Source organism: Cornus florida, unplaced genomic scaffold (genome assembly GCF_030987335.1).
Source record: "Cornus florida cultivar Cherokee Brave unplaced genomic scaffold, ASM3098733v1 CherokeeBrave_3.0.0_Hap2_Chr03, whole genome shotgun sequence".
Lineage (NCBI taxonomy): Eukaryota > Viridiplantae > Streptophyta > Magnoliopsida > Cornales > Cornaceae > Cornus > Cornus florida.
The window spans coordinates 19,188,495-19,241,188 of record NW_026775573.1 but is presented as its reverse complement, the minus strand read 5'-3'; the positions used below and the strand labels follow the sequence as shown (position 1 = coordinate 19,241,188).

The 52,694-nt window shown below is 36.1% G+C and overlaps 3 protein-coding genes across 4 annotated transcripts; all 3 read left to right on the top strand.

The window, feature by feature from the left end:
* Window positions 1-4,309: 4,309 nt before the first annotated feature.
* LOC132301222 (coiled-coil domain-containing protein SCD2-like) lies at window positions 4,310-21,936 on the top strand. The gene is made up of 17 exons (XM_059798496.1): window positions 4,310-4,621; window positions 5,362-6,002; window positions 6,511-6,583; window positions 6,829-6,870; window positions 7,228-7,290; window positions 10,586-10,635; window positions 10,719-10,746; window positions 12,654-12,728; window positions 12,807-12,917; window positions 13,004-13,064; window positions 14,435-14,548; window positions 14,658-14,779; window positions 16,079-16,139; window positions 17,649-17,696; window positions 18,619-18,659; window positions 20,691-20,817; window positions 21,591-21,936. The coding sequence occupies exons 1-17, from the start codon at window positions 4,310-4,312 to the stop codon at window positions 21,707-21,709; spliced, it is 2,088 nt and encodes a 695-aa protein (XP_059654479.1). The 3' UTR covers window positions 21,710-21,936.
* Window positions 21,937-23,412: 1,476 nt separating this feature from the next.
* On the top strand, window positions 23,413-29,242 carry LOC132299803 (uncharacterized). Of its 2 annotated transcripts, XM_059796625.1 has the most exons (5): window positions 23,413-23,694; window positions 25,375-25,492; window positions 25,572-25,800; window positions 28,879-28,956; window positions 29,086-29,242. In XM_059796625.1, the coding sequence occupies exons 1-4, from the start codon at window positions 23,543-23,545 to the stop codon at window positions 28,905-28,907; spliced, it is 528 nt and encodes a 175-aa protein (XP_059652608.1). In that variant the 5' UTR covers window positions 23,413-23,542; the 3' UTR covers window positions 28,908-28,956; window positions 29,086-29,242. The 2 variants fall into 2 exon arrangements, with proteins under 2 accessions (XP_059652608.1, XP_059652606.1); XM_059796623.1 differs by having other exon boundaries at window positions 28,879-29,242.
* Window positions 29,243-30,566: 1,324 nt separating this feature from the next.
* LOC132299801 (FRIGIDA-like protein 5) lies at window positions 30,567-49,073 on the top strand. Its single transcript, XM_059796621.1, has 6 exons — window positions 30,567-32,552; window positions 36,661-36,812; window positions 36,905-37,667; window positions 44,551-45,084; window positions 47,744-47,919; window positions 48,002-49,073. Exons 1-6 carry the CDS (start codon window positions 31,052-31,054, stop codon window positions 48,641-48,643), a joined length of 3,768 nt encoding a protein of 1,255 aa, XP_059652604.1. The 5' UTR covers window positions 30,567-31,051; the 3' UTR covers window positions 48,644-49,073.
* The last annotated feature ends 3,621 nt before the right edge of the window (window positions 49,074-52,694 follow it).

The window sequence follows — 52,694 nt, the reverse complement described above, 5'->3', positions numbered from 1 at the left end:
ATTTCTGAAAAAGTATGACAAGTGTCACACTCTCATTGATCCACTGGTAGGCATCTTATTGGTGACACTGGGGAGCCTTGGATGATGACATATGGAGGGTGAGGATTCACCCACTTGGTGGCCTAGGATTGGTCCATGTGTTGGCTTAGGATGTGCACAAGTGTAGGGCTTAGATGAAGCCTTGGGAGGAGGCTTTGGATGGTGACAAGTGTTGGCTTTAAATTTAATCTTATGAGGAGGCCTACCTTGGTGACAAGTGGAAGGCCTAGATTAAGTCTTGCCTTTGTGTGTGAGAGAGGTAGTGTTTGAGTATGTGTTTTTGACTATCTTTGACTTATGTGATTGGAGAAATTAGAGATTATTTTTCATCTTCTCTAACTTCTCACCCTTGCCTCCATTGACAACCTTGCAACCCTAGACCTTGCACCTTAGTTTTTAAGCTCTTCCTCTCACCTTTTGGTTTGGCTTTTGGAATACAAAAGTTTCCCCTCTTCCTCCTCTAGATCACCCTTTCCTAGTTTTCCGATTTGAGCTTGGTTGCCTTGGATTCTAGATATTCTATTCTCTAGTGAGGTAGGGGGTTGTTGTATGTTTATACTTTAAATGTTTTAGTGTTTTTGGGGTTTAATATATGTTGATTACATGCTTGTGAATTGTTGAATTGTATATTTAATGAGACTACATATGCTTGACTTATGGATTGTATGATTCAAAGCATGTTTAGCTTGTAAATATATTGTGTAGAGATATATTGTGTTTAGTAGCTTGTCAATTTCTCTAGAATTATTTTGTTGAAATGATGTATTCTTGTAGAATACTATTTATGTTTACCTTAGAAGCTCAATACTATGTTGTTGTATACTTAGTATTTGTAGCTTGTATAATGGTAACTTGGTTTAGTTGAATTATGAAATACTTGTAAGTGTAGCAAGTCACACATTGAAGACTTAACATTTAGTATATTTGTATAAGTAACGAATCGCACATTGAAGATTCAATATGGTGTGTGCCATTGTAGACATGAAACCCTAGGACATGGTTTGCGCGGTTTCACCCTACTTGTGCATAGAACGTGGTTTCTTGCATTAATTATTTGAGTATGAGATGCAAACTTGTTGATTTTGGAAAGCTTGTAGGACATGTTTATGTGACGGCTAGGGTTTAGCCCTAGTATAGGAAATATGAATTCTCCCTACATTTTAGTGTGCACTAGGTAGTACCTTGTGGGTCGTAATTATCCGGAATAACTTATAAGGTCTTGATTAAAAACCGAGATCACATGTCCTAGTTTTTCTTATACTTGATTTCGCATTCAATTCCAAGTTATTAATCATGGATTACTTATAGCTTGTGATTTGGTGCTTGAGGTTTCAATTACGTTTAATATACTTCCGCCTTGTATGCTTGTGCGTTGTATTTTATCATTTAATTGCTTGTGTAGCTTGAAATGATCCTTTAGTTCACCTTGTAACATAGACGCTAGGTGGAATGACCCCTTGTATTAATTTATATTAGACTTACATGGCATTTGAAACCTTAGGGTATACGCATACACTACTTCTACAAGTAACTTGTTTACTCACTCTCTTTGTTTGGGTCATTTTTTAGGTCAGGAGATCTTATTTTGGAATGCATAACATTCTTAGGTTGCTTGGTAGCTTGGAGTATTTTTGATGTATTTGTATACATGCGTGTGTTAGCATGTTTTTGCTTTCTTTGGGTTTAATATTTCAAATCATGTAATTCTCATCTTGGATTTGTAAAGTGTACTTAATTACACTATTTGGGATTTATTTGATATGTATGTAAAGACATAATTTCTGTTTCAAGTATTTTAACTTTTGTTGCAAAGTTTGTGCATAAGGGCATTTTGGGAATTTCTTTTCAAAATTAAGATTTGGCTTTGACATGGTCGTATAGAAAATCACATTTTAAGGGGGGTTTCTTCACAACCTTTTTTCAAAAAAGTCCATTTTGGTGCCCAAAAATGCTCACAGATCTGGAAAATCTAGTGTAACCTTTTGGTTTTCGATCGATCGCCGGATCCGCGATCAATTGCTCTTCACTTTTTCATCCTTCGCAGGGTTAGCGATCTTTCGTAAACCCTTGGTGATCCTTCGCAGGGGTGGCGACCTCCCACGATTGATTGCAGATGCCTTTGGGCACTTGCATTTTTAGTTTTTGTTTCAAAACTTCGAGGTGACATTTTTTCTTCATTCGGACTCCGAATCAAGCGATTATTGAGTTTAACTTTATTAATTTTTCGTTGTGTTTCTAATGGTGTACACGGTAGCACCCATTTATGGGTGAAATGACTATTTTACCCTGGTCCATTCTATGTAAGGTTTTAAAACCCTTGTTTCCATTTTGTTTCCGCTAAGTCTCGGGATTCCTCGGGAAGTCACTTTTGTGTCTTAGGGATGTACAACATCCCTAGAGGCATTTTTATTTTATTTCGCTTCCGCATTTTGGGATCTATTATCAGATCATCTTTCGGGTCATCACTGACGTATCGGGTTTGTAAAACTTGGGTCGTCACATGTGATATTAGAGAGTCCCATTTGACTGCTTAGAGTCAACTCATCCCAATATTTGCCTTGAAATGACCATTTTGCCCTTATGTGTCATTGGGTTTAAGTAAGGACCCGATTAATGTTTCAGACCCACGAATTTGGGTCGTTACACTAAAATTATCCTACACTCTCTTCAAGCTGAAGTCTCAAAATAGTAGTGTCACTTAAGTTGTGACTCAATGGATCAAAATAATTGCGTTGAATAATAAAGGATTTGGATCTGATCAAGTGTGTCACAAATCAAGAAGTAATCATTAAGCATTTATAAAAACTAAGTTCAAAGAAAACTTTTATAATCGAGATAAATCCTTAGATCTCAATTCAGTACCTCGTTATGAAAAAATTATTTATTCAATTAAGTGCATATAATATCATTATAAATAGTTAAATACCACTCAAAGGAAAAAGTATTACTTGAATTTTATTGATAATTGTCTGGGTGTGGGATAAAAAGTATTACTTGAATTTTATTGATAATTGTTTGGGTATGGGATAACGGAACGCGATTGTATATTTGGGGTGCTCTAAGGAGCCCGAGGCAAACACCACCAAATTTTTTTTTGAAAAAATATGAAAAAAATCTAGTTAATATTTTTGAAAAGGTTTTAGATAGAGAAGAAATCAAGAAAATATTGAAAAATATAAATGTGTTCAAACATTTTTTATTGTACCAAAAATAAAATTTCCATTTTTTAAAAGTTACTATAAATTTAAGTTATTTCAAACGTGAAGCCCAATAATATTGCCCGTACAAACTCCTGGATATACGGATCAATCGTACTTAAATTAAACCATTAAACCTATATCTAACCAAAGCGATCTAGACTAGTATTTTGTTTAATCAGCAAAGGGTATTTTCGAAATGGAAAAAGAGGGTAAAAATAAAAAAAAGTAAATACAGAGATAAACTCCATTTTTTTATTCACAATAGTGCCGATGATTAGTATTTAAAATTCATTTGGTTTGAATTTCATTGAAGATGGTTCGTTATTGATCAATCACAGGTTTGTCTCATGATCATAGCTATCTTTTATATAATTAATCAAGAAATGTACCGATATTGCAGATACACACGCATACACATCTGTTTTCACACATAATACTGTCACAATGAACCCTAAATCAGAAATTTTCCTAATTAAAAGGGATTAAATTGATTTAATTAAACTGTAATGCTAATAAAGACAATGTAATATAACCATTAAGATAATTCAATTGCATTGTGGCTATCTTCACATTGAAGATATATATATATATATATATATATATATATATAATATCTGTCTCTGATTTCATATGTGCATATATATATATATATATATATATAATTATCACGTTGAATCTTAATTAAACTTCAATTACAATGAAAAACAATGTAATTTAACGTTGCAATAGTTTAATCATTGTGGTTATTATAATGGCGGAACAGGAATGGATTGGTTGAGGCAGAAGAGCCTGACGTACTTCTATGTGTGTGTATATATACACACACTATCACAATGAGCCTAGTTAAAATTCAATTACAATGAAGAAGCGTTTAATTTAACATTGTGTGATAGTTTAATTGCATTGTGTGTATATATGTGTATGCATATATTTATATATATATATACATTCTATATATATTCATCATCACAATGAGCCTAATTGAAAATCAAATACAATGAAAAAGGGTTTAATTTAACATTGTGTGTTAGTTTTTATTGCATTGTGTTTATTTTGATGGTGTAACAGGAATGGATAGGGTGAGACCAGTGTATGTGAGGCAGAAGAGCCACACTGGTTCGCCAACAGCAGCTATGAATTCTCCAATGGGGTCTCCTATGCACCGCCATGTGCGTTCGGGGTCGGGCGGCAGCATGGGCAACACGAAGAAGCCTCAGAACACGGCCGCAAAAGCCGCGGCCCAAAGGCTTGCTCGGGTCATGGCACATCAAATGGCTGATGATGATGATGAAGAGGACGAACTTTCGTATGATTACAAGCCAGCTAATACTGGCATTGGGCTCGCAGCTGGAAGGGCGGCTGCTAGACCTCGTTCTCCAATGGTAAAAATATCATTGTAAATAATCATTTATATTCATGTGTGTGTTTATATATATGTGTGTGTGTGTGTGTGTGTGTGTAGATGAATATGTGGTGTTTGCGCGCATGTGCCATTACATGCCGGATTTTAAAAATTAAGCATAATCTTATATGCTTGTTTGTTAATGCGTGTGTATATACTTGGAACGAAAAAATTAATCCGACTAATCACGAAAGGGTAACAACAATAGTTATTGAGATTACATAACTGTGTTTACTGTTATAAACTCAATGTACGTATTTTGCTTGAATATATATATATATATATAAACACAAACATGTTTGTAATTTAATGTTACATGATATTTTGTTAATGTAACATGTAAATATACAAGTCAGAGTTGGGCTGACAGTTCAAACAATCAAAGTATTTGTATGTTCAACACAAATTTGAACCCAGTTTTCTCATTAATTATTCTGGCATGGCATGCTAATCATGATTTCACATCATATTGTGCATCTAAAGTTCATTATCAGTACTAGTGACTCAGTGAGGAATTTGTGCACTAGGCATTGGTGGAATGAGTCTGCATTTAATTACTGACTACATGGTCATATTTTGACATGGATATAAAAATTATATGTTCTTATATTGAGCTTTGTATAAATTTTCGGTTTCCTAAAGTTGTCAGAATGATTCCCGGTTATATCATGCATTGCCTATGAATGTAATTTGGTAATTCCATGTTTTTATTTTTGTCAGACAGTCCGAACCTCCCTTGATCAACCTTCATCAGCACGCTCAGCAACAGGTGGCCGAGCATCTTTACATGTCAACACCAAGGAACAACCACCTCCACCAGTTCCCTCAGCCTCAGTAGAGCGGTCATCTCAGCCCAATTTCGTAGAACAATCTCCATCTGCTCGTTCTGCAATAGCTGGTCGATCATCTCAATCCAACAACTCCACGGAACAAGTACAGCCTCTATCAGGTATTTCTTCAATAGCTGGCCGATCCTATCAATCCAACAACTCCATGGAACAAGTACAACCTCCGTCTGGTCTTTCTTCAATAGCTGGCCGATCATATCAATCCAACAACTCTGTGGAACAAGTAGTACAACCTCCATCTGCTCGTTCTGCAATAGCTGGCCGGTCATATCAATCCAGCAACTATGTGGAACAAGCACAACCTCTATCTGCTTGGTCAAATTCAGCTGCTCGATCATCTCCAGCTGCCAACTTGACGGAACAACCTCTTTCTGCTCGTTCTACCTCAGCTGGTCGCCCAAATTTAGGAGTCAAGACCGTTCCCATGGTACCCTCTAGCATACCTATATCACTCAGGCCAACTGCTTCTGCTGCTCCAGCAGAGGTTCCCGTTGATAATCGTAGAGATAAAAGGTACCTTGGAGCTTTTAACTCTTAACTTCAGTTTGAAGGAACTAATGAGATTGCATCTCTATTTGATTATTTTTGTCTTTTTAATTGAGCCATATATTTTAAATTTTACTTTGTCTTAATCAAGTTTGAACTTTAGTTGTCTCTGTCTTCAGGTGTTTGATTGTGATATATATATTTTGTCTATAATATTTTTCTCAATCTTCAAGAGTTCAAGAAAAAAATTTAAGTGGATACCATTATTTATGTTGCCAATTGAAGGTTTCGTATTTGCTCTTCTGTAAGATATTGTGGCTGTGCGTGCTTGAATGACAAAATTCTCTGTAGCATAGTATGTATCAGATTTAATTTTCCTCCCATCAGAAAATTTGGAAAATTTAGGTGATATTAATGTGGATTTAAGCAGAAATCTTGTGCACATAATCCTCATGTTTTCCATTTTTGTTTTTTCAATTCATTAAAGTAACGCATCTTTTACACGTAATTCTCTTTTCATTTGTTTGACATTCAGGTTGTCAGATATGAAAAGTATGAAACTAAGAGATTCTAGTCCTCAGAATTCTACTTCTGCTCTACAGGATGAGGTATGGTATTTTTTGGAGCCGATAACGTATATGCTTTTGGACTAATGATGCATAGCCATCTCCTGTTGTGAAGTTTTAAATTCGCTAACAACATATTATCTCAACCATTTGCTATGTGTTGGGATTTATGTTCATTTTTTGCAAATTGATATGCTTCAAAGTCCTATTTCTTTGCAACAGTATTAGCAATTCCCTGCTTCTTTTCCTTTTCCCGTTTATTAATGGAGAATGATTCCATATTGCAGCTTGATATGGTACAAGAAGAAAATGAAAGTTTACTTGAAAAGGTGATCCCAATGAACTTTCTACTTTTTTTTTTGTGGTCTATGATTATTCAGGTCTGGTTTACAGGTGCCTTTTTTTTTCAATCTTAGAGGATTGATATAGTGCTTGAGGGCATCAAACTAGTTTCCTCGGACTCAAGTGCCGGGGTTATTGTTTGGAAGGTGATGCAATAGCAGTATCCATATATTCCATTATGACGTTATCTTGTACTGTAATGTGGATATTGCTGTTACTTCATCATCCAGAACATGATGACGTTTGTGGGCTTGGGCAACAAATGATGGTCATCTGTTGGGAAAATATAGGTAGTGTTTTCATATGTGTTTTTGGAACCCTATTATGATATGTATGCCTTCCAGATACGACTTACAGAAGAGAGGTGCGAGGAAACAGAGGCAAGAGCTAGGCAGCTTGAGAAACAGGTAATCATTTGCAGTCAACAAGAGAACAAAAATTTCGAATTTTCCATACAGTTTTATAAGATGACACATATTTCACTGTGGTAATTTATCAAATATGTAATCTTATTACCAAAGATATTCGTCAAATATATACTACTATGTCAAGGGTATTTAGATGTGGTTAAAGAAGACTTCTGTCAAACTTATTATTATCTTACCTCCCGTGCTTAATGAATTTTTACTTGTAGACAAATAAGATGCATTTGGGTTGTCCAATCTCATTATCTCACTTAACTTCATTGTAAGTGCAAAATTTTTATTATAATGCCGGGATTTTTAGGGCGATCGTTGCAGATGGTAAGGTTGCTCTATTATGACTTGGAGGTCACTGGTTCAAAACAAGGAAATAGCCTCTCCGCATGCGGAGGTAAGGCTGCATACGTCTAACCCTCCTCAGACCCCACAATGGCAGGTGCCTTTTGCACTGGGTTTGCCCTTCAACAATACTGGGATTTTGCCACGACAATTACTTCTGTGATGTTGTGGCCCGAATTTGGTGCCGGGTCATGTTGTGACCCGCTTTTGACCCTACGGCCCATTGGATGAGCTTTGTGTGGGCCCAAGTTTTGACCTGCTTTTTGCTTGTGGGTCGTGGACCCTAATTAGTATTCTCTTATAACCCGATATATAAGGGCGTTTAGGGTTTGGAGTGGGTAGAGAGAGATAGAGAGTGTGGGGATGAAACTTGTAATCTCCGATTTTACACATAGTAAAGATTTTTGCTGTATCTCCACTGTAGACGTAGGCTTTGCCGAACCACGTATAAATCTTTGTGTGTGGTGTGTTTACTTATCTGTCGTGTTTCGTGATTGTTGCTTGGGTTCACTGCTTTTGTCATAACAACTTCTTTGTTGAGCTATTGTGCAATTGAATTTGTTGCTGGCTGATGAAGATGGGAACATAGGCTAGAATTCATTGGGCACACAACTTAATTACTAATAAAAAAGATCATGGATTTACTTTTTCTTTCTGAAGTAATTGTTTTTGCCTAGTAGAATGTTCAGTATATTAACATCGGAGTTTCAATTTTGTATGCTTATATATATATATATATATATATATATATATATATATATATAGTTTTTAATGTGAAGGGGCATTGGTGTTTCACTTACAGCCTTGGGTTTGGTTAGTAGGTTTGGGATGCATGACAATTTAAGTTTATGATGGAAGCAGTAGTTGGGAATGTCTTATTTATGCCCTTTCATTGTTCCTATAGAGAAAATTCTGCAGAAGAGTGGCTTATAAAATTGCATATAGGCAAAAACAAATTAATCAATATCTCAGTACATGAACATGATGCCGGGTAGATGGAAAAAAGAGGAGTAAACACAAGTGAAATACTCCAGGGACTGAATAAGCTTGCCATCCAAAGGAATCCACCAAACAGACAAACACAACAAGAAGAACTCCTTCTTAACAAGCCTATGGCTCAAATGTCATTTCAATTCAGCCATTGGTAGATTTTCAAAGCCACTAACACTTCTCAAAACAAACAACACACATACCAATCAAAGATCATCAAAAGATACAAGAATAATTGACTCAAAACTAACAATACTTAAATAAGGCCTTTGGGACTTGAAAGTTCACCAAAAGAGGTCTTTAAAATATGAATAATAAACTGGGAAACTGATCAAAAGGTTGGAACAATAAAAGAGGTGAGCTACTGCAACTTCCAAGTAGGTGTGAAATTTCTGAGTTCAGACAGCAAAAATGCCTTTTACAAAAAAGGCCATAAGTCACTCTAGGAATGTCTGAACTGAGCACCGTTGTGTTGCATTGGAAAGTAGACTTTTAGAGCTTTCCAACCATATGGGGCTCACCTTCTAATTCCTCTTCATCTGAGGCTAAACATAAGACATTTTAGATACTGGTACCCATAAGAAGACCTGGATCCTTTTTCAACTCCATAGATTTTATTTGTTCCCAAAGGTATGGGTGATTCAGTTCCTGAAGTATTGCACCATTGCCCGTCCATTCTTCTCATATTGGCCAAAATAGATTAGTCGATTATCGCTGCTTCTCAGTACCAGGGCCTGTCTAAGAAAGATAGCGTGATACAGGTTGACTCCTTTATACAACGGGCAGGACGCCATTGCCTAATCCATGAGAATTCCAATATGGGTTTCCGCTTTTGAATGGAACTAGATTTGCCGCTGGATTCACAAGTGTGTGATCCACCAATACTAGTTATTCCAAGAAGAGGAGCGGAAGACATTCGCAAGGCTTGGTGCTCATAGGTTTCCTGAAGTTCTCATGATGTGGCTCTAAGGTCAGTTTAGGACAAATGAATGCTCCATTCAGTAGGTGTGATAGAATAGTGGCTAATAGAATAGTGTACTAAATAATCAGAGCATAAACACGCTCTCTGTCATCATCCGTTTCGAGAATTATGCAACCTCTATCTGTGGTGCATCATCACTGTTGTTCCACTTTCTTTTTGTTTACTTTACTATGGATCAGAGGGATGGAAAAGAGGCGGAATGATAGCGAGTGAAAGAAGTAGGTAAAACCTTAGTGACAATCTGAGTGAGTGAAGACTCCTACAGTACAAGAAAAACCCCTTTTCTCTTTCAGGCTGTGCTACCGGTATTTGACTCATCTAGTCATCTTCTATTCTGGTTCATTCTCTCCTGCAACCTTATACTGAGCAGCAGCTTATACTAACAGAATAAAAAAGCAATCAAGAATTTCACCCGGAAATGTACCTCTTTTCGGTCACCTGAGTTGGGCTTGAGAGACAATGAGCGTTCTCTATCAACCTCCCCATGAATATCATTCTCTTTCTCTCGTCTGGCCAGATTGGGGGCACTGCCTTGTGAAAACCTTTCTGTCCCTATTTAACCACGGTTCCTGTCTCTGGTCAAAACTCGCAGAAGAATCTCTATGCTAGTATCAAAAAGAACTTCTATACTCCCTTCTTTTAAATCCTCAAAGAAAAGAGGCCAGGGAGAAAGAGATGTAGGTTTCAAAGGTGACCCAAAAAGGCATTCTGAACTTTATGAACAAATAGGTTATTTAATTTCTGGCTGGTTGGGCTTTAACAAGGGACGCTACAGCACCAGAACAGAGATCCATGTTTAAACCCTTTAAGGTTGTTCTTGTCTTGATGATTTTATTAGTTAATACCCTTTAAGGTTTCCATTGCAGTTTGTTTTTCATGTTTTTAACTTGACATTGCCAAGGATATATTTGCACATAGAATTTTCTAATTAAATGTCATTTCACTCATGACACACTCTCTCGTTGTTAGGTGGCTAGTCTTGGGGAAGGTGTATCTTTAGAAGCCCGTCTTTTGAGCAGGCAAGCATTAAGAGTAAAAACATGTCTTTGTTATATTGCTTTATTATTTATTTGCTAATATGTTAAATTGTTTTACTCTTCAGGAAGGAGGCAGCCCTGCATCAAAGAGAGGTGTGGGCTTCAACGAATTCTGCAACATTTATATAATACATAATTCTTTAGGCACATGCATCAATTAGCATTCATATATTGATTGGAATCCACGTATCCATACATAAACATATTAAACATGCATTCTCTTATGTTATTCATATGTGCCAGCTGTCCACATGTAGATGTGTCCATTTTTAGTATGTTGTTAATGCATTCGCTCATGAATCGGGCATAGGTATGCATTACATTTTATGCTCATGCGAGTTCAAGGATTCAAATAATTGGATACTTGTGAACTAATGCATTAAATACTAACATTTAGCAACCTTCTGTCTAGATGCGATGTGTAGAAGGTTGGGAGATGGGAAGCCAATTATTTGATGTGCAGGATAATCTATGCATATTATTCAATGAGGTCACCTAATGTATATCTGCCTCTTGCAATGCGACGTGTACAGACAGAAGGGTGGGAGATGGGAAGCCACAATGTAGGGGAAGGATAGACACCGATTGGCATGTACAAAACTCCTGACATATATTGTTCAATGTGTAGGGAGTCTAGAGACCCATCTCACATGACCGAGCTCACTAGACTTCTCTCTCACACACATATGTGCCAGTTGTTCAAAATTTTCTCTTTTTCCATTTATAAAATATTATTTATCTATATGTTAATGATCATTCTATTGTTATGGTAATGGTTAAATGACTTCTGTCATTATTTCTGGGTTAATCTCTGATATGATCATGTTTAATGATGATTCATGTTCATTCCACGCGCTTGCTACTAGTAATGAATTTATTGGTGGAAGCATCCAAAAACTAGCAGTCTACATGTTTGAGACAATTTTCAAGAAACAAATCCAAGTCTCTAAGCTTCCTTAGAAACTCTAAAAGAACGGAAAAGGGATTGAGTGTTAGGTCATTATATTTGAGAGGCTATGAGTAATGCATTGAATAGCTTTGGTGTTTCCTTAGATGTCACATTTTTGTGAAATTGGTGAGTGAAGAGGGAATCTTGGTCAAAAGTGTTGAAGAAAGAGGATTTTGGAAGAAGTTTTTTGTTAGGGGACCTTCAAAAAGAAGTAGGAAATCAAGAAAGAAGATGTAGCGATTGCTCAAGAAGTCACAAGGCTACAGACATCCAAAAGCCTGTTCTGGTTGAAATTTAGTTACAATCTTTCTAAGATTCCTCACGGGTAACCTTCATCATGTACTGTAATTAGTCCTTAAGGACCTGGTAGTGTTATGCCAACTGGCCTGTCTGGGTGTTGTTTGATAACCCATTTCACTTTATTTTGAATAAATTAATTATTATAATTTTGTGCATTTGATAACACAAATAGGATATCACTTTTAAGAATAAGTGCCACTTAGAATTGGGTAAAATTTAAGTGGGAGAAACTTTAGTTATCACTGAACATTGAAAACTTTAAATTCAAACAAGTATAAAAAAAAAATTCAGTTTAGAATAGCATTTAAAACTTCGACAATTAAAATTTAGCTTCTAAATTATTCTGTTTTATCAAACATCGCCTTAGACATTAATGCCAAGTTTATTCTCCTATACTGGTAGAGGTCTACTTCTTTGGGGGTTTTAATTAAGCAGCGCTAAATAAATGTCTGGTATAAAGGGATACAATCAAATTGCTTGAAGTAAATATGAGCTGATTGAAAAGTAATGATAAAAGGACAATACCAATGTTCTTCTTCTTTTTTTCCTTTTTTTTAGAAGACACTGAATTAATAATATTGATGGAAGATTAAAACCCATGAAGAAAACTATAGCTCTAAAATGAACTGCATGGGGGTTGTATCAAAGACCCCTGTTATTTCATACATCATTTTCATCAAGCAGTTTCATTTGTTCTCTTTCTTTTTCCTTTCTTTTTCATTATTGTATATAAACATAATTCTCCTTCCAGGCTGCTTTGAGGGTTGCAGCACAAACTTATGGTGGTAGAGGTGAAGAGATCCAAGCCCTTCGGACAGAAGCTGAGGTATTCAGAAACTAGTATCTTGTATGTTTATTGACATGCTTGCTTAATCTAATTGACACTTCTGAAAATTTGAGTTAGTCTGCTAGGGATGAAGCGACAAATGCTTTGGAGCAGCTCCATGATGCTGAGAGTGAAATTAAATTGCTTCGGGCAATGACTCAAAGAATGATACTGACTCAAGATGAGATGGTTTGTAGTCAGTATGGTTTACCGGAGTCACTTTCTTTGTCATATTTTCTATGCCATACTTATGTGATGCACAGTTTTTATCTTAGGAGGAGGTTGTTCTTAAAAGGTGTTGGCTTGCTCGATATTGGAGTTTATGTGTTCACTATGGTAAATGGATTTTATCTTTGTTCATCTTTCACAGCATGAAATTTCACTCTTTGTCCGTTTATCTAAGTATTGGGGTTTCTGTTATGAGGTTTTTACTTGTACGATGGCTTTGGTCAAATGCTTCAGGAAGACATTCATTTTTGCAGAAATTTACTTCACCCCATATCATGGCCTGTGTGTACGATAATGATCTCTAGGACAATGTGGGTAAGCTAGATGCTTCTTATTCTATAATGTAATTTTAGGAATTTGAAAGGAGTAAAGGACATGTTCCACCCCTCCCCCCGGGTATTGGATGGTTTCCCCAGCCCTTTTGGGAGCATGAATCCCTTACCTACAATCACCCCAAACCATGGGTATTGTGTAATCCCTAAGAGTTGAACACAAGACCTCAGTGTCAGCCCAGAGGTCCTTTACCAACCCACGTACTCCTTGGAGGTTAGTAAAGGACATCTTTAAGGTAGCAGCTGTCATCAAGTTCTTGGCCATTTTGTTAAGAGTGAGAATATTTGAACTTTTTAAGCATGTTTGGAGAATGCATGGGTCACAAACTCATGAAAGTGGATATTAGTTGTTGCTGGAAATGATGCTTTCTGTATTGTAGCTTATGATAGTATTCATGACATGTTGTTGGTTCTGAAGTATATGATGGCATTCGAGACACATTTGTTGGTTTAGTGACAACTTAAATACATCCTTTCAGCCATTTCCATTTTTGGACATCACGTCTTCAATTTGGTGGCGTAAAAGCAAGAATATTGGATGAAATATCAGTTTCTATAATTTTTCATTTTGGTTGTTCCTAGCACGTGTCCTTGGAGGAATGACTTGAATTTGTGTTGTGTACACACTCAATGCAAACGTCCTGATCTGCAAGTATTCAAATCTTACTAAATTATCAAGTCTCTGCCATTACATTTTTGAGTAGACTTACCAGGGTGTCTCTTCCCACAACTTTGACCTATTCTATTCCAGAACCTTGTGTTTCAACTTGAATAATATAAATATTTTTTTGACATTTATCGGCATCAATTTTTTATGACCAGGCTTTCTCACTTTACTTTCTCTTGTTTTAAATCAGTGCAACCTCCAAGTCCTTATGCATGCATTTTGCATTTACTTTAAGTTATTGCTTCCTTGTCTTGCTAAATACCAAATGATTGTTGCACATGTTTTTGGGGCTTAGAAGTCACCTTTGATTAACTTTTTTTAGATTAATTGTTGATTGACAGCTTTTTTTCAACCAATGGTTTGGACTAGTTGGAAGATCATCAAATCATTCTCTTGTGATCTTTGTAATTAATGGACCAACTATGATTGACATGCGGACTTGGTTGATGTTTAATGAGCATTTCAATACTTTTTTTCAGGTATCCATGCAGAGATAGCTGAAGCGAGAAATAAGTATTGGTCATCCTTTGCTCTTGATCCTGTTGAAATTGTATTAGCTGCTGGACATAGAGCAAAACACAACAATCCATCAGGTAAGATGTAACTGCCGAACTAGTCTGGGATTTTAAATTCACTGCTTGAATGCTTTTACTCATGGCCCAGTTTTACTGATTGTCTCTCTTTCATCCGTCGAATGAGCAGTAAATAATGATGAAGAGGAAAGGGAACAAGTTCCAAGAGACTTGGATGAAATTTCTGGGGAGGGAAATATTGAAAGCATGCTTTTAGTGGAAAGAGGTCTTAGGGAACTGGTGTCACTAAAGGTTTGTGTTATAGCCTTGTGTTTGACATGCTCTTAAGATTTGTGCTTGATTTTGTGAATCTAAATTTAGGGCCCATTGCTTGATGCAGTGGTAAAAATTTAGGATGCTAAGTGTGAAATGAAGTTTCAAGCCTGAGTGCAGCCACTTTATAGTTTGTACAAAGGCTAGGTCTGTACCAAGTTCACCGTACTAGAACTTCCAAGTACCGAATTTAGGGACCTCACAGCAATTGCCTTTTCTACGAATCTCTCTTTGAAATGAATTCTCAAATTTTATACTTTAAAGCCTGTTGGGTGTCTTAGAAATCCCTACGTACAATTTGTTCACAAAGCCGGATTTATCTATATTTTTTATTTACTTTTGGGAAAAATCTTTATTTTTTATTTTGTGTAATTGGTATCATACGAAGTACAGCACAAGATACTTTGTTTATGCTGAAATACCAGGTTTCTGGTGTAAGCATCCCAAAAAGTGAATCCATGTGTATTTTTGCCTTTCTGCCATCTATATTTTGCATGATCGGTGTACGAAACATATGTTGGAATAAGTGCAAATAGGCTTTGCATCTCTCTGTTCTTGATTAGTTTAATATTCTTGCTTGCTTTCTCAAAGAAAAGTTGATTCCCCACCCCCCCTCTTCTAATGATACCTGCATAATTGCTCTTAATATAATTTCTTTGTCAGAAAATTTTCTGTTCATTATTTCTTGCTTCATTTGATCAGTGAGACTTTATCCGATGTTCAGTGTTGCTATGAACTGTACAATATTCTCCCTGAACTAGCTTCCTTTCCATGTTTTTTAGTTTTTGGCATCGATCTTTTGGCTAGTTCAGGTTGAACGAGTGAATCTCTATTTTGTTGTTGTATTTATATGAATTTGAATATAGGTTTATACTGAGTAACTGTTGCAATTTGATTTATAGACAATATATCCAATATAAGAAAGAAGCATTCGTTGCTTCATTCAATAAAATAAAGTGGCCCCAACAGTTCAAGACTTTCATATCCTTTATGGCTCCCAAAATCAAGCGAGAAATGTTTCCCTGTGATGGATCAAATGGTCTATAAATTTTAGGGAACTTCATTTTGTTTCATATTGGCTGAGACCAACCTGTAATATTGGTTCATCCTGCAAAGGATGAATAATATCAGTGACATATATAGGAGTCCAGAATTAGTACAGTTTCACAATTAGGAATTAGCAAAGCTGACACTAATGTTTCATCAACCTTGATTTTGCTTATTAGGAAATCATTTTTATTGTAAGTAGAAGTTTCTAACTTATTTTTTTTCCCAAAGGTAGAGGATGCAGTAGCACTTGAAATGGCTCAAAGTCGTCGCCCAAGTTCAGTGAAATCTGGTTTAGCAGGTCTGGAGCAACTTTTGTTCATTTGTTGAATAATTTTTTATTAGCGAATCAACTCTTATTGTTGCAACTTGATAGTAACTTTAAACAGCTGTATTATGCAATGTGTTTATCATGAGCAACACTACATATTGGCGCGAGAGCAGTCAGATATGACACTTATTATTATTGTTGTTGTTATTAGTTAACAATGACGATGATTCAGAATAAACAAAGTTAAAATAAAGTTGTATCCGATTTCAGTCTTCATATTCATCCTTTGCTGGTTATTTAAGTATTTTAGATGTTTGTTTCCCTAATTATGTGGAGATCACAAATCTAGAAAAGAAGTAAGCAAATGGAGTTGTATGATTGCTTTGGTTCACATGCAGCGAATCTTTTTACGTATTAGTTCATAAATTTCACAGTTAATAGTTATTGCTTGTTTGAGTTATAATTTTCTGCCTTCCGTCTGTAAAGCTGTCTCTAAATTTTTTTTTCGCAGGAAAATTACAGAGAAGTCCTAATTTAGAAAATATATGACCATCAAGTCTTATCAATACATAAAATTCTAGTAGGGTTGTTCATTAATAGGACTTGATGGTCTTATATTTTTAAAAGTATCACTTATTTGTAATTTTCCCCTTTTTCTTCTTCTTCTTATTCTTCTTTTTTCTTCTCAGTAATAAGATACTAAATACTAGATGAAATCCAAGTTATTAGTTTATTACCTGGAAAATGCAATATTCTTCTTAACAACCACAATAAGCAGCTAAACTTGTGATTGTATTATATTTATGAGATTTTATTTAAAATCTTCAAGTTTGTTTCTTTCAAGTTATAATTAGCCGTTACTTAAATTTGCAAAAAGGTGGTTCAGAAAAGTTAGTATTACATAATATATCTTAAGAGCGTCCAATCCTTACGATTGTAGTATATTTTTAAGTTTGTCCAGGAAAAACCCTTACAATATGACATGATTGCTTTACTCTTAACATGACAAGACTAGTAATTCCTTTTCGTCCTTTTTCTTTTCCGCTTAAAGATATTTGGTCATTAGTTTTGTAATCATGTCGTGCACCATTATAAGACCCAAGAGATTGCAAAACTGGGCCAAATCAACTGCAATGGCAAATAATCACCACTATAAAATTCAATTATATGGAATTCCTGCTTTGCCAAATTTTGGGTCTCGACCAAATTACCTGCTTTGCTAGATTCTTCATCTTGGCCAAATCATTAGCAACTGGGACATAAAATAAGTGGTTTGGAAGATAACTGAAACATTTTCTTGAAAGATTTGTTAAAATAATTGTAACATTTTTTTTAAAAAAATACTGTTCAACATTTTTGACTGCTTTCTTTTGTTAAATAACAATGTGACATGGCAGTTTTTCTGAGAATAAATTATCTGAATTGCTGATTCAATTATTTTTCCAGCATTCCTCTGATTCCTGTAATTTGCTTTATTATGATAAGTATAGTTGCCTAACAAGTCCTTTTCTTATTTAATTGTGGGTGTAGATGACTTGAAGCTACCAATTGACGGACAGAACTTTCTTGATGCATTTGGTAAGTTCTTTTATTTTAATACTCCAATGGCTAAGACTGTCTGATGGAGATAGTGGTGGCAACCTCTAAGTGGTGCAGAGAGGATGGGGGCTTCTTAGACCCTAGACCTTGATTTGGCATATGTTAGATGATGCAGGGCCAACTTCGAGCCTTGCATAATTGATTTCAAGTCAATTTGGGTCATTGATGAGTTTTGTTATGTCGGCATTTAAAGCAAGCAGCTCTAGGGTCTTTTATGAGCTTCTATTTATGTTATTATGACAGAAAGTCTGTAAGTCATGATTCAAAGTTTAAAGTTCACGAGTTTAAAAAGTTTAAAAGTTATGTCTTATGAGTTACCTCCACCATGATGTAAGACTTAAGAGGATATGGTTATGAATTGTAACTACTATTCTATTATGACCTAAGTCAAAGATTTTCTTTTTTTTTACCCCTAAGCTAAGTCCAAGAGTCATATGGTTATGAGTATGAAGTATGAACTACTGCTAGAAAAAGGGTATGATCTTTGTTTTTATCAAGGATTGAATCGAATGACCAAGTCTTAAAGAATTTTCTAGTGTGTGATTCAGATTTTGAGGGTTCGAAATCCTGACCTTTTTTTTTATTGACTTGGCGTGATGGATCTAGACTCTCAGAGGATGCTGTTAGTTCTAGAGCACTGTATAATTCAATTATCTGTAATGAAAGTCAACAAAGACTAATGTGGCCTATCACCTTATCCATACTTTCAAAGCAAATAACCACCTTTTACTTTCTTAGTTGTTAAAGTGTTTTGACACATCATCTGCGTAGGCTTTTCGTACAATTGAGTTCTTATAAACAGCATTTTCCTATATAACCTTATGGTTAAGTTTGTACTAAAAAAAAATCGGAATTTGAGTTCGTGTTGAATTCTGAAAAACGGAAGTATATTTTGTTTCAGAGTTGAGCCAAGAGGAGTATGAAGATGTGCGTTTTAAGCAGGTATGATGGCACCCTTTTATCTAGAACTTTTCATTCTTTTTGTGATAGAAACCTTTATTTTTATCTAAGATACAAAAAAGTAATTGTTGATCATAAAGGAAAAGGGTGTCTGTGCTGGAAACTATAGGTCATAAAACAGTAGATGAACTCTAGAAGCAAGACTGAGGCCTTTGCTCTATTGACTTAGAGATATGGGCCTAAAACTCAGAATGCAAATTAGAACTATTGTTTTGGATTAGTTTATCCACATAACTGCTGTGGGAAATCACCAGAGAATCTGTTTGTCATAATAAACAATAAGCATCTATTATGAACATATTCTTTATTTTAGTTATGTAATTATTTTTATTCCTAACAACAATTTTGCTCCTTGTTTTTTTTTTTTATTTTTTTTTGAGGATAGAAGCATAGTATTTTCAAAAAGAGGTACTCGAAATTGGAGAAATCTCATGAGGGTGAAAATTCAAAAGGACTTATTCTTTAGGAGTTAAGTCTAACAATATCCTTATTAAAGCTTTTGAAGTGCAATAAATCTTAATTGCATTTAACCCCCAACACCCCTCCCCCCCAAAACTATCAAAAAAAATTGCACCTTACCCCCTTGTTATAGGCGTTCATTAAATAAAGAGTTAAAATGACTTTATGCCTATTTCTATAAATTTTCTATTCAATAACAAATTTCTCTAGAAAATGGGTAACAAGGTCATTTTATCTCCTTATTTAATGGACAGCTAACGACAAAGGGGTAAGGTGAATTTTCTTTATAGTTCAGGGGGTTATCTGCTAAAAACATAGTGTAGGGGTTATGTGCCACAAAATGATAATACAAGGTGGTTGAGTGCAATTAAGCCGTGTATAAACGACGATGGCATTGTATAGTTGATAAATTTAAAAAAAAAAAAATTGTTGAGTATCTTGAACTAATGGTAAAAGTGGTTCCTTTTTACTGTTTTTTTTTTTTGTCCGTCCTTTTTATTGTATTATATTACTTTTATTATCAGTAAATTGGTATAAAGATTTTTAAAAGTACCCAATATATATATATATATATGATGTAAGGATCTCAATTTCATATGATAAATTGATTTATTAAACCAAAACCTAACTTGCACAATATTTTCTAATGGATCTATCAATGGATGGAAACAGAATACTTGGACTGTTACTCTGTTTAAATGTTACTATCAGCTTTACTATTACGACCTTATTTTGCATCCTCAGTTGTTACTTGTAAATCCATCTATTGATCACTCTGCATTATGATTTATTCACAAAAAGAGAAGTTCACTATATTTTAAAGTAAAACAGTTCAGTTTGTATGACCTGCAGACCAACTGCTCTTGTCCAAATTTACATGGTCATTTCTTGATAGGAAATAAATGTTTCAGTCTATCTTCCGAAAATAAAAAAATTAAAAAAAAAATGTTTCAGTTTATTACTTCTTTTGCCAGCTGATTTTCTTCTGCCTGTTGGGGCAGGTTTTTCTTGTTTCGCATGAAAGTTTCCAAAATTATGTTGTGTAGATGTTGAACAAGTCATTTTCTTAATATAACTGAAATTTGATTCTGATCATTTTTCTAGTATGGGTAAATCCTTCGACTGCACTCCACCAAAGTCCATTGGAGAACATTGGGTGGGCTACCACAAATTGCTTCATGAAGTTTCCTCCAACTGCACCCAAACATGAGGATTTTTATTTTTTATTATTATTTAAAAAAATAAAATAAAAATAAAAATAAAAAAATAGATTGGAATCAGTTATCAGAGAAGCTTCAAAAATCATTTTTCCTTCATTGCTAACCTGGAAGCCCACTGGACAAGAAAACAAATAGGGAGCATTCGGACCATCCCTTTTTTTTTTTTTTTGTCTTGGGCTTGAAAATGATCCTACATGTCCCTTCTGACATCAACTAATTTTCTGTTTTTTTTCGTAATATATATTTTTTCTTTTCTAAATGCAATGGACTTTGGTCTACACATATTGTTAATATCAATCTGTTCCTTATTTGCTTCTTTCTATGATTTTGCAAGGCTTGGCTTACATACTTTTGGAGAAGAACAAAAAATCGTGGGCTGGAATCAGACATTGCAGAGGAGCGTTTGCAATACTGGATCAACCACAGCTCTCGGCCACCCAACTCACATGATGCAGTTGATGGTACTCACCATTTCTCTCCAAATTTATTCACACACCCAATGAATTTCCTCACCATAAAATGAGGCTTTTGATCTTGCAAAGTGCTAAAATTTACCTAATTCCCAAACTTTACTGCTTTCGTGTCAAAATCAATTCCTAATACGCCATCTTTTTACTGTTATGTTGCATCTGGAGCCTTTAATCGGCACACTAAATTGGAATTTAGGACTAAATTAGTTCAAACTTCACACTAGGTGTTCTCTAGTTTCAATTCCAAAGCATCACTTCCATGCTAGCAAACATAGCGATACTTTTTCAGAAAGTATTTTCCAACAGTGATGTCTTTTAGTTGGCTATATCGTTGAAGTAGCTGGTCATGACTTATTGTTATTGGCAATGTCTGTCTTTTCTCTCCTTTTCTTTACCATTGGTTTCTAATTCCTCACGAGTTTTTCATGTTCTATGTTGTTCCGGATGAAATGTTCTCTTCAAATTTCAGATTGAAATTTCCACTATTTTGATTTATAGTGTATATAAAACGGTCTATATCATTACTCTGCTTCTTTATTTTCTCGATGGACCTTTGGGAAGCAAACGGTCCAAACAAGTGTAATTGTCATTCTGTGCCGAGTTTATATATAAAATGTGTTTGCCCTGTCTCTACAAAGATGGATGCATTATATATCGATGCCATTTTATTTTTCCTTCTACGACAGCTCAGAAAACCTAGTGTGGTACATTTTGGATATAATAAGATTTGATTCGTCTTGTGATGCTTTGTTCCCATGTCACAGTTGAGCGCGGCCTCTCTGAGCTCCGGAAGTTGGGGATTGAAACACAGTTGTGGGAAGAATCTCGCAAGTTCATTGATTTAGGGTCCAACAACATAACGCAGCTTGCCTCAGACTTCTGAGATTCGGTTGAGCTTTTACTTATTTGTGCATGTTTTCACAAGCATTGTTCAAGAATTTCGTCTCTCTGTAACATTTGTCGGATGAGTTCCTTTGTGAAGCTGCTTTCCATGAGTTACGTTTATTTATATATTGGATATTTATTCATTATTTATTCATTTTTTAATTGAATTTTATGTATTGAGTTATCTTGTGCAAATGATCAAAGTGGAATGTATATATTTTTTTAAACCCCTTCTTCCCTCCTTTCTCAATCTCTCCTATTCTTTATTTTTATTAGTACTTTTTTAAGTTGATGATCTATATATTATTATTTTTATTCGTTGACTATGGTTGCGTCGGGCTTTAATTAAGAGCACTTCATAATTCAGTATTAAACACATACAATTTCCCTTTCTCACATACACCGAACAATTATTCGGTTCATAAATTGAGTTTTCAGTATTGATCTTTGATTTTCAGATTGAAAGGCATAGAAGTCCAATTCTATAAGCACTCGCCATTTTAACTCGTTAAATTTTATTTATTTATATATTTATTTATTTTCCCCCTAACAAAACTCAGAACTTTCAATTTTCAACTTTAGATTTCGAAAAGATGGTGGGTAATAATACTTTTCCATGATATTAATAATTTAGTATCATGAAAAATGTTAGTATCCAATCCTCTCAGTTGCTGGGACCTCATTGGGTGATTATATTGAAAAATGAATACAAGTAAAAAATTATATCACAAGAAAATTGACGACTCTTGAAATATTTTTTTGTTTGTGACAACTCTTCACGTTAAGGATATATTAATGGATCAGATTCAAATTGAATATTGTTGGATTCAATCTGAACCCAACTAGAAATTTATGTAATTGATCCAATTTAATAACTTGACTTATTTTTTGTTATTGAATCTATATATGATTTTGTAGTTCTATTAGATTTTCAATCCAATAATCCAATTTTTTAAGAGGTGCAATTTTGTTAAAAAAAAATTAATATATAAATTAGAAAAAGTGAGAGAAAAGATAGAGAAGGCTAAAAATATGGAAAAAGAAAAGAAAAAGAAGAATAGGATATTTGATTCTTAACCAAAGATAAAAAAAAAACAATAAAGAGCGAAAATCAATCATGGAAGAAAATAATTTAAAAAATAAAATAATAATAATAAAATTAAAAAGTCCCAATATCATTCACGATAAAGTAGAGTTATGCAAACAATATTTTTTGATTAAATTTTTTATCAACTACTTATCAATCATTGTAAAATATTATACAAGCACTAAATTTGGTGGGCTCAAATTTAGATTTAATTTGTTAATTTAATGAATTATTGGAACGGGATCCATGAGTCACACAATCCTTCATTTTCAACAATTGTTACTCTCATATTTCGAACACGCTCTTTCTCATATTTTTATTGTTTATGAATTAATTATGCCGCTCTCACGCTTTTACTCTCTAATTTAGTAATTTACTCTCGCTCCCGTTCTCATTTTAAGTAACCTAGTCTATGAATAATCGAATCGAACTCGAGTCGCATGGGCGTAGTAAAAATAGTTGTCCAATCCACATATCCTAGGCCCATATCTAAGAAGTCCAATGACCCATCCAAAGATTTCTCAAAAAAAAGTAGCTGGGTCACACCTAAGGCCTGAAGCAAACTATTTATGGTCCTGAATAGTAGAGCTTGTTGGGCTAAGTACCGAACAGTCTTATTTCTCTACTCGTTCTAGTTCTAGAGAGACAGACACGTCCCTTGTAGGCGCGTGCATTCACAGTGAAGACTGAAGCGATCAGAGTTCTCCATTTTAGAGAGAGAAAGAGAGAGGAAGGAGAGAGAGAATGGTGAGGGAGGTCTCCGAAAGCTGTGTGGAAAGTCTGCTCACAGAGATCGTCTCTTCGTATTGCAATGGCTTCTATGCCAACAAGCCTGAGCTCGCTGCCCGAAGGATCGAGGCTATTGGCTATCAGGTCGGCCACCAGCTCTCCGAAAGGTATACATATTCTTCTGTTTATAGTAAAATTATAAAGGCTAGTTGATAAGTTCGTTCGGTGAATGTTTAGGGCTTTGCATATGTAGAGTCATCTGTTTTTGGATCTCAATTTTGTCATTCTTTCGGAACAAATATTTATAATATATAAATCTGTTTATGTTTGTATAATTATGAACAAATATTTGACACGAGGACAAAAGGTATGCATATACATCTAAATATGTACTGTAATCAAGTTCTAACTCTTATTTTTATTCTTGAAATTCTTCTGTTTCCAAGTATAATTGTCAACGTTAGTTACAAGTTTGTTCGGTAAATGTTTAGGGCTTTGCATATGTTTTTGGATCTCAATTTTTTCATTCTTTCAGAACAAATATTTATAATATATGCATCTGCTTATACTTGTCCAATTATGGATTTATCATATCTCATTTGGTAGCTGAGAGAATTTTGGGAAGAAAATAACTTCAAACAGTAATTACTAATTCTTAAGGTTTATTTATTTAATAAGAGATGTCAGATTGTCATTTTAACAATTTGGCTTGGTGAGGTGTGGTGTTCATTTTTTATATAAATCATAACTCTACAAATCTTGAGACATAAAGTTTTAGATTTTCTTATTTAAACTCTCCCGGGGACCAAACACATGGTAAACCAATACTTTTGGTTGTATATGTCACTTCCTGAATCCTGATGTAATGGAAGTTGTTTTTCATAATTTAAAAAAAATCATAGCCATACAAATCTTGAGACTGAATGTTTTAGATTTTCTTATTTAAACTTTCTCGATGACCAAACACATGGTCAAACAGTAAGTTCGGTTGTATATGCACTTTCTGATGTAATGGAAGTTGTTTTTCATTTTTTATAAAATTATAACTTTACAAATCTTGAGACATAAAGTTTTAGATTTTCTTATTTAAACTTTTTTGGCGACGAAACACATCGAAAAACAATGAGTTTGGTTGTATATGTCACTTCCTGGTGTAATGGAAGTTGTTATTCTGAGAAAAGTGAATGTTTCGGTGTGCAAGTGTGAGATTTCATTGTCATTGCTTATAATCTTGCTAACCCGAAACCCAATATTGGTTTGAAAGTCATCAATATGCTGATATTAGGACTCATATTATGTGAGGATCTTGTTATTCAAATGCTATTGAAAATAGCCATTTCATTTCATATTTTATGATGACAGAACCCCTTGTGTGTGTGTAGTAAAATAAAATGGAACAATCTGTCAGATCACTGTTAAGTTTTAAACTCAAGGGTAAATTGCACTGACAGACTACCCTTGCTGCAGCTGAGGTGGAACAGAAAAAATTTAAACAGGTTGTATGAAGGTAGCTACATCAGGATGCAATTACCGCACTCTCAAGTAGCTTTAGCTTCAATATTTAATCATAGATTCCCGGCTTTTTATATTGGTGACAAAACATTAACTGTCACTCTGAAAGAGGGTGCAGTAGGAGAAAAGTGTCTAAAGCAATGGACGGTGTGCATAATGTCTGAATGGAATTGTTTAACCATTATGGCCCAATTTAGATGTCTAGACATGAATATCTTAACAGCCTGATGCTTATTTGATAATTTCATGTCTTGGTTTACAGCATGTGGTCATCTCTTACTGTTCAAGCTGAATTTAGGATATGTGTAATAGTAGTAAGATTTACTTCATGTTAGGTATACCATGGAGCGCCCCCGGTTCAGTGATCATCTAGAGGCAATCAAGTTTATCTGCAAGGACTTTTGGTCCGAACTCTTCAAGAAGCAGATAGACAACTTAAAGACAAATCATAGGGTAAGTCCAGGAATCTGTATTAATTGCAAAGAAAAGTCATTGTGAAGACTTGACTAAATGGCTTATTTTTGCCTTGTAGGGTACCTTTGTATTGCAAGATAATCGGTTTCGGTGGCTTTCACACATGTCAATTGATCCATCACTGGAAAACTCTGATTCAGCTCAAGATCTTTCCTCCATGGCTGAAAACAAGTCAGCCCAAGCGACAGGCATGCATCTCTACTTCCCGTGTGGAATCATAAGGGGAGCACTTTCAAACTTGGGAATTCCTTGTGCAGTTTCTGCAGATATATCCAACCTTCCTGCATGTGAGTTACCATATTTTAGTGCTTTAGATTTGGTGCCATATTTTATCTTCAAAGGAAAGAGGAAAAAGAAAAAGGAATACTATGTTCAAGATAGGGGTTATAGCATTCTTTACCACAATTGCCCAATTGAGGGCATTGGTACATATCAGTTTTACCATTCTGATAAAGACGCCTTTCTGATCTCTTTAATCTTTGGTGTTTAAGAAAATTTCAATTATCTCAACAAAATTGCCCAAATCTTAGTGGTTTTTTTTAGTGAAAGTGAGTGGTTAAATTTGTTGATTTTGCTTTATATGTCGTTCTAGGGTAACTTGAATCCAATTCTAATAAGTCACTTTCCACAATTCTGGTATGCTGTTAGAGCATCCTGGAATCAATTTGCTGTACCACTGCCGCATCTACTAATTTGTGGGTGCTTCTAGGGTATTCATTTGTTACATTATATAAAACAATTAAGTTGGTGTAGCAAAAAAAAATAAAAAAAATAGTGGACATAGCATTGCTGTAGTTCTTATTATAATTGGGTTGCTAAGTTGATTATACTTAACCTCTAATTGGTGGTCAGGTTTGAATAGTTGGTTCTGGGATACTTAAATTCTTCTAGCTATTTAGTTATAGCTTGCATGTGGTATGGAGGCCACTACTTGATGCAATGGTAAAAGCCCAATCTGTCAAGTGTGAGGATGCTAATTCGAGTTTGAGGGCAACCACTTTGTCCAGATAATGTTGATGGTTATGTCTATACCCGGTGTCCTTTGCAGCGCCCTCAATTAATGGCGAGTAACACTAGATAATAGCCTTTTTAACATGCATGAGGGATACACTGGAATTTCTCCCACTGTGAGAGAATTTCTGAAATTTATTGATAGAGGAGCTTCATTAATATTTCCTTTAATGGGCGTCACATTGACTCGAACAAACAACCAATAGGAACCAGTTGTATCGAGTGGATGGATTTCTTTCTGTTTTTTTCAGAGTGTCCAACGTTTCAAACTCCAAAATTCAAGACGCAGTGCAGAGTCGTACATTTGTGCACTTGTGTATGTCTTGCTTGTTCTCTCTTCCTATTTTCTAGTTCCATTTATATACTCCTTGCAGTACATTTAATCAGTAGATTGGTTGCTTAATTAAGTTGTATTTGTTTAAGGGCCAACTAACTATAAGGTCTTTCTCTCCAACCAACAACGAAGACCCACAGACAGTGATCCCTGAGACCTTCTAGGAGGGTTAAAATGTCTTCCTTTGTAGTGCTTACCCCCCAAAAAATATGTTCTCCTTTTTTGCATTACCCATGTCAACCAGTCTAGAAAGGAGAATAGTGCCCCAATGGCGTCTCGGAAACTGCCTTCAATACCAGTCTGACCTGCTGTCCAATGGAGCTACCATTGACATGGAATTTTTTACTGTCCGCACAGGCAGAGCATCCAAATAAGTGAAACAATCCTTTGAGAATGAGATCAAGTAATGGTCATTCTATTACTCATACTCAAGACCTGCTCTGATTTCATTCATAAGGAAATCTACAAGGTAAAAGGAGAACTCTGCTCCGAAGCACTCTATTATGGAGTCCCACAAAAATTTCCCAGCAGTCTATAATATTCTAATTTTCCCTTCTTAAATAAAAGGGACATAGACTTGGCGAGACAAAAGATTCGTCTCAATACAAGTAACCTAAATAATTACTCAATAGCGCAACTCCAAAGAATAAACTTTTTAGCTAGATTTTCTGTACGAGGTTTGGAGGAGAGAACTAGCCATCCATGGCACTGGCCAACTTATCCCAGAACGAAAGGCAATAGGACAATGTATAAAATATGATTGGCAATTCTAGTGGCTTCCTAAGATATGTTTACAGAGTTAGAATCTCATTAACTAGATTTTTCTAGCATATCTAGGGGCTTCCTGTGTGGGTCAGGCATTAACACAACCCGATATATGAGAAAAAAATTTGGTCCTTAAACAAACAGATATTATTTAAACAGAGCTTGCCTGTCGGTATAATCTTGTTTACAATATGTAAAACAACAGTAAACAATAACGAAAATAATACTTCCCCATTCCTTCTCTGTGGTCTATTTTATTATTATTATTATTATTTTCCTTATATTTATTTATTTTGGGATAGAGACATGGGGAGGAGAGGGTTGTCTGTATGAATGGACATCTTCCATTTATCTCTAGACAATCACAACCATATACTAGCCCATTTATGTCCATTGTCCAAATATACTTAATAATGTATTCTATTGTGGCAAAGAACTCCTATTTGATACGGATAAATTAATTTCTCAATATATTTAATGATGCTGTTTATAAGTAGCCTTTGAAAGATCTGCAAAGAGTTCAATGGCTTGAGGTCACACAAGAATCAAATTTGATATTCTCAAAGTCTTCCATTTGTCAAATTGTGACCAAGTGTTATTATGTTTGGGATGGTGTTTGAGACGATCAAGACTAAAGTTCTCTATGGAAACACTTATCAAAAAAAGTTCTCTATGGAAACGAAACCTTGGTCCTGCACAACTTGTTCTTCAGCCACCCATTCCTGAAATGGAATTTTCCAACCTTCATATCTAATTGAAAACCTGACTAACAACCAAACCATATACCTTAATCTTGGGTAAAATCAAGATTAATGGATTAAAGTTCCATTTCCCTCATCTAACAAAGGACACAAATGAGTGTTATACTCGTCTGCTCTTTTTTATTTTATGTTTTTATTTGGAAGTTCAAGCAAACGCACACACATCCACTATATTTTTGCCCCTACACTCAGCCTCCCCCTTTGGGGAGGAGAGCTTATACGGTTATAACACTCGTTTGTTCATTAAAGAGGACTAAACTGGGAGGATCTTATGGAAACCCCTTCTTAGAAGCATTTCAACCCATGGACGTGGTAATTGTGCTTGAACCAATTGGGAGCTACTTTGCTATATATTTTGTTGGCTTTATTCAGAAATGGAGTTACAAGTTGTTTCAAACTTTATTTACTGATTTTTGCTTCCAAGTTAATAATTCATTTTTGTTGAAATAATATTGAATTATTATCATCTTGCTCACTTGTGAATAAATGAACAGGTTCATTTGTAGTCCGCATAAAGGCCTGATGCGCGTTTTACGAGAATTGTTGGACTGGGACATTGGTTTCAAGCATAAGTACCACACTAAATGATTATCTGTACTTTTCTCTCATTTTCCTCAACAACGGCATCGTCGTTTTGAGCTTCCGAATCTTCCATTTATTGTAACTAAAGTTGTGAAACTATAATTTTTTTTGTTGTTCAGAGAAACTTTGGTTTGTGGCCTGTGGGACTTGAACAGAGTAGTTGCGGAAGCAGTAGTAGCTATGGGAGTTACAAAATGTGTCCTCTATTGTTAATAGAGATGGTGCAAAAGGATTTCACAGAGTATTAATATCCATTCTTGTTTTATGATTTTTTAAGGAGGCCTTTTTCTTTCTAGGAACTATAAAAGTGCTTAGCTTGGGTGCAACTCTGAACTTCTCACCACCAACCAACTTAGATTTTCAGCAAATATGTTGTGTAGCACGGAAATGGTGTAATTGGATGGAGAGCGTTCGGCCCTCCATTCGGATTGTAATCCCTGTGTAATAAATAAATAAATGGGTAATTGTTACAAAATAAAACAATTTTTTTTTTTTTTTTTCACCAAGGATACGGATTAGACTAATCGTTACAAAGGGTCCGGATTGTGATGGAAAAGTGAATGGATATATATGAGTTAGGTGTGAGCCACACTTAATAGTTTAAGCTTTTGGTTTGAATCACGAAGCATTTGATTCGTTACACAAAGTCAGACTCGGTCCTGGTCCGGTGTCAAGTCAAGTGTCCGACTCGGAGGTGTTCGGGTCCCCGTTAGGGTGATCCAATCGTAATGAGAGTGTTGCGAGATTGGATGAAAGAGAATGTTACAAGTGTCCCAATCCAAAAACTTAAATTAGTAAGTTGAGTGATAATCCCACCTAATAGTTTAAATTTTTAGGTCAGATCGCAAAGGGACCCGTTACTGTAATCCACATCAGGGCATACACAATACCACCCACAAAGTCATTTAAAAAAAAAAAAAAAAAATTGATTGAAGTTATGGATGGCAAAGTTTGACATGACCCACCAACGTGACACAAGTTAAATGGGTTTGGATTGTAAATGGGTCGACATGATTAACCTTTTTAATTAATTGTGTCATACTTGGGTTGAGATAGTTTAACCTGTGTAACCCTTTTAACTGTACTTGTCATAAACAAATTTATATTTAAGATTCAAAATAACTATCTAAACTTATGTCTTATAATTTACTATTTTGTAAACTAGAGACTTTAGTAATTTGATAGAATTGAAACTTGTATATATATAATACTCAATTAAACAATATATATATATATATATATATATATATATATATATATATATTAGTAAATAGGTCTTTTAACGGGTTACACTACTAACTTGTTTTATAATAGGTCGGATTAGTGTCGTGGGTTGTTGACAAGAATTAAAATGGTTATGTTCAGATTGAGTTATTTAATTGACACTATACGATTATAACACGTGAATACGAATTATAACCCCTAATTAAAATTACTACTTATTCTATTTGTCATTTCTTTGAAAAAAAATATTTAAAGCATTAATTAGTGGTTAGTTGGTAGACAAGATTTCAGGAAGGTCATACTAATTTTAAAAATTATAGATGAGATTCATGTAATTATTGTAAATCTTAACAGAGGTCAGAATATTTTTAAAAATTATAGAAGATTTTAGTGTCATTATTGTAAATCTAACCGATGTCAGTGCAATTTATCCAATTGTATATTACTCCTCAGTCCCAAAATAGATGGCGAGTTGGGGAAATGGGAGTACTCATTTTTTTTTTTTTCTTTTTTGAATGGAAATGGGAGTACTCATAGTGTTAACTAAAAAATAGGGGCATCTCTTTTTCTATATTAAAAAAACCAGTCAATCTACATTCTCTCAGGGGTTTCACAAGGGTTTACTAGCTTGTGCGTACTGTGTTCAAATATTTTCTCTCTTTTTCTACATCGAAAACCAGTCGATCTACATTGTTTCACAACGCTTTACGAGTTTCTGTGTACTGTGTATATATATATATTCTCTCTTTTTCTACATCAAAAACCAGTCCATCTACATTCTCTAGGGTTTATAACAAGGCTTTACGAGTTTGTGTATCTATATATATATATATATATATATATATATAAGTTGCATTGGAGATGGCTTCGCTAGAGAAGTTATCGGCTAGTCTTGAACTTACAAAGAAGAAAACGAACGGCCTTCGAAAGGCGATTCTTTTGTTTGCGCTTGAATGGAAGGATTTCGAAAAGCATTTGGAATCTAATCAACAGTCCTTAGAAGAATCTTGGTGTGAAATCGATTCGAAAGAGAAGCATTTGGAGTTAATTCGAAAATCAGCCATTGAAAGCAATGAGGAAGTGGAATTGCTTCGGATTTCGGCCAGAGAACGGTTTGAGGAACTTGAAGTTAAAGAGAATGAGTTCAAGTTGTTTCAGGAAGAGCATATTACAGACTTCAAATTGAAAGAGGAGAAGTTGGGTTCGTTTCGGAAATCGGTAGAGGAACGCATGGAGGAGGTTGAATTGAGAGAAGAAAAATTGGGCGTACAACAGAAATTAGTAGAGGGGCTTTTTGAGAAAATTGAGTTGAAGCATAAGCAATTTGAACCTATTCAGAGATTGATGGACGAACGGTTCAAAGAGATCAATGTGAAAGAGAAGCACTTCGAAAGTTTGGAAGAGCGATATAAGCACTTTGAAAGTCGTTCGAAAGAACTGCATGCGATTCAAAATTGGATAGAGAGACGTGCCAAAGAGCTTGATACTAAAGAGGAATGTTTGGAAGAACGATGTAAGGAACTTGACTTGAAAGAGAAGGAATTTGTTTCTCTCCAAAAATTGACTGAAGAACGCTGCAAGGAAATTGTAAAGGAGAAACAATTGGATTCTACTAAAAAGTTGAATGAAGAATGGCCTGGAAAACTTGATTCCAGAGAGAAGCAATTTAATTCAGTCAAAAAATTTGGCCCTCAGTGCTTCATGGATTTTCGATCGGAAAAGAAGCAATTGAAGTCGGAAGGAAAAATGCTAGAGGGACGCTCTAAGGAGCTTGAAGAGGAAAAATTTGCCAACGCCCTTCATTCAAGTGTAGAGATTGAGCATCCAGAAAATGTGCCACCCGATAATAGGATTGATTGTTTATATGCAGATATTAGATTATGTATGACCATGGATGGGAAGAGTTTGCAGATTTTCCTCAATGAGCGCTCGAACCGGCATGATGTGATGTCTGATGAAATTTGCAGGGCTCTTCGGTTGCGGTTGGATTCTGCAAAGCTAGTTCTAGATGCAATGGAAGGGTTTTACCCTCCGCATTTGAAGAAGGGAGATAGAGAGTTCCAGGGGGATGTAGTTAGGAGGAGTTGTATTCTTTTGTTAGAGCAGTTAATGACAATCTCACCATGGATCCGACTTAATGTGAAAGAAGAAGCATTTAAACTTGCACACGAGTGGAAGGTGAAAATGGGAACCGCTGCTAAGAACTCATTGGAGGTGTTGGGTTTCTTGCAGCTTCTGCCTTCCTACAAATTGACCTCTGAGTTTGATGCGGATGAGCTTTGGAAACTATTTGAGGTCGTTGCTGAGCATAAGGCAGCCCCTAAATTATGTTGGGTCCTTGATTTTGCAGATAAGATTCCCGGTAATTTTCCTAAAACACTGCTCCCTCACACACATAAACGCACATTCTTAGAGATTGAAATACTTCCTCCCAGCTGATAAATAGATTGCTCTCTTTCTGCTTCTCTAATAGGTTTGATAAACTTTCTATGCTGTGAAAACTTCTCTTGCATGGGTTATCTATAATATGAATTATTGTAATTATTTTAAATTAGTATATTTCTTGTCCTTCACCTGGCTATATATGCGATCCTCTTTGTTGGTTGGTAGATGCATTTCTAGTGGTAAATCATATATGTGTTGTTGCTGTAGCACTGTCGAAATGGTCTTTTGTGTTGCCAGCAGTGTTATTACTGACTTTACTCTCTAAACTGGCAACGAGACTAAGAAGTATTGATGTTGCTAACACACTCTCACTAAATAAACTAATAGTCTGTCATGATATATAGCTTCTTGAAGAACTATTTAAATGCACTTGGTGGGAAACTAATAATGCTTAATACCTTTCAATACAATTTTTTATTTTTAAAAGATGTATTAGAAAGTCTTCAAAAGAGGAACATATCCCGAAAGCTACACAAAGGCCAAAGTCCAAGAGGGACCCTAAGGACCCAGAACCCAAAAAATCAACAAATTCATCTATACGTTTACAATGTTTCCCCAAAACCCAACAAAAAAGAGAGCCGACAATAAGAGATTTTAATGCCCTAGTAGAAGATTCCTCTCCATCAAATGATTTATTCTGCTCCTTCCATAAACACCACCAAATGCATAAGGGCGCCACCCAAAATCACAAACGTGGAATCCCTCAAGGTACCCTCTCTAAGCATCAATCAAGCCTCTCGAAGACTGAGGCATGACCCACTGGACTCCAAACGAACCTAAAAGAAATCAAAAGCCACGGGACAAGGCAAAAGGAGATGGTGAACTGACTCGCCATCCCTCTGACACTGAGGCATGACCGGCTAGACTCCAAACAGACCAAAAAGAAGACCCAACAATCAAAAGCCACAAGACACTGCTAAAGGAGATGGTCAACTGACTCGCCATCACTCTTGCACATGCAACACCAATTGACAGTCACCTATCTTCTCCTTCTCAAATTATCAAGCGTCAAAATCTTGTCCCACAATGCAGTCCAAATGAAAAAGGCCACCTTAAGAGGTGCCTTAGTGCGCTAAACCGCCTTCCCCTCGAAGACAGGCCCGGGAAAGTTCGATAGGCATCTAAACAAAGAATGCACATCAATCAATTCTCCCCTGAGACGAGGGCATCTAAGAGAGAGCATTCGGGCCTCCACTATTAAAGACCTACCGATACAAAAGCTCCAAAAGAAAACCAATGGCCTTAACCACTTCCCAATCTTGAAAATATCTAGAAAATCACACATCCCAATAAGCCTTGTGCTAACTATTTGGCTCACAAAAAACAAGTCTCTTCCGGGTGAATGGAAAGGTGCGGCGTGCCAGGAACTGCTGTCATTCCAAAGAGTTTCCAAACCGTATTCCAGTTGGAAAGTTTGAGATCAGACGATTGTAAGAAAGACTGGAATGACCTCCTTCAAAGGTTCTTTTTGCCTTGAAAAAGGACTTGAAGAGTTTTCTATAGCTAATGGAAAGAAGAACGAAACTACAAGTGCAGGACTTGAAATTAAATGAATTAGGAACTACTTGTTGGAAAGTAATGAAGGAAAGTGTTGGACTAAAATTAAACATAACGTAATTTCATTGCAGGAATGAAAAGATACATGAATTGATAAGCAGAGTGTTGTATTGATTGTTGTGTGTGTTGAACAGGGTTTGCTTGCTGCACATAAGTATTCTAGTTATAGAATTTCCTTGCAACAGTTGGAAATGGTAGTTACAGCAATAGCAGCAGAGATCCTTCCAAGTGGAACGTCCAAATTGTGCCACGTGTCCCATGTCTTCCCCAGCTTTCTCATAGTGCTGAGATGTGTAAGACCATGTGTTCTCATGATCTACCACTTATGAGGAGTGGGTTTGGTGGTTGAATGCTTGTTGCAAGCCTTTATCCACATTCTGGAACTGCCAGATGGAAAGGGCGATTCCAGCAGCACTTGAAAACTTCAACCTGGAAGGTTCGGATTGTGTCACATGTCCCATATTTTCCTCATCTTATGGTACTCACACTTGTAAAAACATGCTTCCCGTTAATTTGCAACTCCAAAATAGTGGATTTAGTGGTGTAAAGTATGTTACAACTTTTATTCACGTTTTGAAACCTCAAGTGGAAAGGATCACGACCTTCCATAATTTCAGTAACTTCCCATAATGGGAGTTACATGATTTAGGTAGTTATTGACCACTTGCTGATTTGTAGGGAATTGTTTCTTTCTTCATGTATTTTAATTTCACTCTATACACGTTACCCACCAATTTTTTTGTAACTTCCCATCAGTTGGAGATGATAGTTTCATCAACAGTTGGAAACTTCCACCTAGCATGCCTACGCAATTTCAGGTGTCCCATGATCTGACAAATTTCTTTCGTGTGCATGAATCCTTCTCCTTTTTGAATTCTGAATTGTATATGTATATATACCACATTACATACATGTTCCCATTAATTTGAATAACCACCTATGATTCAATTTAGGTAGTTTGCTATAATCTAGCAAAACTTCCAAAATTTCTCTCAATGAACCTGGACTTGATTTTCTCCCATGTACATCTTCCTTTAAATATTTCTTCCATGTAATAGGAGCAACTCCTATTTATATGGTAAGTGGAGATGTTATAGGGGTGGGTGGTTACCTCCTTATTTGACCAAGTCAAACACACTTTGAGCTTAAATATGGATAATCTGATATTTAATACATCACGTATATCCTCGTGGTGGACTCTCGTTCCACCAGATATTTCTTACCTTTGACCAGGTCTTCAGTGCCACGTGTCAGCATCTGAACGGTTCCATGCTTCAGACTTGGGTGGCTAGGTGGAACTGCCTACATGGTAGCATTCCTCTTTCAACCCTGAATATAGCTTCCTTTTCCAGTTGCTTGAACAGTAATCTGGTGTGGCAAGTTCCCTTGGAACTCGCCACATTTCAACTTTCCATTTGTCCAGATTGGTGGTATTATCAAGCTGATAACCGTTAGGGCATGTCTATCAACAGTAATCCTGAAAAGCCTGGGAAAAGAACAAGCCAAAGGGCGGTTACCACACTATTAGTCCTCCCAAAAACGAGTGCCCCTGCCATCTGGAACTATAAATATGATATGTTTAGAAAATTCATCCCAACCCTTCTGAGTGAATTTGCAAACACAGACACCTCCACGTGTCCTAACAGCAAGAGAGCACCATCCGCCTCTCTCCCCAAAACGGCTCATGGGGAACAGCTCACACATGCAGAATCACAGTTGAAGTTGGACTAGAGTTCTGTGTTTTTGGGCCTGGGGACTTGGAACGTTGTTGTGGGTATATGTGTTTATACATCTGATCGTGTTAATCTTTTAGAGGATGTCTAGGTGTGGAAACTTGTACAAAAAACAATTAGAAATATTCACGCGAAAAACTGGAACTGAAACATGCATATCATTGAGTTTTGATGATGCACGAGTGATTAAAAAATGCATGGCTGGGTTAACCGATTTCCGTTATGCCTTCGCTGATAATCCCGAGCATTTCATAATGACCATTTCCTTTACATAACTTAATACCACAATCGGAAATCCTTCTTATAGTTAAACTGATGAAAAGATGTTAATACTAGAAAATAATTTTATTACTTCTAAACAAAACTTTATGTAAATTTGATTTGTGCCCTTATCCATACTCATGCCATAGTCATGAATGGTGAGTGCTGCACAAGCTTTGCTTTTGGAATGTCATTATATTTTTTTTGTGTGCAAATCCATTGTTGGTTTTATATGCTTTAATTTTTGTTTGGAAATTGCCAAGGGATAGTGATTTTATAGGAGTTCTCCTATGTCCCACAGCTATGTTCTAACCCCTCCATGCTATATATCATACAGTTTTGGGATTTTTCATGATACAGTCTGCTTACATTCTTATTCTTCCTTCCATATATCTGTCTTGTCAGTTGTCTGCATCTTCTTATATCACCACCTTCAAGATATCTCCTTCTTCTTCTTTTTTTAACATGTGACAGATCTCATCCAAAATTTTATCAATAAGAAGCAGCACCTTGTGGCTCTTAGATATATCTGTGCATTTGAGCTTGTTAACAAGTTCCCACCAGTACCCCTCTTGAGAGAATACTTGTGCTGCAGAAAGATGCCTTACAAATCACATAATGTGCAGGTATGTTGCCCTGTATGTCACTATGATGATATTACTTCCAAATTCAAGATCTGAATAACATGATGTGTTTCTAATTAAAATATTGCTTGCAGAATAGGGCCATAGAAGAAAGGGTGGCTGCTGTAATAAGTGACATTGTTGGTCACAAGCTTGAAATCAAATACTCAAATAGCAACCTTGAAGAATGCATTGAACAGCTTATAATGCTGAAGGACGGTAACTTATGTAATGTGCAAGCAAGTGAGAAGAAACTTACATCGTCCACAACTGATCCCATCCCTACTAAGGCCCTTAACAATGCCTCGATTCTCCCGAAGATTACTGCCCCGATTCTTCCGAAGATTACTGCCCCCACTCTTGCCCCTGCCACCACTATGGCCTTCATCCTTGCCAAAATGAACGGAAAGAGATTGCAAATTTTCTTGAACGAGCATTTGGAAGAGCATGAATTATTGTGCAACGAAGTTTCTACTGCTCTCCAAATGTCAGTCGACTCAGGAAAACTTGTTTTGGATGCAATGCAAGGATTTTATCCTCCACATTTGAAGAAGGGAAAAATGTATTTTGAGGGATGTATCTGTAGGAGGAGTTGCATGCTTTTGTTAGAGCAATTGATGAGACTCTCACCTCAGATTACACCTAAAGTGAAAGAAGAAGCAATGCAACTCGCAGTTGATTGGAAAGAGAAGATGAGATCGGAAACTGAGAAATTGGTTTTTTTCCAAATGGTAGGTGCCTACAGACTGGCCTCTGCTTTTGATGTAGATGAGCTATCACTTCTTTTCGGGACTGTTGTGCACCTTAGACACGCCCCTGAATTATGTCAAATCCTTGGTTTCTCATTAAGCATCCCTGGTAAGTTTTATAAATTGGAGTTCCTGTAACTTACCTGTTTATTTATCTCTTAATCTCCATAGAGCTGTCACTCTCTCTCTCTCTCACACACACACATACACACACCCGTGCCCACGTAAATCTGATTGTTGATATAATTTGTTACAGTATATCATAAAATCTCCACCAATATTATTATAAAAGAGGGAATGAGATGGGAGAAGAAAGTTCCAAGAGGGAGAGCAAAATGAGAAGAGATAGTGTTGAGAGGGGGGGAGACACGGAGGTTTTCTAAATTCCTCAAGAATTATTCACCTTTGGAGCTAACCCCATTCTGCATCCATAATGCCTATTTAGACTTTGAGAAACCAAAAGCTCGTCAATTCAAAAGGGAACACTTAAAGAACTTATATATCCATCTAAGTGACAATAAGATCATAGATGAGGCTTTAAATTAGAACCGTGCATAACGTATCAGAGCCTAGGCTGCTAGTCCTTCCCTCATGCATGGCCCTCCCGGTGACAACTTTTGGTTGGATTTGGAGCTAATCCCATTCTACATCCATAATGCCTATTTAGATTTTGAGAAACCAAGAGCTCGTCAATTCAAAAGGGAACACTTGAAGAACTTATATGTCCATCTAAGTGACTAAAAGATCATAGATGAGGCTTTAAATTAGACCTGTGCATAATGTATCGGAGCCTAGGCTGCTAGTCCTCTCCTCATGCTTGGCCCTCCCAGTGACAACTTTTGGTTGGATTGAGATGCAATGATAGGGAGCATCCAACACACTATAACATCCTTCATACATACACCGGTCATGTCATTTCTTGATACTTTGTACTTTAATTATAAGAAACAATTTCCATAGTTCAAAAAATATCAATCAAACAAGATTAAAAGGACACATGTTGATATCAATTTCAAAACAAGTAGTGCTTTAATTGCAAATATGTGCTCTATACCTTACTTGTCAACAGTATGTATGTTTTCTTTAATACTCAATTCTCTGACACCTTGAAAACGAGTTAGCGATTTTTTTTTGTGAAACTGTATATTATTTCCAAGTTCTGAAAATTAACAAGGAAGAGGTGAACAAGTAAAACTGAGAGGTATTGCTTTGAAAGATTCTTGGTCTTGAGGAATCATACAAAAAGACCCACTAGTCAAAAAATAGAGGTCAAATTGAAATTTCAACCTATTTTTGACTTTAGCCTTGTTCAGAGAGAAACATAAAAACAAAAGCATCACAACTTTCTGAAGCAAACAGAGTTGAAAGGAAGTCCTCTTGAAGTAGTAAGACGGACTAGAATTACTCCAATCAGCATTGGAGCCTAGATTTCTAATGGAAAATCTGAGAAAAGTCGAAAGAGAAGTTAATAATCTGAAAATAGCTCAAAATTATATTGATTAAGACTTGTTGCACCGGAGAGAGGGCCGGTCCTTATATAACTTAATTTCTAAGGACTTTTGATTTCTCCTAGAATGACTTTTAGAATCCCTCCACAATAAGAAAAACTAGAACTACTTCGATCACCACCGAAGCCAAGATTTCCAGGAAAAGCCTTAAGAGAAGTTAAAACTATGAAAATATCTCAAAATTATATTGATTAAGACTCTAGCTTCATCATCTAGCCATCAGCTTTCCACCCTCTCTAACTTCCTCTCACTACATCTAGTTTTGGATCTCTTAAGGTGGCCCTTTTTAGTTTGATATAAGTGGTTCTTGATAGGATTAGAAGAGTTTCAGTAAGATTAATGTTTAATTTAAGAATGTAATAAATCCCTTTGCAGGAATTAGGATTTACTTGATTTCATGAGTGAGCTGCCCATTGATGATGATGAAGATGAGTTTTTTCTTTATTTGGGACAAAGACGGGGATGGGTCGGGTTTTTAATGTTGGGTGTACTTAATTGGGTAAAGGGTACAATGGTCAGAATAATAAAAATTATTTGTCATATGCATTGCACATGGAAATACCCAGTTTCTCTTTTTGATGACAAACCTAACGGCGAGGGGCTGATTGCAACCTTTCAAAAGTGTTGCTAAAATAATAGTTCAAGGGAATTTTTGCAAAATTATAATAGTTCAATGGATTTTTTTGTTTTTGCATTTTTCTCTTTATTTTAATTTTTTTGTTGTTGATGGTGTCGGGCCTTTTAGAGCACCCTATACTCCACTACTGGATACATACAGTCCCCCTATTACACATGAACCAGGCAATTACTGAAAATTCCTTGGGGGTGGCTCCAAGGGAATTGAACTTCCAACCTCCCAAGATGTGAGGTAAGAGTCTTACAATTAGGCTATCCCCTTGGGGGTTACTATCATTCGTGTTTTACCTATTATTTTAACTAGTTGTACCTGTGAATATCTTTTTCATTTACTCTTTTTTTTTTTTTTTTTGATAAATAAAAAATTTATTAAGAAACCGCTCAGAAGGGGAGCAAAACCCAAGAACAAAACAAAAGGCCAAGGAGCGCCTCAAGCCTTCAAAGAGGCCAAAAAAACAAAAATCTCCTCTACAGATCTATAATCTCTCCCTGAAACCCAACAAAAAAGAGTGGAAATAATAAAGAACTTAAGCATAGAAATAGGGTTCTCCATCTCGTCAAAATAACGCCGATTTCTCTCTAGCCAAATGCACCACCAAATACAAAGAGGCGTAGCCCTCCAAGCATCTTGAATGAGAGCCCCCACTGAAAAACCTCTCCAAGCCTCAATCAACCCTCTAGAGGAAAAAGGCATGACCCAAGGGATCCCAAACAAACCAAGCATTAAATCCCAACAATTCCTAGCCATGCTGCAATGCAACAGAAGATGATCAACAGTCTCCTCACCGCTCTTACACAAATAACAATGTTTCACAACGTCCTGATTCTGTCTCCTCAAATTATCCTAGGTTAGAATCCTACCCAAGACAGAGGTCCAAGCAAAATAGGCCACCTTGAGAGGGGCCTTAGAACGCCAAATAGACTTTCAAGGGAAAGGACCTCCAACTGTAAGACATCTGAAAAAGGACCGAACATCGAAACGACCCTGAGAGTTAGGATTTCAATGCCAACAATCCGAATGCCCAACTGTAATCACCTATTGATACAATAACTCCAAAAAGAGAGTCACGTCCTCAATTTCCCAGTCTTGAAAATGCCTCCTAAACTGAACATCCCAAGTCAGTATCCTGTTATCAAGATGATAACAGTCAACCACCATGGCCTGCTGATGAGAAGCAATCCTGTAGAGCCGAGGGAAATCAAAAGCAAAAGGGCGCTCTCCACACCAAAAATCCTCCCAAAATCTAATCCTCCTACCATCACGGATCCGAAAATGAACATGTTTGCTGAAATCATCCCACCCCTTCCGGATGAGAGTCCAAACCCCCACCCCTCTAGGAACACGCACCTCAAGAGAACTCCACCCTCCACTGCTCTCCCCAAATTTAGTCGCAACCCAAACCTCCAAAGCCATTTCCCAAGGAGAGCCTTGTTGAAAGGCAACAACTTCCTAATCCCTAAACCTCCACTCCGAATTGGATAACACACTTGCTCCCACCGAACCAAATGATACTTGAACTCCTCTCTTAACCCCCCGCCAAAGAGAAGAAGGAATCTGGAAAAGAGAGATGAAATACGTGGGAAGGCATGAAAAGGTACTCTTGATCAGAGTGACCCTACTCCCCTTGGAAAGGTACTGCTTCTTCCAACCCGCCAGTCTCTTCTCGAATCTATCCACAACCGGATCCCAACTTCCCACATACCTCGAAGGGACACCCAGGGGCAACCCCAAGTAAGAAATGGGAAAAGAGCCAATGCGACATCCAAGAATCTAAGCAAACATCTCAATTTCAGGGACCTCCCTAACCGGCACAAGAACACTTTTTCCGACATTAACCTTAAGCCCAGAGACCACTTGGAACCAGACCAAAACGCATCTCAGATATCTCAACTGGGACGCATTCGCATCATAAAGCACCAAAGTATCATCAACAAACATCAAATGGGAAATCTCCAACTGACAAGCGCATCCCTGCCCACCCGAAAGCCACTCAAAAATCCCAACTCGACCGCCCTCTTAATCAATCTATTTAGAGCCTCCATCACAAAAAGGAACAAGAAAGGAGAAAGCGGATCCCCTTGTCTCAAACCTCTCGAACTAGAGAAAAAACCCGTCGGAGCACCATTTACAAGGACAGAGAAACGAGCACTGGAAATGCAAAAAAGAATCCATTTCCTCCACCGCACACCAAACCCCATCCTCTCCATCAAGTAACAAAGGAAACTCCTGCTCACATGATCGTACACCTTCTCAATGTCTTACATAAAACACCCGGAACCCCACTACTCAATCTGGAGTCCACACATTCACTAGCAATGAGCACTGAATCCAAAATCTAACGACTGCCCACAAAGGCATTTTGAGAATCATAAATAACACAATCCAAGACCTTCTTCAACCTAGAAGCCAGGACTTTAGCAATCAACTTATAAAGACACCCCACCAAACTAATAGGGCGAAAATCTCTAACATCCAACGCCCCTCCCTTTTTCGGTATGAGGGCAACAAAAGTGGCATTCAAGCTCTTCTCAAAAGAGCCCTGAGCATGGAAAGCATAAAAAGTGCCCATCACCTCCTAACACTCCAAAAGGAAACGCATGGAAAAACCATCTGGACCTGGGGCTTTATCCCCGTTACAGCTCTTCAACATAGACAAAACTTCCTCTTTAGAAAAAGGCTCCTACAGAACAGAGCACTCAATAACTTGAAATAGAGTCAAAATGAAGCCCTGCAAGCAAGGGCCTCCAACCAGTAGATTCTGTAAACAACATCGAAAAGTAATCAACAAAACCCTTACAAATCTCCTCCTCCTTACAAAACATCTCCCCACCCACCCGAATCCTCCCAATATGATTGCCCCTTCTATAAGCATTGGCAAGTCTATAGAAAAACTTAGTGTTGTTGTCGCCCTTCTTAAGCCACAGAGCTCTAGACTTTTGCCTCCACGAAATCTCCTCCATGACAACAATCTCAGCAAACTCCGCCTGACACTCCACCCTGCTAAGTTTCAGGGAATCCGGTAAATGCCCTGACCCTCCAATCGATCAATCTCAGCAATCTCTGAAAAAACCCGATTCTTCCTCCACACCAGATTACCTAAGACCTCTTTGTTCCAAACTTTGAGATCATTCTTCAAAAGACGCAGCTTACTTGCAAAAGAATGACTTGGGGTGCCAACCACTCCATACCCCGCCCACCAGGATCGGACATGCTCCAGAAAACCTTCAGCCCGAAGCCAAATATTCTGAAATCTAAAAGCGGATCTTCTATTACGCAAACCTCCACAATCCAACATCAACGAACATGATCAAAAATATGGGCGAGCCAAAGTGGCCTGCACAACATCGGAGAACTTCTCCTCCCGATCACTTGACACTAGAAACCTGTCAAGACGAGAGAGGGTAGGAGGAGAACGACCACTAGACCAAGTGAAGGGACCACCCACCAAAAGCAAATCAAAAAACCCAGCCTCATCGATGAACTTCGAGAAAAACTTTTGTCAAACATCCATCTACCCCCCGTTGACCTCTCAAAAGGTGAACGAACAACATTAAAGTCCCCTCTGATACACCAAGGCAACGGCCATCTCCTTCGAACCTCACCCAACTCCTCCCAAAACAAATGTCGCACACTATCCTCTGTAGAACCATAAACTCCAGAAAAAAACCCAGCGCAAACCATTCTCCAACAAGGAGAGAACGCAAGAGACTGAGAAAAGCCCCACCTGAGAGTCCCCCAGAGAGACCCAACGATTGTCCCACATAATCAGAATGCCACCCGAAGAACCAACCGCATCCAACCCCAAAAAAAAAAATCTACGCACAATCAAATCCGTCATCGATGCAATTTTGGTTTCTTGAAGGCAAACCACATGACCTCCCTCTTTCCGAATCACTGAACTCCATCTTCATTTACTCTTGTGCATCCATACAGTCATGATCGTTGAATCACATGCATTCTAACACAGATGATAGAAAATGAATGAAGTCAGTAATTTTTTTACGTTAATCCAGAAAAGTAGTGTACTCCATTCAATTAATTATTCACTAATTTACCAAGTAAATCAATTGTGTTAACTTGAATTTTAATAATTCTATGGAGGAAACTGTTAATCTATCATGTAAATTACTGAATTGTAATTTCACTGAATAACTTTGCTAATTTTTTTTTTTTTTTTTTTCCCTAAATGAAGGAGTATCAATAAGCTTGCTAATTAATCAACTTATTGGGTGAATTAATTGATGAACATGTAGTCTTGCCTAAGGAGGTTGATATTCCTTAAAGAGCACAATGTTTGAAATTCAGTCCAACAATTATATCTATTGCCAAAATGGATTCTAGACTGAATGGAGTGTTAAGAGCTTATCATAATTTTGCAATTCACTCTTGTTGTCACGTGGATATTTGTTTATACAAATGTTATTATCATTCTTTATAGGCGAATTAAAGAATCCATTTCTTTATTTATTCTTTTTGCACCTTACTAATATCTTTCTATACTCAAATGTTAACTAGCAGTGTTTATTAGAACGTGATTTTATGCAATAATCCAGAATTGCAGTTTCTTTTGGTCATCGTGACCTCTTGCGAACATCCAATTTTCCGTTTTGAAGATTTTGGTTTTTCTTTTTGTTTGCCTCAATTCCTCGGTGTTCCATATCCAAATGAATCTGGAAAATCTATATTGTTGGTTTTCTTTAATACATATTCTTTTTCTATCGAGAAGGTTCCATGAAAATTTTCTTCTGTAATGTCCTTATTAATGGAATATAGAATTTGATGCTTATAATGTATTCCTTATTGTTATTTATTGCTTAGTGATTATTTGTTAAATTGTACCTTTTTAGTTGGAAATGTCCTTCATTCACACGAAGAGGTTGACCAGTCTTCGTCCCAAAATTCGCTGTTTAGCAACAAAATTATTTCTTCATCGGTGGGTCCTCAGGTTGAGTTTAAATCTGTATGCACCAATATGAAAAGAAAGCAAGTTTCCAGTTCTATTCAATTTTCACTGGATCCAGCAAAGCTTGTTTTGGATGCTTTGCTAGGTTGTTATCATTCGAACTTGAAGGGAAATATGAGCCCCAGGGAGAATGTCTTGAGGACTTGTGCTATTTTCTTAGAGCAATTAATGAGAGTATCACCAAAGATTAAGCCTCATGTCCAAAAAGAAGCAATGAATTTTGCAGTTGATTGGAAAGCAGAAATGATGAAGAGCAAGAAGCCTGTAAAGGTCTTAATTTTTTTGCAGATTGTAGCCATCTATAAATTGGTCTCTTGGTTTAATGCAAACGAGCTTCTCCGTTTTCTTGGAAGTGTTAACTGGCATGAGCAGGCCATTGATTTATTTCCAATCCTTGAATTGGCGGATAAGATCCCTGGTTTGCTCTCTCTCTCACACACACACACACTTCAAGCTCTGTGCTGTGATAACTAGACCTGATTTATGTGTTTAGCAGTTTTATTTTTATCAAAATCTTTAATCTTACTTCAGCTTGGATTTTCATTTTTTGTTTTTTATTTTTTTTATTTTTACTGGACGTATGCAATCCCTTATATTTATCTTTACTGGGAAGATTTTGTGCCTTTTAGCCTCCTAGAAAGAGGTATCAAAACATGTTTGTAGATTGTAAAGCTTTTTTTTAATGTTTTTAGTTTTTTGTTATCACTTTAGGGTGATCTTTATCTTTGGGCATCTTATTTTAATGCCTTGAGAAGCTTTATTGCTGCAGTTTTGATCCATAAAATATTGCTGGAACTATATATTTTGTTAATTTTTTTCTTTTTTTACTTTCTATATGGTTGGTAGCATATCAGTCTTCAGATTGTTTGTTTTTTAAATTCTAGGTACCATTCCTATATTATTTTTATAAATACCCTTTGGTTATCTAGATTCTATTGTGCTTCTTTTATGCGAAGATTTTGTGACTGGATATTTTTCTGTGCTTGAGCTGGTCGACTGAATCATGTTTTCTTGCTTTTGTTAACATCACATGACAGATATAGTTCCTCTCTTCTCTCTCTCTCTCTTTCCCTCCTTTTTTTGGCGACTGTGCCTTGATGCTGTTCTTGTTTTCTGGGAGTCATCCTGCATGTTGTGGTCTTAGATTTCAGGAGTTTGTAAAAAAATGCTTGGATCATCCATTTTTCATATTCTAAAGTTTCATTGTGTATTTATTTCCCCCAGATGTCTTTTGCTCTCTAGATTTGGCTGTGCTATGAAATGTTTTGCTTTTTCTTCTTTTTAATGGCTGAATAATTCCCGATGTGGTGGAGTTGGTCAATTTATTCATAAATTTATTTCCTTGAAAAGATGACTGACATAGTCCCTTATTGTTGTTAGTTCTTTTTTATTTGGGATTTATCCTGTGCATGCGTGGCCCATTCCCCCTGGAGTTGTATGTAGCCAAATTATGGATAGTTCCCCCACTCCCCCTCACATTCAATCAATGTCAGTTTTTTTTTTGTTTTTTTTTTGTCTTTATCATTATTGTTAATGTTTTATTGTCCTTTTATTTTGTTTATGGGTACATCTTCTCTAGAATGGGCAGTGCACTCTAATTTTTGATAAGAAAGAAAATTTATTCAATTCTTTTATTCTCCACTCTTTCACAATCTGTTGCCTAAGTGAAATACGCAATCCTTGTTTCTTGGATTTGTCGAAGTTCATTAATCATTTACCCAACTTCTTGTGTAATGTCCTTTAATTTAATTTATTTATTTATTTTTTACTTTCTGCCTTGGACAAGGGAGTCTTTTGCATTTGCCTTAATTTTTTGGAGCCAACCATTCAAAACCATGGATTTAATTTAAATTTCATTGAGTGAGCTCAGAGAAGTTTATAGCCCTGTGTGTGTGTGTGTGTGTTTTTTTTTTTTTTTCCCCTAAAGCTAACAGAACTTAACCCACAACATTGGTGGCATCTTTGTAATTGAATATAATCTGAAACTTATTGCCAGCAAAAATATGCCTTACCGTGATATAGCATCTTTCTGGCCTGAGTGGCTTGGTTTTTTGTTGATTTTGAGGCTGAAAATAATATGCACGTATTATCTTCCACAATTTATATATTCCACACCCCTTATGCTTTGTATTGCATCCATCTTTTTTTTTTTTTCTTTTTTCTTTTTGTTTCTCATCAACATGTATGCAACCATTTAGTAAGTCTTTTCTTTTTTCCCCGCATCATGTTTTTATTTAGCAATCTGGATTTGTATCTTTTCCCCCTTCATGGGGTCTAGTGCAAGTTCCTGGTTTGCATTTCATTTAGACATTTTTGTTGCTATCATCCCCAAGAGTTTTAATCCAGATCTTGTTCATAAGGATTTGACCTTAATTCAGGTAGGTTTTTGTTGAGTTTTTGTTACTCAGGTAAAGTGACCTTAATTCCAGCTACTTGGACTGTATTAACCAAAACGGCATGTAGGGGACTGTACCAGAAAATGCATTACCCAATGATGCCATTACATAACATATCGGCCGGCTTTAAAATCGTGCAAATATTTTATTACTCTTATCTTAGGATCACCAGAATACCGAACTCAGTCACCCAAGCCAAATTGATACAACATAATAATGAAATCGAAAATAAATAAATATAGTAGCAACAGTAGTTGAAAATTGCATGTAGAAAAAATTAAACCACTTTTCAAAAAAAGTATGATCAAATTGTCCACCCGTTATATTTATGATCAAATTGTTTTCAATATGTATGTGAGAGATTTTCTAGGAAACAGAAAGTTGCATATTTCTTGATTGATTTTAGAAACAGGCTTCTCATGGAGACCATTTTTGTTCCCTTTTGGGAAGAACATTTATCGTATCTATGCTCTTGCTTCTCTGTATCATTTATCAGCATAGAAGTTTTGCCTCAGGAACTGTTCTAATTTTATCTCATTTCAAGTGGGGTTTCTTTCTTGTCGCATGTATTAGTATCACTGTCCTTGAGTTGAGGCTGTAACTACACTAAGCAATTTGCTGTATAAGCCTCCTCTGGGCAGTTTGATGAAATTTGCAACTTTTTTTTTTATAATAATGCAGATATCATCAAAAAACTTATAGAAAGGGAGCAGCGGCTTGCGGCTATTGAGTATATTTATGCATATGGCCTTGTTGACAAGTTCCCACCAGTACCTCTCTTGAAAGCCCACTTGACCTATTCAGTAGAGATTGCCAATAAAATATGCAAGGAGGTGAACAATTCTCTTGAAGCACAGGTATGTTTGCGTTACTTCTAAGTATCTACTACCAAGATCCAACTGCCATCCTGTGTTTTTGTGTTGTGAAACTTGCTTTCAGGATAGGGCGACAAAGCGAGAAGTAGATGCTCTCAGAGCCGTAATCAAATGCATTACAGATCATGGTCTTGAATCTGATTTTTCACCCGAAAACCTTAAAACACGCATTGAACAGCTGGAAAGGGAAAGTGCAGACCAGAGAATTGTTGCGCCACCCCCTGCATCTGAGTCTCAACCCCAAGAACATGCTGGGAAAAAAATTGTTACGCCAACCCCTGCCCCTTCATCTGAGGCTCAACTGCAAGAGGAATATGGGAAAAAATGTATTAACCCTGCATCTGAGGCTACAGCACAAAAGAAAGCTGGAAAAAAACGCATTGCACCAACCCTTGCCTCCAAGACTCAACCAGAACATCAGCAGGCCAAAAAACATCATCGGGAAGCTAGATCAAAAGCAGCAGCCTCTTATCCTGTTCACTCAGCACGGCCTCCTTCTCAACCACATTATTTATGGGTACCTGCTGAATACTGTAGGCCAAGGGGATCCACTCCATATACCTCACATTTGAGAAATTTAAATTGGCAGTATGGATTGGGTGCCATGCCATTTGCCCCTGCTAATTTCTATGCTCCACCATTTGCGGCACCAGTTACGCATCACTTGTATCATCCACGGCGCTATCCCTATCCCCGACCATTATGACGCCGGACCTTGTAGACGACACACTAATGGCAATAGGCGAGCGTGACAGTGTCTATGGTATGCGACCTGAATGCATCCATCTACGTATCATTGAAGTTCTTGACTTTAAGACTTTCCATTGGTGACCAATCGTGTTGTCCAGATTTTTTTTTATATGTTTAGACAGTTATGATAATTGTACATTACTATCTTCTACCTTTATTAAAATCCTATCAGTAAAGAGGTTCTTTATATGATGCTTTCCAAAAAGGTGTAAAAGATACTTTTCTACCTCACAACACAGGTTAAGGTTAGATTTATAAAGAGAGCTTTGTTAATATGAAGAAGAGCGGTCAAGGACGTGCTAGGAATAGAAATCAGCGAACACAACAAATCAACTAGCGCTGATAATGTAACTTTGTTGATCGAATTTGTCACCACTTAATTGTTCTATGCTGCTTTCTAAATTACTAATAGTAGTTTGTATTTTAATCAAGTTTTATGCCTGAATGTTTAAATAAATAAAAAAAAATGTTCAAGGGACAAGTTTAAGAAATGTAACTATGTAATAATTGTGGAATATATGGAAATTTCCATTTTTTTTTTTTTCTATTTCAATAAAATATTTTGCCTTTTCGGCTTTGAATCCATTGCTTTGTTAACAACTATTTACTCTAAAAACTTAAGCTGTTTGAGATGGTGTAGCTAGAATATTTTAATCCTTCAACATGCCTATAGCATGTTTTGAACCTTATTCATCTCTTTTCTTTTTACAAAGTTCCACTTTCATGATGAAAAAAATAAAAAAATTACTTGGAAAAATAAGTAAAGATAGATTGATAAAGTTCCTATTTAAGTTGTGCAAGATTGATTGAAACTCGCGTACGAGGCTTGACTTGGCATGAAAAACATTTTTGGTTAAACTTTTTGTCTTAAAAAATAAAGTTCAGTTCCATGAAAAATAAGAATCACATTTTGATACATAACCGATCTAACTCTCAATTTGGTTCACACATTGGGTCCTTGTATCATTTTCCTACTTTAAATTGGTCAAAAGGTGGTCCTGAACTCTTCCTACTCACGCAATTGCAAGGCAATGATTTCACAGACTTTTCACAAACAATATTGTCTTCTAGAGGCATGGAATCAACAGGTCAGTGGCCTAGCGGTACTAAACTCCTACTTCCCAAAGAGAGGTAAGGGCTTGGTGTATGAGTACTAACTAAGAAAAAATAATAATAATAAAAATAAAAATAAAAAATAAATAAATTCTTGGAAATTAGACAAAGGCACATAAGTGTGCCCGGAGAGAGATGTCAGTGTAGTGGCGACTAATTAGAGTCTTCGAATTTGTGAGTCGTGTATGAGATCGGGAGTGCTAACTAAATCATGTCACATTGTTGAGTGTGTTTCTTGACCACTGGTGTGAAAATAGTGTCCAACTCTGTGGAGGTTCTTATAACACCTCTCATGTTTTAGATTTAGATGTCCATGGTCATAGTTCATTTTAGGGCGTGTGGAGGCATTTTGGAAGCATTGAACTGCATCTCTGTGTATGTGCATGTGTGTGTAAAGAGAGAGAAATGACCCAGCCACCATCATTTTGGAACTCGAACTTAAAATCATGATTCAGTGCTTCATAATTCACAGCAGCCAGAATTCCAATGGAGCTTGAAGATAAGAGTAAAATGGTATGCTTGTTTGCTTGGTTTAATCAGCAATCTCAATGTCAGTAGGTTTTTGTACAACATCGTATTTGGATGGGGAAGGCCACCATATATGAGTGGGTATGCAGCACCACTTAATAGCTTAAGTTTGCGTAAATGAGTTGAGTTTGGAAGTGTTTGGGCTTGGCTCGGGTTCGATCAAACTCGGCTTGACATTATTTGGCCAAGCTTGTGTAAATGAGCCGAACTTGGAGATGTTGGGCTCGGCTCGAGTTCGATCAACCTTGGCTTGACATTTTTTGATCTAAGCTTGAGTTCAGATGCTCGCAAACCGTCAAAAAAAACATGACTGATGCTAAGAATTTGTCCTCTATTGTAAATAGAGATGGTGCAAAAGGATTTCATTCAGTATTGATGTCCATTGTTCTTTTATGATGCTTTCAGTTGGAAACTTTTTTCTCAGGAACTAGAGAAAGTGCTTAACTTGGTTTAGCTCTGAACTTCTCACCACCAACTTAGATTATCATATAATCATTAACAAAAAAAATTGAGCTGTGTTCAGTAGCATGGAATTAGTATTTTGAAATTAGAAAGGGATGAAAAGTGTTCGGCTCTCCATTCGAATGTAATCTTTTGGATTATATATCCCTTCTCTTGTTATCATATTTTACAATCATTGCCTATCTGTTGAAACTCGAATGGTCAAAATCATATTGACTAGATTTTGTATAATGAATTTGAACACATTGGCAGGATTATTTCGTATTTAGCCATAAATATATAGTGATTGCAAAATCCATATTTGATCTTGTATTTCTCTCCTGCAAGGTCAAAATTACAAAACCTTGTATTGTTCTTGGATAAAATATGAGGAATGGATTAATTCAATTCTCATAGTAAAACTGAGTTAGGTGATTTTTTTTTTTTTTAATAGAATTGAAAATTGAACAGAATTTTAAGTAATAATTATAAATTGACATTTTTTTTTTTGGGTACTTTTTTGAATTTTAAAGCTTTCAAGAGTGAAGTCTCCTATACTAAAAAAAATTTAGTAACTTATTTATACTGATGCCTATATTAACACTTATTGTTCGGATGTTTTTCAAAAAATATTTTTATATTTTTTTGGTGTTTGATTGTTGTAAAATATTTACTAAGAAAAAAATAAATAAAACTTAACAAAAACAATTTTTCGATCAATTTTCAGCAAGTTTTTCATGGGCCTCACCCGATGGATTTGACATCAACCTTAAACTAAATGTTTGTCAAATATAAAAATAAAATTATATGTATTTTACTTAAAAAAAGAAAAATATTTTTACAGAGCCTTAATTGAATAAGTACTTCATTTGTTTGGAACTAATTATTGAATTTAGTTATCAAAACCAATCCTAAACTGAAAATTCATACAAACATTACAAACCGAGAGGGTTTTTACGAGAACAAGGAAGGTTTAGTGATTCAATTTGAAAACCTACTTTCACAACACGAGTTATTTTTACATGATACCATGTCATTATAATAACATTGTCGTGACTGAAAATATAGATGGTGAGGAAGAGACAACTGACACTGAACAGTATCCATTCAAAACTTATAATAAATGATTATACTCTAATGAAAAAGTTTGTTGAAACTTGAATTGACTTGTACCAAAAAAAACCCTCGATCTTGCTGGTTGCATAAAAAGTTACTAAGCAACAAAATTGAATGTACGTACCAATAATAAATGAACATATCACCAAACTTGTGGTGTAACGGTATAACGTCTTTACTTTCTAAAGAAATATCACCAAACTTGTGGTGTAGCGGTATAACGTCTTTACTTTCCAAAGAAAAGTCAGTGGTTCGAACCTTAATCGAGACAGTGTGTGTGAGTACCAACTAAGAAAAAAAAAAAAAAAAAAACAAATGAACATATCATGTTTAATAATAATAAAAAAAAATCATATTTATCATAAATATAGAGAGTACAAATACAGTATAACACAAGAGTAGCAAGAGAGAGAAATCCCAAATATAGAGCAAAGAAAATCACTAGTTATTATTCTTCATCAACGCAATACACTGACATCTATCTATAGATCCAATCCCGTGTTGCCTCCACCAAGTTATACAAATATTGTGGACCATGCACTAAATTGTAATGATCCATGACTAATCACTCGTTGGTATAGATTATGCACTAATCTCAGCAGGAATACAAATGGATTCTCTAAGTAGGAATATAATGCACTGTGAATTAGTGGACCCCTCTATTATATATAGGAAAATGATAATTTTGATGACTTTTATCTAACGACTTAAAAATTGACCAGCGGGAATATAAATGTGGCAGCATGTAATAATCACGAATGGTAAATTCTTTTACTCCGACTCCTTTCACAATTTTATCGCATAACATT

What these genes read in the sequence shown, in the direction of transcription:
- LOC132299803 (XM_059796625.1), top strand. Translation starts at nt 23,543, where the DNA reads ATGGTGAGGGAGGTCTCCGAAAGCTGTGTGGAAAGTCTGCTCACAGAG. An exon ending in GGCCACCAGCTCTCCGAAAG is followed by an intron (nt 23,695 to 25,374) that starts GTATACATATTC and finishes ACTTCATGTTAG; the next exon opens with GTATACCATGGAGCGCCCCC. An exon ending in TATATCCAACCTTCCTGCAT is followed by an intron (nt 25,801 to 28,878) that starts GTGAGTTACCAT and finishes ATAAATGAACAG; the next exon opens with GTTCATTTGTAGTCCGCATA.
- LOC132299801 (XM_059796621.1), top strand. Translation starts at nt 31,052, where the DNA reads ATGGCTTCGCTAGAGAAGTTATCGGCTAGTCTTGAACTTACAAAGAAG. An exon ending in TTTTGCAGATAAGATTCCCG is followed by an intron (nt 32,553 to 36,660) that starts GTAATTTTCCTA and finishes AACATGTGACAG; the next exon opens with ATCTCATCCAAAATTTTATC. An exon ending in TTTCTCATTAAGCATCCCTG is followed by an intron (nt 37,668 to 44,550) that starts GTAAGTTTTATA and finishes GTACCTTTTTAG; the next exon opens with TTGGAAATGTCCTTCATTCA.
- LOC132301222 (XM_059798496.1), top strand. Translation starts at nt 4,310, where the DNA reads ATGGATAGGGTGAGACCAGTGTATGTGAGGCAGAAGAGCCACACTGGT. An exon ending in CTAGGCAGCTTGAGAAACAG is followed by an intron (nt 7,291 to 10,585) that starts GTAATCATTTGC and finishes TCTCGTTGTTAG; the next exon opens with GTGGCTAGTCTTGGGGAAGG. An exon ending in AAGATGTGCGTTTTAAGCAG is followed by an intron (nt 18,660 to 20,690) that starts GTATGATGGCAC and finishes TGATTTTGCAAG; the next exon opens with GCTTGGCTTACATACTTTTG.